Here is a 72,089-nt window from a genome sequence, read left to right on the forward strand (position 1 = left end):
TTCTTTATCCATTCAGCAAATAAGTATAACCTTGGCCAACATCCAATCCCTGGACGTTGTTCATGGCCTGTAGAGTAAGCAGAAGGAGTATATGGTGATTGCGCTACTGGGGGAAGCACGAGATGCCAACTGCACAGCATGCGTCATCCAGCCGTGTGATCACTATATATTCCTTCTGCTTGCTCTCCAGGCCATGAACAAGGTCCAAAAATTGGACCAAATTTTGGTCACAAAAATGTTGTCTGAGGTTGTACTTATTTACTGGATGTATAAATAAAGAATAAATTACTACATTTGTGCCTTGGTTTCTGTAATTACAATATTAAGATAAGTGTCACAGCTAATCTATAATTAAGTCAAGGTTAGGGCTACATAATAGCTGTTGTTCACACAGAACTAGCAGTAAAATTACAACAACAAAAGTCATTGTTTCTGGAAAATTATGCAAAATTCGCAAGGTCATTAACATGCTTTCAATGGGGAAACTTTCAGGATGTCACTGCTATATAGGTTTATTGTGACTGGCTATTGTGTAGTTCTGTGGCCATAAACAGGGCTGCATCTACCAAGAGGCAGCTTAAGGCCCCTTGCAGACGAGCGTGTTAGGATTAGGTCCGGATGTGTTGCGGATGTGTTCAGTGATAACTGCGCGATTTTGAAGTCAAAGTCATTCAGTTTTGCCTGTGATCACGTTCAGTTGTTCATTTTTTATCTCGCGGGTGCAATGCGATTTAATGAGTTTTGCACGCGTGTGATAAAAAACTGAATGTAAACCAGAAACATCTCTTAGCAACCATGCGTGAAAAACGCATCGAATCCGCACTTGCTTGCGGATGCGATGCGATTTTCACGCAGCTCTATTCACTTCCATGGGGCTTGCATTGCGTGGAAAACGCACAATGAGGAGCATGCTGCGATTTTCACGCAACGCACAAGTGATGTGTGAAAATCACCGCTCATGTGCACAGCCCGATAGAAATGAATGGGTACGGATTTAGTGCGGGTGCAATGCGTTCACCTCCCGCATTGCACCTGCGTGGAAATCTCGCCCGTGTGAAAGGGGCCTTATTCTACCTAATTCATAACTAAAATCCCAAAAGCTTTGGATTTTTTTGGCAGACAAATGTTTGTGAAATTTGTGACAAATCTGTGTGTATATATATATATATATATATATATATATACACATACACACATAGTTCTCTGATAGTGACTGAAAGCAGAGAACAACAGTGAGTGAGTGCTGTATTATTTATATATATTCTGTACTTCTCTATTAATAATAATATTAGGAATAAACTGTCAGCTCTTTTGAAGAGAGTGCCTGAGGATCTTTACTTGAGGACCCAAGGCACACTTGGGATTGTTCTGGAGGCAGTCACTCCTCCAAATGACCCCACCGATGTATTTCAGGCCCTAGAAAACTGGCGCTTATATCGGAACATCAATGGGCCACCACCTAGGGCTCCTCCACAGATACCCATCAGGCCTCCCCACTACCCTCCTCCTTGCCAAACATTTGCCCCTCCACCCCAACAATATGGGCTGCAATAAATTGGTGTCAAATCATATATGCACCAAGTTTTCTCCGCATCTCAGGCTGCTCCACCCCAGCACTTAAGACCCTCTTCTCAGGACACTTACCAGCTCTCTCAATGTGAAGTTCCCCGGCCACACCAGGACATTATTATAATTTGCAATTATGTTTGTAAGGCCTCCTGCACACGAGCGTGTGCGCCCCATGGCCATACAGCACGAACACCGACAGTGGGGCAGCCGCAGCGGATCGCAGACCTATTCACTTGAATGGGTCTACGATCCGGCCTTTCCAATGTAAGTACTTATGGCATGGAGACATTGTAAGGCCTCTTGCACACAAACGTATTTTCATTTCTTTTCCGTCCCTTGTTTTTTGATTTCAATGGGTCCGCAAAAAAAATGGAAGGTACTCCATGTGCATTCCGTTTCCGTATTTCCGTTCCGCAAAAAAATATAACATGTATTATTGTCCGCATCACGGACAAGGATAGTACTGTTCTATTAGGGGCCAGCTGTTCCGTTCCGCAAAATACAGAATGCACCCTGATGTCATCCGCATTTTTTGCGGATCTGTTTTTTTGCATACCGCAAAATACATATGGTCGTGTGCAAGAGGCCTAACTGTGGCTGGAAATAAGAAAAACTTCCCAGACACCTGATTTGCCTATGTGCCAAATTTGGGATCATATGTGTTGTTTGCGACTTTTTCATGCCATAATACTGTGTAGTTTAATGATAAATGAGGCCCATTATATTTATTGTGTAATTCACACAGTAAGGCTACATGCACACGACCGTATGTACTTTGCGGTCCGCAAATTGCGGATCCGCAAAACAAAATGGATGACCTTCCGTATGGCATCTGTTTTTTTTGCGGATCAGTTTTTTTTTGCGGATCCATTGTAATAATACCTATCCTTGTCCGCAAACTAGAAAAAAGTAGGACATGCACTATTTTTTTTGCGGAGCAACGGAACGGACATACTTATGCGGATAGCACACGGTGTGCTGTCCGCGTTTTTTGCGGACCCATTGAAATGAATGGCTCTACATCCTATCCGCAAAAAAACAGATCGGACACGGAAACAAAATACGGTCGTGTGCATGAGGCCTCAGTGTTAGGTCAGTGATTTCCATCAGTGATTTTGAGCAAAAACCAGGTGCAGCTCTAAACACAAAACAGGAGCAGATCTTTCCCTTATACCTTATGTCTGTGGAGGCTCCAATCCTGGTTTTGAGAGACAATAATTTTCTTTATTTTAACCACTTAAGGACCACAGGTTTATACCCCCCTAGTGACCAGGCCCTTTTTTACAAATCGGCACTACACAACTTTAGCGGTTTATTGCTCGGTCATGCAACTTACCACCCAAATTAATTTTACCTCCTTTTCTTCTCACTAATAGAGCTTTCATTTGGTGGTATTTCATTGCTGCTGACATTTTTACTTTTTTTGTTATTAATCGAAATTTAACGATTTTTTTGCAAAAAAATGACATTTTTCACTTTCAGTTGTAAAATTTTGCAAAAAAAAACGACATCCATATATAAATTTTTCGCTAAATTTATTGTTCTACATGTGTTTGATAAAAAAAAATGTTTGGGTAAAAAAAAAATGGTTTGGGTAAAAGTTATAGCGTTTACAAACTATGGTACAACACCTGTCATGTTTCCTGAGGTTCTACAATGCCCAGACAGTACAAACACCCCACAAATGACCCCATTTCGGAAAGTAGACACCCTAAGGTATTCGCTGATGGGCATAGTGAGTTCATAGAACTTTTAATTTTTTGTCACAAGTTAGCGGAAAAAGATGATTTATTATTATTATTATTTTTTTCTTACAAAGTCTCATATTCCACTAACTTGTGACAAAAAATAAAAACTTCCATGAACTCACTATGCCCATCACGAAATACCTTGGGGTGTCTTCTTTCCAAAATGGGGTCACTTGTGGGGTAGTTATACTGCCCTGGCATTCTAGGGGCCCTAATGTGTGGTTAGTAGTTTGAAATCAAAATGTGTAAAAAATGGCCTGTGAAATCCGAAAGGTGCTCTTTGGAATGTGGGCCCCTTTGCCCACCTAGGCGGCAAAAAAGTGACACACATCTGGTATCGCCGTACTTAGGAGAAGTTGGGGAATGTGTTTTGGGGTGTCATTTTACATATACCCATGCTGGGTGAGAGAAATATCTTGGCAAAAGACAACTTTTCCCATTTTTTTATACACAGTTGGCATTTGACCAAGATATTTATATCACCCAGCATGGGTATATGTAAAATGACACCCCAAAACACATTGCCCAACCTCTCCTGAGTACGGCGATACCACATGTGTGACACTTTTTTGCAGCCTAGATGCGCAAAGCGGCCCAAATTCCTTTTAGGAGGGCATTTTTAGACATTTGGATCCCAGACTTCTTCTCACGCTTTCGGGCCCCTAACATGCCAGGGCAGTATAAATACCCCACATGTGACCCCATTTTGGAAAGAAGACACCCTAAGGTATTCCGTGAGGGGCATGGCGAGTTCCTAGAATTTTTTTTTTTTTGGCACAAGTTAGCGGAAATTGATTTTTTTTGTATTTTGTCACAAAGTCTCCCTTTCCGCTAACTTTGGACAAAAATTTCAATCTTTCATGGACTCAATATGCCCCTCATGGAATACCTTGGGGTGTCTTCGTTCCGGAATGGGGTCACATGTGGGGTACTTATACTGCCCTGGCATTTTAGGGGCCCTACAGCGTCAGAAGAAGTCTGGAATATAAATGTCTAAAAATATTTACGCATATGGATTCCGTGAGGGGTATGGTGAGTTCATGTGAGATTTTATTTTTTGACACAAGTTAGTGGAAATATGAGACTTTGTAAGAAAAAAACAAAACAAACAAAAAATTTCCGCTAACTTGTACCCAAAAAAATGTCTAAATGGAGCCTTACAAGGGGTGATCAATGACAGGGGGGTGATCAGGGAATCTACATGGGGTGATCACCCCCCTGTCATTGATCACCCCCCTGTCATTGATCACCCCCCTGTAAGGCTCCATTCAGACGTCCGTATGATTTTTTACGGATCCACGGATACATGGATCGGATCCGCAAAACACATGCGGACGTCTGAATGGAGCCTTCCAGGGGGGTGATCAATGACAGAGGGGTGATCACCCATATAGACTTCCTGATCACCCCCTGTCATTGATCACCCCCCTGTCATTGATCACCCCCCTGTGAGGCTCCATTCAGACGTCCGCATGTGTTTTGCGGATCCGATCCGTGGATCCGTAAAAAATCATACGGACGTCTGAATGGAGCCTTACAGGGGGGTGATCAATGACAGGGGGGTGATCAATGACAGGGGGTGATCAGGGAGTGTATATGGGGTGATCACCCCCCCCTGTCACTGATCACCCCCTTGTAAGGCTCCATTCAGACGTCCGTATGTGTTTTGCGGATCCGATCCATGTATCCGTGGATCCGTAAAAATCATACGGACGTCTGAATGGAGCCTTACAGGGGGGTGATCAATGACAGGGGGGTGATCAATGACAGGGGGTGATCAGGAAGTCTATATGGGTGATCACCCCTCTGTCATTGATCACCCCCCTGTAAGGCTCCATTCAGACGTCCGCATGTGTTTTGCGGATCCGATCCATGTATCCGTGGATCCGTAAAAATCATACGGACGTCTGAATGGAGCCTTACAGGGGGGTGATCAATGACAGGGGGGTGATCAATGACAGGGGGTGATCAGGGAGTCTATATGGGTGATCACCCCTCTGTCATTCATCACCCCCCTGTAAGGCTCCATTCAGACGTCCGCATGTGTTTTGCGGATCCGATCCATGTATCAGTGGATCCGTAAAAATCATACGGACGTCTGAATGGAGCATTACAGGGGGGTGATCAATGACAGGGGGGTGATCAATGACAGGGAAGTGATCAGGAAGTCTATATGCGTGATCACCCCCTTGTCATTGATCACCCCCCTGTAAGGCTCCATTCAGACGTCCGTATGCGTTTTGCGGATCCGATCCATGTATCCGTGAATCCGTAAAAATCATACGGACGTCTGAATGGAGCCTTACAGGGGGGTGATCAATGACGGAGGTGATCAGGGAGTCTATATGGGTGATCACTCCTCTGTCATTCATCACCCCCCTGTAAGGCTCCATTCAGACGTCCGCATGTGTTTTGCGGATCCGATCCATGTATCAGTGGATCCGTAAAAATCATACGGACGTCTGAATGGAGCCTTACAGGGGAGTGATCAATGACAGGGGGGTGATCAATGACAGGGAAGTGATCAGGAAGTCTATATGCGTGATCACCCCCTTGTCATTGATCACCCCCCTGTAAGGCTCCATTCAGACGTCCGTATGCGTTTTGCGGATCCGATCCATGTATCCGTGGATCCGTAAAAATCATACGGACCTCTGAATGGAGCCTTACAGGGGGGTGATCAATGACAGGGGGGTGATCAATGACAGGGGGGGTGATCAGGGAGTCTATATGGGCTGATCAGTGGTTTATAAAGGGTTAATAAGTGACAGGGGGGTGTAGTGTAGTGTAGTGGTGTTTGGTGCTACTTTAGTGAGCTACCTGAGTCCTCTGGTGGTCGATCCGAACAAAAGGGACCACCAGAGGACCAGGTAGCAGGTATATTAGACGCTGTTATCAAAACAGCGTCTAATATACCTGTTAGGGGTTAAAAAAATCACATCTCCAGCCTGCCAGCGAGCGATCGCCGCTGGCAGGCTGGAGATCCACTCGCTTACCTTCCGTTCCTGTGAACGCGCGCGCCTGCGTGCGCGCGTTCACAGGAAATCTCGGCTCACGCGAGATGACGCCTATTGGCGTTAGTGTGACCTGGGAGAGCCGCCGCGATGACGCCTTTCGGCGTTAGCGTGGCGGCAAGCGGTTAAAGTATAGAAAAATAAAACCAGGTACAACGTTACATAAAAGCGAGAATAGTACATAGGTATTACATAAATGAATATGCAGATCAATAATATATCTAGCAAAATAGCTAAAATTGTTTGTATGTGACAGCACAAGTGGGGGGGGGGGGGGGGTGAAGATAAGTAGAGAGGTGAGTCACTGATGGAAACACTGACCAAAACACTGTGTGAATAAAGGCTTAACGCTTTGGCAACGAGACAACCAGTGTAGGTTTCTTTTCAAAGCACATGCTTGAAGGTGTTTTCCACATACAAAATTCCATATCAATCAGAAGACAATGACACACCCAGCAAAGAAAGTCCTACACAGAAAATTTCCTCTTCATTTCCACTACTAGTGCTTTAAAAGCATACAACCTGGAGACTGTTTCCACTTCTCATTTGCTCTGCATGCAAAGACACATCTTATAACCATGTATCTCAACATACATGCACTCATTTTCTTCTCATTCTTTGGAGTCTTAATGCCATGTGATGAGCAAGAACATCCAGTAGCTCGATTACCTGGGGACATAATGATTGGAGGGATTTTCCCAATTCACGAAGGAGTGACTAACTTATTAGAGCGTCCTTATGCTGATGGGTTTAACTGTACAGGGTAAGTACTTGTAAAATCATAATACAACTACTATGTATTAATATTAATATGGAGCTTCTTTTTTATATAGTCACTGTGACACAGTGAGAGGTTTTGTCTGGAAAAACAGGTATTTTCCTCCCAGCATGTGCTGCTGGGCTGATTTACAGCCAGGTGAGGTCAAATACCGGACCAGATTTTAAGTGCCATCCAGGTTTTGGCAGCACCTGGCTGTCCTTAAATAGGCAGCTAGTCTCAGAAGTGAGGTCTCTGTGTTGGGATCTGGGAGCCTTGTGTCTGGATAAAGGCTTGCTACCTGTTTGGCGTGAACACAGGCTAGTGCTGCTATGGTCAAGGACTCTTTGAGGCAGAATTGCTGCATGGTGTGAATTACCACCAACACCGCAAGGTGATTTTTTGTTTGATTATGACTGCTTGTTTTGTCACTTGCCTAAAGTGTGAATAAAACACTGAACTGTTTGATCCAAAGAACTTGTTGTTGCCTCTATACTGAGTCCACTAATCCTGTCTACCAGAGCGAAACCCCACACACATCACCTACAGTATTGTATTTGTAGTATTGATGGATAGATAGATAAAGCAATAGTACAGATGAATATAAGAAACGTTGTAATCTTAGAAGAAAAACATCTTGTTCTCCTCTTATAAGCTGTTTTCTCCCCCTCTCTTTCCTAAACTAATGGATGTATTATAATGCCTCCCCCTTTCAGTTGTATTGATTATCAGAAACATTTCCCTGATCATACAGGGAGATGGCTGCTGATAATTGGGTGATTCATTCTGACAAAAGATGTAATCAGCCAGCAAACAAGTGTTTTCTCTCAGTTATAGGCTGTTGGTGGCATAGTTATATGGCCAGTTATCAGGAACAAGCCTTCCCATGAATGCTTGTTCTTGATAAGTGGACCGAAAACCTGTCAGTGTAAAAGGGTCTTAACTTTCTCTCACTGGCTGCCTGCTCACTGAAGGATCAAATGACATCATCCCATAGGAGTCTATGGGAAGAGGAGGAGGAGTGAGGTGCAGTGAGAGAGACAAGCAAAGCCATGACTCAGCAGCTAACAGTAAGTGTTATATCTTATGTACTGTATGCTGCTGACTACTTCTTTATAATGTTCTATATGCTGCATCTGAGTGATTTTGAGTGAGAGAGTTAGGAAGCAGAATTTCTTGTCTTTAGAGGGAAGAATTATTAAAATTGTCCTCTGGGCTTTTTAAGAAATCTGGCCTTTTTTTCCATCCAGTTAACAAAATATGGTTTAGTTAGTAGATACTGCTCTGTTGCATCTCCGTTGCCACTGTCTCCACTGCACTCCACACAGGATGGGAGCTCTTCTGCTTGGGTCCAGTTTTGTTGGGTCCAGTTTTTTGCCCTTCTTCTTTTTAGGTTACATAATGCGTCTTGCCAAATGCCTCTTAATAATTGTGACGTATGTCGGCCTGTCTGTCAACTAAAATTTACTCCAGCCAGGTGTATTTGTATTAGTTTAATATCAGAGTTTTCTTGAACACACATTGTTAAATGGGTCATGCTGCTGAGGTACCACCTGCATCGTGCCTCCTCCTACCCACACCATGCCCACTGTTTTGGAAAATTGGAGAGTGTATTGAAAAAAGCTAAAAAGTCGCATATCTTTGCAAATTGTTGCAAACTGGCACTTGCAGGAAAATGTTTCACCTTTCTACTTTTTTGCGGATCTGTTTTTGCGGACCGCAAAATACATACGGTCGTGTGCATGAGCCCTAAGGCTACATTCATACAATGACGTCCGTGTGACATCCGTGTTGCATCCGTTTTTTGTTTTGCAGATCCACTGTAACAATGCCTGTCCTTGTCTGCAAAACTGACAATAATAGGAAATGCTCTATATTTTTTGCGGGGCCCATTGACATGAATGGGTCCTCATCCAATCCACCCAAAAAATATGGAACGGACACTGAAACAAAATACGTTTGTGTGAATGTAGCCTAAAGAAGACTTCATCCTATACAAACATAGTAACATAGTAACATAGTTTGTAAGATTTAAAAAATACATCCATTATAAAAATACATCCTATCCATCCAGTTCAGCCTGTTTATCAAGTTGATCCAGAGGAAGGCAAAAAAAAAAACTGAGGTAGAAGCCAATTTTACTCATTTTAGGGGGGAAAAATTACTTTCCGACTCCAATCAGGCAGTTACAATACTCCCTGGATCAACAACCTCTCCAGAAATCTAATAACTATAACCTGTAATATTATTACACTCCAGAAATACATCCAGGCCCCTCTTGAACTCCTTTAGGAAATTCACAATCACCACCTCCTCAGGCAGAGAGTTCCATAGTCTCACTGCTCTTACAGTAAGGAATACTCTTCTATGTTTGTGTAGAAACCTTCTTTCCTCTAGATGGAGAGGATGTCCCCTCGTCACAGTCACAGTCCTGGGTATAAATATATCCTGGGAGAGAGCTTTGTACTGACCCCTGATATATTTAACATGGTTATTAGTAGTGATGAGTGGCAGGGGCAATATTAGAATTTTGCGAATATTTGGTAGTATATTCGCAAATTTGAGATTATTTTCTTGATCGCGAAAAATCGACAATGTAATATTTGTGTAATGTGAGCAAAATACAGGCATGGGTCACTATAGCTAAATTTTTCAAGCTGCTAGAAGTTTCCTGAGACCAGAGAAAATGGTTGGCACGGCAGAACATTACAATAGCTTTATATGCAGATAGAGTACTCCAATATATCCGCGATTGCGAAATCGGCACTAATGATGCAAATATTTTAGCGCAATACGAGCAACTTCACATTTTAACAGGTCTGAATACATATTACTGATTGGTGCACTAAGTATTGTTGTGAACTTGTGACATCACAGCACTATGTATGTATGTATGGACAGCAGCTACAGCTACACTATATCACTATCTAACCTACACTGACTATCTCCCACTATCTGTATTATATATATTAACTAACTATCTAATGTAATGACACAGGAAAGCAGAGAGCACAGCAATGACACTGCTGTCTCTCTCAGATCTGCAAAATACTGCATACATGGGCTGCTGGGGAGGTTCTTATATAGTAAGAGGTAGGCAACTTTCCTATTGGTTGCTAGGGATGTTGCTAAGCTCAGATACAGACATTGCAGACTTCTCATTGGCCCACAAGCAAGAAGGGAGGTTACTGATGAAAAAAAAATCCAGAATATTCGAAATTACGAATATATATCACTATATTCTAAATATTCCCAAATTCTCGAAGTGCCGATATTCGCAATTAATATTTGCGATTCGAATATTCAGCCCAAAACTAGTTATTAGACCTCCCCTCAGTTGTCTTTTTTTCTTAGCTGAATAACCCTAATTTTGATAATGTTTCTGAGTACTGTAGTCAACCCATTCTAGTTATTACTTCAGTTTCCTCCTCTGAACAATCTCCAACCCTGCTATGTTTGTCTTGTACACAATAGCCCAGAACTGTACACAGTACTCCATGTGTGGTCTAACTAGTGATTTAAAAAGTGGCAGGACTATGTTCTCATCATGTTTATCTATGCCCCTTCTGATACAACCCATTATCTTATTGGCCTTGGCAGCAGCTGCCTGACACTGGTTTCTACAGCTTAGTTTGCTTGTTCACAAAAATTCCTAAGTCCTTTTCCATGTCAGTGTTACCCGGTCTTTTACCATTTAGTATGTATGGGTGACTTGCATTATTCCTTCCCATCTGCATAACCTTCATCTGCCACTTCTCTGCCCAAACCTCCAATCTATCCAGATCCTCAGATTTTCTGTGGACTCTGGTATATTCAGTGGCTTATAACAAACTCCTTTCAGTATTTTATTTATATTTTTTCCCTTCATGTATTTCTACCCACAGGGAATCCACATGTTTATTTACTTCACTTATATCTTCCTGTAGTGTGTGCTTTAGACAGGACCTTACATAAAGGCAAACCCCTCCCCTTTCTTGATGATCCTTTCTAAACAGACTGTAACCCTGTATGTTAACCAACCAGTCAAAGCTAGATCCAGCCATGTCTCAGTTATTCACACTATGTCATAGTCCTCCTCAGTCATAACTAATTCCAGTTCACTAGTTTCTGGCATTAGTATACATACAATTAAGAGGTTTTTGTATATTTTCTACCCTGCCCTTTTTCTTATGAACTGTTCGAGCTTCTGCTTCTATTCCTCTACCCGTTTCATTACCTCACCACAGGTCTCTATCTACACTACCTTCCCCTCCTATAATGCAATTATAAACACTCATCCAACTTTCTAGCTATCTTCTCCCCCAAAACAGCTGCATCTTCTCCATTGAGGTGCAGCTCATCCCTACGATAGAGCATGACATAGAAGTCGGCCCAGTTCTCCAGGAACCCAAACCTTTCCTTACTACATCAGTTCTTGAGCCACTTGTTAATCTCCCTAATCTCCCTCTCTCTGCCTTTCTTGTGTGGCTCACGGTACATGTAGTATTTTGGAAAATAGTACATTTGAGGTCCTTGCCCTGGGCTTGTGACCGAAATTCTTAAAATCAATTTTAAGGATGCTCCACCTACCTCTAACGTCGTCACTAGTTGCAAGCTGTTTGTCAGTTCAAGTCTGCATTCACCTCTTCTAAACAGGACTACTTCACTATTCTCATATCATCTTTCCCACATCCCCAAACAACAGTTTAATACCTTTAATTCTCTACTACATCCCCTGTACCCCCTCCCGCACTTCCTTATCTCAGCCTTCGATTTTGCTTCATACTTCAAAAATAAAATCTATATAATCCAGTTTACCACTGTCACTGAAAAAAAGATCTCTACCTTAATCTCAAAGTCACTTTTCACCACCTGTGCCCTTGACCCAATCCCATCCCACCTGTCACACTTTGGTTTGGGAGGGATACACCACACCGGGCATAAGAGGGAAGGAGGAAACAGGGAAGAACTAGGGAAGGAAGAAGGACACCTCCTAGTAAAACCCTAGCCAAGATCCCGACTGACTACCAGTATGAACAGACCCCAGAGGTAGGTGTGTTCATACACAGGAATACCTAGAGTTCTATCTAGCCCTATAGGACCATGGTACTAATGGCAGGGATGAGATCTGTTCCTCCAAATTGAAGCATATTCAGGAGTTTCATTCAGGCCTAACACAAACAATAGGGAAAAGCAAAACACAGAACCCAAACAAAATACAAGAAGGGAAAGGAAAGACTTAACTTCAAAGGAGTTATGGAAGCACTAGGAACTTGGCCGAGATCTACACACCAGCAATCCACAATTGAAAACTCAAGCTATAAACTGCACAGCATAGTGGGAGAAGCAACTATAAATAGGGAAGATTAAATGACAACATTAGCAACACCTGAGGCAACGGGTTTGGCCATACCAGAAAAAACACAGATGCCTATTGATCCACAGGGAACACCTGTCAGATCAAACCATCTGTTGCCAGTCTCACCGATCTCTTGCCACCTGTCATGGGAACGTCCGTGACACCAGGGGCGGACATACCGCATGTGCAGTCCTTGCACAGGGACCCAGAGCAGGAGGGGGCCCCTTCTTACCGGTGGCAGGGGGAGACAAGTGCTTCCATTGTGGAAGCGCTCATCTCCATCCGTATCGCTGTCCTTAGGATGGCGATACAGATGGATGCTGCGGCGGGGCAGGGAAGAGGTGTCTCTCTTCCCCAGTCCTCTCATAGGTTGCAGGCCTAGTGCTGGCACACATGGGGGCCACTATGGAGAATGGGGGAAAAGGAGCCTATTGCTAACCACTGGCACCTTCCTTTCCTCTTTTAAACATGCAACCATCATGTTCATACTCAAGACTCCTTTCTTGGACTAATCCTCTTTCTCCAGCTATCAATCTTTCTCACTTATCCCATTCACATAAAAACTCCTAGAACAACATGCCCATCTCAAATTGTTCTACCTCTTCTCATCCCACTCACTCTTTGACCAGTTGCAATGTGGCTTCAGACCCAATCACTCTACTAAAACTGCCCTAACCAAAGCCACCAATGATATGCTAGCTTCCAAAGCCAAATGTCATTACTCTGTGCTCCTCTTCCTTGACCTGTCCTCTGCCTTTGATACTGTCGACCACTCTCTCCTGTTACAAACTCTCTCATCCCTTGGCAACAAAGACCAGGGCCTTTCCTGAATCTCCTCATACCACACCAAAAGAACTGTTAGCATTTCCCATTTATACACCACCTCCTCATCACACCCCCTTCTCTGTTGGTGTCCCTCAATGCTCTGTCCTGGTGGGTCCCCTACTTTGCTCCATTTATATATTCGGCCTAGCTCATAGAGTCCCATAGCTTCCAATACCACCTCTATGCTGATGACACTCAAATATACCTCTCTGGCCCTGATGTCACTTTCCTGCTATCCAGAATCCCAGTGTGTCGGTCGACTATATCTTCATTCTTCTCCTCTCACTTCCTAAAACTGAACATGGAGAAAACTAAATTCATCGTCTTTTCCCTATGTCATTCAGTCCTCCTACCTGACCTATCCATTACAGTTAATAGCATGCCGCTTTCTCTGATCTCGCAGGCCACTACCTGTGGAAAACATTTGATTCTGCTCTGTCCTCTAAGCCACACTTCCACACACTCACTGCCACTTGCTATTTTCAACTCAAGATCACTCGTATTCGCTCCTTCCTCACTCCTAAATCAACTAAAATGCTAGTGCATATCCTCATCATCTCCTGCCTAGACTACTGCAACACTCTCCTCTGTGGCCTCCCATCTAGCACTCTCGCTCCCATCCAGGGGAGCATCCAGGAATTTTGTCTAGGGGGGTCCGAAAGGCAAAAAATGTGGCACGTGTAGTGCGCTGTGCCAATTCTTTTACCTGTGTCCCTGCTGTGTGCTGCCCGGCTCAGGCGGCGTGATGATAATGACATCATCGTGCCACCTGAGCCGGCCTCTGATTGGCTGCAGGCATTAGTGCCTGCGGCCTATCAGAAGAACAGGGAAAGCAGACGCCTCTCGCTCCCCTGCTCTGCCGCAGCACAGTCATCTGTATCGCTGTCCTGAGGATGGCGATACAGATGAATTTGGAGATAAGCGTTTCCACAATGGAATCTCCTACTGCCCCCCCCACTGCCGCTGGCAACTAGAAGCGGGGGTGGGGGGGTTGCCACTGCTCCCATCCAATACATTCTCAACTCTGCTGCCCAGTTAGTTAATCAACCTCTCCCCTCGTTTCTCTCTGCCTTTCACCTCTGCCAATCCCTTCACTCCCCGTTGCCCAGCGAATTCATTTTAAAATATTAACAACTACATATAAGGCCATCCACAACCAGTCCCTCCTTACATTTACATTTCTGACCTGCTTTCCCAATACATCCCTACACATAATCTCCAATCCTTACAGGACCTCCTTCTTTGTTTTCCTCACAATTGACTACAAGATTTCTCACAAGCCTCTCCCCTACTCCAGAACTGACTACCACAGTAAATCAGACTCTCCCCCAACATCGAAACCTTCGAAAGTAACCTGAAAACCCACCTCTTCAGAAAGCCTACCACCTGAAATAAGTGTTACGACAAAGCCAGATGAGCAGTCTTTACCCTCACCTACTGTGTTCTTCTCCCTTCCTTTGTGGATTGTAAACTGCTTCAGGCAGGTTCTTCTCCCCTCTGTACCAGTCTGTTAATAGTTTCTTGTTTATTGTATTTTTATATTATGTGTGTGTAACCCCTCTTGATGTACAGTGCCATGGAGTTAATGATACTTTCAAATAATGTATCTAAATTTACTAGTTGTATATGCAATGCCCATACGTGCGACTAGGGTCTTTTTAGTATGTAGTAAATGTAATTTTTTGTGATGCCAGTTGCATTTCAGCAACGAGGGACAAGATCCCCCTATGTAGAAGGTGATGGTGGGACCCAGGTGTAGGAATGTCAGAGTGGTGTAAGGGTTGCCTATAGTGTCCCTTTAGGTGCGGCTTGTCATGGTGCTCCTACCTGGATATCCGTAACCCCAGGCGTTGCTGGACGAAGCAGAGCAAATAGGGTGAATAGATGGTAGAGAGGGTGACAGAGATTGAGTCCAGGCTTTGTATATAGTTCAACTGCAGCTTTACTTTGCAGAAACGTTTATTCAAACAGTTTACAGACTTGGTCTTGGTTTCCAGCAAGTTTTAGCATAAAAATGGCAGGCAAACACATTCGGCTCTGCTACATCTGTCAGGATTAAATAGGAACTTTTCCTTTTGCTTTCTGCTGCAACTTCTTTCTTTCTGTGTGACTCTATGGCAAGGCACAGGGAAACTTCTTTCTGGCTAATGAGACTTCTAGAAGTGGTCTCTCTGCTCCAGCAGAACTGGCTGGCAGCACACGTCCAGGAGGGATGCAGCACGGCAGACCTGCTCCCTTAGCAGTGGTCAGCTAGCACTCAACTAACTGGAACTCACTGGTCCCACCCTTCCAGCAGGACATGAGGCTCGCCCACTCCTCCACAGGGGGAAGGGAGGAGGGTTATAATGGAATGGAATGTTCCACTCTATTCTATCTACTGCTCTGCCATATTCGCTGCCACCTGCTGGTGAACCAGGCACATTGCACTTGCATAACAGGAAATGAACAATATATGGGACCTGGAAAAAATGTATAAAATGACATTGAGATTGCATACCCAGACACATATTGAGATAAATCCTGTGAAAGTTAATAGATATTTTTATGGTTTTTCAATCTTTTACAATATTTCTAATTTTGTTTCAGGCTGGATCTGCGTAGTATTTCCGATGCCCTTGGCATGATCTATGCTATAGAAACAATTAATAATTCGACTGCTTTGCAGGGGATAAAGCTGGGATATGAAATTTATGATTCATGTGCAGATGGCATGAAAGCAATTCAAGCAACAATGAAGTTAATTCCAGAATTTTCTGCCAAGAAAAACTCAACGGAGTGCAATTACACAGACGTTATACCTACTGTCAAAGCTGTTATCGGAGAGGAGTTTTCAGAAATCTCTATTGTAATTTCAAGAATTTTGAGCACTTATTTTATTCCTCAAGTAAGATTTTTTTCTATCATAACAATGTTGTAATGTTTAACTGTGTAGCATTTTATAAGCTCTAGTCACTTTAAATACTTCTGTTTTAGTGTTCATTCCATCTGGACAATGAGTTGAAGCTGCAGGAGAAATATGGTACACACATAACGTCTATTTAATGAATTGATGGCCTGAGTACTCCAAAGAAGGCCTAGGGATTTTTAGCTAATAGAGCAGGGTACCGATATGGATATTCACCTCTATGATGTGTGCAGTGAGCCCCTGAGAAGCCGGTGCAGAGGATGAGAGTGGTTGTGGCCCTGATGAGATATTCTATTTCAGTGTACTCCCTTAGGCAATTGGTCCCTGGGGATCAGTGAAGAGGAAAATATTTAAAGGCTATGTACACCTTTGGGGGTCATTTTTTAATTATTGCATTGTACTCATTTTGAGCTAAATTATTTTTTCAATTGGTCTTTAGTAAAAATATAATAAAAAAGGGGTCCCTTTCTCTGTAATGGGTATTTTTCTCTGTAAATTGAGATTCTCTAGAAGCAGGCTCTGTATTTCTACTGTGTTCTGTCAGGCAGCTCAGCTGATGGCTCCTTATCTCTGAATAGCTCAATTCTTAAGCTACTGGTAAGAACGTGACTTAAATAAATTTCCTGCGACTTTTTAGTAATTTAGAGATATGGTTAGTTAGATGACTGGCACAAACTGAAAGTACTATTCATTAAAGTAGACAGTTAACCCTTTGCGATAGCACAGCTGAATATTTTTAACCACCTCCGGACCGCCTAACGCACAGATGCGTCCGGAAGGTGGTTGATTCATTCCTCCTGGACGCATCCGTGCGTCATCTCGCGATAGCCGAGATTTCCTGTGTACGCGCGCACACAGGCGCGCGCGCTCACAGGAACGGAAGGTAAGCGAGTGGATCTCCAGCCTGCCAGCGGCGATCGCTCGCTGGCAGGCTGGAGATGTGATTTTTATAACCCCTAACAGGTATATTAGACGCTGTTTTGATAACAGCGTCTAATATACCTGCTACCTGGTCCTCTGGTGGTCCCTTTTGTTTGGATCGACCACCAGAGGACACAGGCAGCTCTGTAAAGTACCACAAAACACTACACTACACTACACCCCCCCCGTCACTTATTAACCCTTTATGAACCACTGATCACCCCTGATCACCCCATATAGACTCCCTGATCACCCCCCTGTCATTGATGACCCCCCTGTAAGGCTCCATTCAGACGTCCGTATGATTTTTACGGATCCACTGATACATGGATCGGATCCGCAAAACACATGCGGACCTCTGAATGGAGCCTTACAGGGGGGTGATCAATGACAAGGGGGTGATCACGCATATAGACTTCCTGATCACTTCCCTGTCATTGATCACTCCCCTGTCATTGATCACCCCCCTGTAAGGCTCCATTCAGACGTCCGCATGTGTTTTGCGGATCCGATCCATGTATCAGTGGATCCGTAAAAATCATACGGACGTCTGAATGGAGCCTTACAGGTGGGTGATCACCCATATAGACTCCCTGATCACCCCCCTGTCATTGATCACCCCCCTGTAAGGCTCCATTCAGACGTCCGTATGCGTTTTGCGGATCCGATCCATGTATCCGTGGATCCGTAAAAAATCATACGGATGTCTGAATTGAGTCTTACAGGGGGGTGATCAATGACAGGGGGGTGATCACCCCATATAGACTCCCTGATCACCCCCCTGTCATTGATTACCCCCTGTAAGGCTCCATTCAGACGTCCGTATGCGTTTTGCGGATCCGATCCATGTATCCGTGGATCCGTAAAAAATCATACGGACGTCTGAATGGAGCCTTACAGGGGGGTGATCAATGACAGGGGGGTGATCAATGACAGGGGGGTGATCACCCCATATAGACTCCCTGATCACCCCCCTGTCATTGATCACCCCCTGTAAGGCTCCATTCAGACATTTTTTGGGGCCCAAGTTAGCGGAATTTTTTTGTTTGTTTTTGTTTTTTCTTACTAAGTCTCATATTCCACTAACTTGTGTCAAAAAATAAAATCTCACATGAACTCACCATACCCCTCACGGAATCCAAATGCGTAAAATTTCTTATACATTTATATTCCAGACTTCTTCTCACGCTTTAGGGCCCCTAAAATGCCAGGGCAGTATAAATACCCCACATGTGACCCCATTTCGGAAAGAAGACACCCCAAGGTATTCCGTGAGGGGCATATTGAGTCCATGAAAGATTGAAATTTTTGTCCCAAGTTAGCGGAAAGGGAGACTTTGTGAGAAAATACAAAAAAAAAATCAATTTCCGCTAACTTGTGCCAAAAAAAAAAAATTCTAGGAACTCGCCATGCCCCTCACGGAATACCTTAGGGTGTCTTCTTTCCAAAATGGGGTCACATGTGGGGTAGTTATACTGCCCTGGCAATTTAGGGGCCCAAATATGTGAGAAGTACTTTGCAATCAAAATGTGTAAAAAATGGCCTGCGAAATCCGAAAGGTGCACTTTGGAATATGTGCCCCTTTGCCCACCTAGGCTGCAAAAAAGTGTGACACATCTCGTATCGCTGTACTCAGGAGAAGTTGGGGAATGTGTTTTGGGGTGTCATTTTACATATACCCATGCTGGGTGAGATAAATATCTTGGTCAAATGCCAACTTTGTATAAAGAAATTTGGAAAAGTTGTTTTTTGCCAAGATATTTCTCTCACCCAGCATGGGTATATGTAAAATGACACCCCAAAACACATTCCCCAACTTCTCCTGAGTACGGCGATACCACATGTGTGACACTTTATTGCAGCCAAGGTGGGCAAAGGGGCACACACTCCAAAGAGCACCTTTCGGATTTCGCAGGCCATTTTTTACACATTTTGATTGCAAAGTACTTCTCACACATATAGGCCCCTAAATTGCCAGGGCAGTATAACTACCCCACAAGTGACCCCATTTTGGAAAGAAGACACCCCAAGGTATTCCGTGAGGGGCATGGCGAGTTCCTAGAATTTTTTATTTTTTGTCGCAAGTTAGTGGAATATGAGACTTTGTAAGAAAAAAAATATAAAAAAATCATCATTTTCCGCTAACTTGTGACAAAAAATAAAAAGTTCTATGAACTCACTATGCCCATCAGCGAATACCTTAGGGTGTCTACTTTCCGAAATGGGGTCATTTGTGGGGTTTTTCTACTGTCTGGGCATTGTAAAACCTCAGGAAACATGACAGGTGCTCAGAAAGTCAGAGCTGCTTCAAAAAGCGGAAATTCACATTTTTGTACCATAGTTTGTAAACGCTATAACTTTTACCCAAACCATTTTTTTTTGCCCAAACATTTTTTTTTTTATCAAAGACATGTAGAACATTAAATTTAGCGAAAAATTTATATATGGATGTCGTTTTTTTTGGCAAAATTTTACAGCTGAAAGTGAAAAATGTCATTTTTTTGCAAAAAAATCGTAAAATTTTCATTAATAACAAAAAAAGTAAAAATGTCAGCAGCAATAAAATACCACCAAATGAAATCTCTATTAGTGAGAAGAAAAGGAGGTAAAATTAATTTGGGTGGTAAGTTGCATGACCGAGCAATAAACGGTGAAAGTAGTGTAGTGCAGAAGTGTAAAAAGTGGCCTGGTCATTAAGGGGGTTTTAGCTAGCGGGATTAAAGTGGTTAAGAAAGACTAATAGAAAAAAAGATTTTTTTAGCCCCATATGAGTAAAATGCAATCATAAAAAATGCACATAGCCTTTAAATACTCAGACCAGAAGTAAAAGAAAAAATGTCTGTCTGTACTCAATGCAATATAACTTCTATTACATCCTGCAGACTTTAGAATAAAGTACAATTTCTACCCCAGATGATGATGTATGGTGGCTGGATAAATTTCAATTAATGGCACCTCGGGTGTGCTATATTGCTGAAGACGCTCCCTTGAACTTCTGGCTAACAGCTGTATGCTGGCACTTGTGGGCTTTGGGTGTCCACTGTGTAATGCAGACTTGGGGTTGGTAAAGCTTGGATGAGATTTAAGTGATCTGTGTCTGAACTATAGTCCCTCACCTTTCAGGAAAGCTGTATCTTTCGAGTTTTTGCAGCCAACTCCTACCAAAAGGGGAGGAACAGGGTGGTTAACCCAGTCCCTGATAACCATACCTTGTCATGCTGATGTACATACATAACAATGCATAACATAACAATTGCAGATATCTCCAGGTCTGGGGTACTGCATGTGCATATTCCTTTATATGCCATTCTTCACATATACTGTACATGCTGCAGATTTTTGCTCAGTTAGTGAATAAAGCATTGGTAAATTTGTGATTATATCAAAGTCTATAGGCTTGGAAAGTATAGTTGGTAATTGGATTGAAAACTAGTTGAAGGACCGTGTCCAAAGAGTTGTGGTCAATGATTCCTATTCAGAATGGTCCCGGGTTATTAGTGGTGTACCCCAAGGTTCAGTGCTGGGTCCTCTATTATTGAATTTATTTATTAATGATATTGATGACGGGATTAATAGCACCATATCTATTTTTGCATATGACACTAAGCTCTGTAGCACTGTGCAGTCTATGGAAGATGTCCATTAAACTACAAGCTGACTTGAACTATCTGAGTGGATCATATGTCTTAGGGGATGTAACACTGGGAGAGTCACTTATAGAGAAGGATTTGGGTGTCCTTGTAGATGGTAGATTAAATTACAGCATACACTGTCAATCAGCTGCTTCTAACGCTACCAGGATATTTCATGCATTAAACGAGGCATGGATTCACAGGGCAGGGATGTAATATTACCACTTTACAAAGCGCTGGTGCGGCCTCATCTGGAATATGCAGTCCAGTTCTGGGCACCAGTACATAGAAAGGATGCACTGCTGCTGGCAAAAGTACAGAGGAGAGCGACTAAACTGATAAGGGGCATGGAGGGTCTTAGTTATGAAGAAAGATTAAAATAATTACATTTATTTAGTCTTGAGAAGAGACGTCTATCGGGGGACATGATTAACCTCTACAAATATATAAATGGGCCATACAAAAATATGGCGAAAAACTGTTCCATGTAAAATGTGCTCAAAAGACAAGGGGGCACTGCCTCCGACTGGAGAAGAAAAAGTTCAGTCTCCAGAAGTATCAAAGCTTCTTTACTGTAAGAACTGTGAATCTGTGGATTAGACTTCCTCAGGACGTGGTCACAGCAGGAACACAAATGGGGTTTAGATGAATTCTTAAAAGTAAATGACATTAATGCTTATGAAAACATGTAGATATCCGAGTCTCACTTCCTTCTGGGATTCGCATCCCCACCTATTCCTTGGTTAAACTTGATGGACTTAGTTTTTTTTCAACCGTATTAACTATATAACTATAATATTTCTTTTGGTCTAATACTTTGCTTTATGTTAAAGTTTTGATGCATGCAACATATAAAATGAACTGGCACAGCTTGGAACTTTATTTTAATTTTATTTTTATTGGGTATCAGCCTGGGTTTACATGTGCCTGTGGTGGTGTTTTTGCTGTGGTTTTAGCAAGTGTGGCAAAACTGCAGTGTCTTGCAAAGATCATGGAAAAAAACTAAAACGCCACACCGCGGTTGCACATTGGGTAAACTAGGAGAGATGGCTCATTCAATAAAAAATAAATGAAAAAACTGAGACCCTGAATTCATTAATAGGGACCCTTGAATGTATGGCATGTTCATTGATTTGTGGTCATGCCTCCCACAATGAGCATGTACACAAGGTTGATGTTAGATACATTTGTGCAAATAACAGACAAAGAGGGCTTGGGGCCCACACAGTGATCCAGATAAACATGTTCTACACTTGAAAACCAAGGATGGAGTAGAAACGAGGCACCCTATGTGAGTCTCTAACCAAAAACCTTCATCCAACTGGAATCAGTCCTCTATGTACAGTTATGCCATCATATTAGCACTGCTACAGAACAAGGCCTCTAATGTAGCTTCGTATGCATCTGATTTCAAATGGATGTCATACTGACATAGTACAACAGAGCCTGTGGGGTAATGCAGGGAGGTTGTGTGAAGGTCTGAGAAAGATTGTCTGCCATGTTAGGTTGTTGATGCATGTAGTTGTTTGCTCAAACCTGGTTATCCACATTCCAGTAGCAGTTAATACAGCCCAAATGGTCCAAGGGGAAGGAGTCGCTTCTCCGTTTTACCAGAGAAGTACACTGTCTATTGTAAAGTACATAGTAAAATAGTAACATAGTTTGTAAGGCTTAAAAAAAGACATCTGTCCATCCAGTTCAGGCTGTTATCCTGCAAGTTAATCCAGAGGAAGGCAAAAAAAAAAAAAACTCTGAGGTATAAGACAATTTTCCTCATTTTAGGGGAAAAAATTCCTTCCCAACTCCAATCAGGGAATCAGAACAAGTCCATGGATCAACAACACCTCTAGTAGCTATAGCCTGTAATATTATTACACTCCAGAAATACATCCAGGCCCCTCTTAAACCCTTTTAGTGAATTCACCATCACCCCCTCCTCAGACAGAGGAGAAAACGGATTCCGCCCCCATTGACTTACAATGGTTTTAGAGACTGATCCATCATGGCTATTTTAGAGATAATACAACCGGATCCGTTCAGAACGGATGCAGATGGTTGTATTATTATGACGGAAGCGTTTTTGCTGATCCATGATAGATTTCACTGGTGTGAAAGTAGCCTTAACCACATACAAACATTTTCTCCCAGTCCAAGCATTCTCATTTTATATGCTAACTTTTTATCAGCATGCTTTGGAGAAGATAAGAAATATGACATTCATTGACTCACTCTGGTCAAGTCTAGAACTTACCTCCTGATAGAAACTGATTTAAATTAGTTTGACATGACAGATCCTTCATGAAGCTATGCTGATACTGCATTTTTCGCTTATTTTAATTTCCAAGATAGCATCTCTTAGAAAACCTTCATACAGTTTACCCACAACAGAGGTTAACCACTTCAGGACCCTGACATTTTTCACCTTAAGGACGTGACAATACCAAATTTGACAACTTTTTTCGGGTTGTTTGTTTCAATTTTACATAATAAAGCATTTAAAAAAATATATTTTTAGTGTCTCCATATTCTGAAAGCCATAGTTTTTTTTTATTTTTTGGGCAACTGTCTGATGTAGGGTCTCATTTTGCAGGATAAGATGATGGCTTAATGGGTACTATTTCAGGATGCATATGACTTTTTGACCGCTTTGTATTACACTTTTTGTGATGCAAGGTGACAAAAAAATGGTTGTTTTAGCACAGTTTTTATTTTATTTTTCTACGGCGTTCAGGTGAGGTGGTGGATCATGTGAAATGTTTATAGAGCCGGTCGTTACTGATGCAGCAATACTCAATATGTCTTTTTTTTTTTTGCAATTTAGTTTTTCATTTTGGGAAAGGGGCTTTTTTTTACTTGAAACTTAATTATTTTTTAATTATCAAAAACACTTTTTTTCCCACTATGGGACTTCAACTTCTGGGGGTCTGATCCCCTCTGCAATCCATTACAATACGACCTGTATTGTAATGCATTGGCTGTCAGCTTTTATGCTGACAGCCTGCCTGTGAGACCCAGCCTGGGGCTGGGTATCACAGGCTTCCATAGAAGGCAAGCCCTGATGCCTATGAAAGGCATCGGACTGACTTCTCTGCCATCGGATCCCCGTCACTGCAGAGCCGGCACCCGATGTTGATGCGAAGGGCACTCGTACCCTCCGCAAACTCTCTGCATGCCATGGTCAGCATTGACTGCGGCATACAAAGGGTTAATACTCCGGCATCAGTGTTTTCACCCATGCCAGCGTATGCAGCAGGGACCTGGCTGTCAGTGACTGCCGGGTCCGTACTGCTGATTGGGTGGGCGCAGCATTACAACAGAATCTAATGCACTGAAGAGCTGAAGGACTTGTGGTGACATCACAGGTCATGGGACCAGCAAAACAGGCAGTGGTTGAGAAGGACCTGCGATGATGTCACTATCATGTGACCAGTGCAGGAGATGACAGCAATGAAGAGGAGACGTAGCTGTGGTGATGTCTGTACATGAGGAGAGGTAAGTGAAGGGAGAGGCAGAGCAATGCTGGGAGTTGTGGTTATTAACTGGGACTGTATGTTAGGGCTGAAGGGAGGGATGTTATTTACATGGGACTGTATGTTGATGGTGACTGAAGGAGGGAGTGATATAACTTACATGGGACTGTATTTTGGAGGGGGCTGGGGCAGAGTGATGTTATTTACATGGGACTGTATGTTGAAGGCGGCTGTGGGAGGGGATTATGTTATTTACATGGGACTATATGTTGGAGGCGGCTGTGGGAGGGGATTATGTTATTTACATGGGACTGTATGTTGGAGTCGGCTGTGGGAGGGGATTATGTTATTTACATGGGACTGTATGTTGATGGCTACTGTGGGAGGGAGTGATGTTTTTATATAGGACTGAATGTTACAGGGGTCTGAAGGAGGGAGTTATGTTATTTAAATAGGACTGAATATTGAGAGAGCAATGTTATTTACATGGGACTGTATGTTAAAGGTGGCTGGTGGGGGTAATTATGTTATTTACATGGGACTGAATTTTGAGGGGGTGATGTTTACATGGGATTGCATGTTGGAGTCAGCTGGGGAGGAGGTGCTGTTATTTACATGGGACTGTATTTTGGAGGGGGCTGTAAGTAGAGAGGTATTTTGGTCTGTTAAGCTCCTCTCTCTGGTGAGTAATGATTCCAGCTAGGGGAATTCCCCACAGACTGGCTGTGATTGATGAAAACTCTTGCTGTGTGAGAAGCTGGCTGTGATTGGTCTAGATTTCTGCCCAGCAACAACAGATTAACACTATGCTTTCTGGTGTTTCTGTTCTGAACTTACCTTACATTAATATAATGAATCTTAAAGCGCTTCTGTCATCCCCAAAACACAATTTATTTATTTTGGGGGGGGGGGGGGCCTTGTTAAAATCCTTATTTAACGACTATTCCCTATACACTCACCTAAAGAATTATTAGGAACACCATACTAATATGGTGTTGGACCCCATTTTGCCTTCAAAACTGCCTTAATTCTACGTGGCATTGATTCAACAAGGTGCTGATAGCATTCTTTAGAAATGTTGGCCCATAGTGATAGGATAGCATCTTGCAGTTGATGGAGATTTGAGGGATGCACATCCAGGGCACGAAGCTCCCGTTCCACCACATCCCAAAGATGCTCTATTGGGTTGATATCTGGTGACTGTGGGGGCCATTTTAGTACAGTGAACTCATTGTCATGTTCAAGAAACCAATTTGAAATGATTCGAGCTTTGTGACATGGTGCATTATCCTCCTCAAAGTACATGTTGGTCATGAAGGGATGGACATGGTCAGAAACAATGCTCAGGTAGCCTATGGCATTTAAACGATGGCCAATTGGCACTAAGGGGCCTAAAGTGTGCCCAGAAAACATCGCCCACACCATTACACCACCTCCACCAGCCTGCACAGTGGTAACAAGGCATGATGGATACATGTTCTCATTCTGTTTACGCCAAATTTGGACTCTATCATTTGAATGTCTCAACTGAAATTGAGACTCATCAGACCAGGCAACATTTTTCCAGTCTTCAACAGTCAAATTTTGCTGAGCTTGTGCAAATTGTAGCCTCTTTTTCCTATTTGTAGTGGAGATGAGTGGTACCCGGTGGGGTCTTCTGCTGTTGTAGCCCACCTTTCTTTCCCATTCTGACATTCAGTTTGGAGTTCAGGAGATTGTCTTGACCAGGACCACAACCCTACATGCATTGAAGCAACTGCCATGTGATTGGTTGACTAGATAATCGCATTAATGAGAAATAGAACAGGTGTTCCTAATAATTCTTTAGGTGAGTGTATAGGGCTCTTACCTTTGTCTGTGGCTTCGTTTCCTTAAAAATCGATCTTTTGAAATATGCAAATCACTTCACTACCAGCAAGTAGGGCGTCAAAGGTTAGGGCCCTATATAGGGAATAGTCGTTAAATAAGGATTTTAACAAGCCCAAAAAATAATAATTTGACAGAAGCCCTTTAAAGGCATATTCCCTGTTTCTGCTTCTGTGAACACAAAATATGACAGTTATATGACATCCAAAACATGATGTCACAGTAAATAACTCTGCTTTTGTCTTTAACACATAAACATAGGAACTGTATTAAGGCTATTGGCAGGTCCAGCTGTATATACATATAAGCTATACTAGCAACCTAGGACAGGTCTAAGCTAGCCAGCTACAAGAAGGGAATTACAATTGGAGTGACTATGAGGAGAACTATTACTATGGGGGCACTATTAATTCTTCAGGATAGTATTTGGGGGTATTGGAGAGAACAGAGAGCAGCAGGATAACACTGTGGGGACTCCAGGTTGGGGGATGATGATAGAAATGTGAGGAACCTAAGATGTACGGACCAAATGGAGAAGATGATGACCGAGAAGCTCTACATCAGAGGAGACGTCACCTGAGAGGCCCTGGATGTGACAAGTATGTGCTGCTGTATGGCAAGTACAGCAAAATGCGATGTGTGGGGGGAGGGGGAGACTTAGAGTCCTTAAATATCAGAAATAAGGGTTATGACATTACTTAATTCTCTTAGGATACGGGGGTGTATGCCATCTAGTCCTGGCGATTTGTCTATTTTAATCTTTTTAGGATGCCGCTGCACTTCTTCCTGGGTCAGACAGGACACTTGTAATGGGGAATTCCGTTCTGAACGGATCCGATCATATTAATGCAGACGGAGGCTCCGTTCAGAACGGATCCGTCTGCATTAAAATAGCAAAAAAAAGCTAAGTGTGAAAATAGCCTCGGACGGATCCGTCCAGACTTTCAATGTAAAGTCAATGGGGGACGGATCCGCTTGAAGATTGAGCCATATTGTGGCATCTTCAAACGGATCCGTCCCCATTGACTTACATTCTAAGTCTGGACGGATCCGCACGCCTCCGCACGGCCAGGCGGACACCCGAACGCTGCAAGCAGCGTTCAGCTGTCCGCCTGTCCGTGCGGAGGCGAGCGGAGCGGAGGCTGAACGCCGCCAGACTGATGCAGTCTGAGCGGATCCGCATCCATTCAGACTGCATCAGGGCTGGACGGCTGCGTTCGGGTCCGCTCGTGAGCCCCTTCAAACGAAGCTCACGAGCGGACACCCGAACGCTAGTGTGAAAGCAGCCTAAGGGAGAGCATTTTGGCTGACACTTGTGGGCAGTGAGCACTTTGTCTGAAACTGAGAGCTGCACTGAGGTTGATGTTGTTTTTGATAACATATGTGGCCTGGGGAGGTTTGTGTGCCAGGGGTGCTTTTTAGTCCCAGTCCAGCCCTGCAGCATGATAAATAGCAGAAGAAACTGAACAGAATAATACATAGTTTTGTGGCAAAGATTAGGTATAATTTGTACCTTTTTCATAAATGTTTTGGGAAAAGTTTTTGTGAAATTTGTAAAAAAAATAATAATTTACAAACTTTTTTTACATGCTATGAACAACATGGATAGCTTTATTGTAGGTTCATTTTGATGAATGAGGTCCGATAGGTATTATCTAGAGATGAGCGAATTTCTTAAAAGTTTCATTCGGCTGATTCACCGAATTTCACCCAAAAATTTGCTTTGTGACTAATTACTTTGCCACGAAGCGCATTTTTTTGTACGTAGCGGGTGCAATGACAGGTAGCTGCGATAGCGTCGCCTCCGTCATTGTACCCCTCAGATGCCGTGTAAAAATTACATCAAACTTACCGCCTCCTTTCGCTCATGACGGGCCGGCCGCCGCCATCTTGCTTGAAGATCTCTGCCGAAATCCTGTGCGGCGTGAGATTACGTCATCATGCCGACTGGCATGGTGACCTATGACATCATCACGCCGGCTGGTGTGATGATGTAATCTCGCACCTCACGGGATTTCGGCCGAGATCTTCAAGCAAGATGGAGGCTGATGGCCCATCGTGATCAAATGGAGGAGGTAAGTTAGAATTTTTTGTTTTTTATACTATTTAAGCTGACACGAAGCACGAGGAAATTCGGCATCTAGGCAAATCGAATTTATCCTGAAATTTGGATCGAATTCCACTTCATTGGATTCAATTCACTCATCTCTAGCATTATCCATAATAATGGCTCGAGACTGTAATAAATCTGACACCTTTTTATCACATAATTCTAGCATAATTAGCTAAGTAAGTCTCCCTGAATGCACTTTGGTTGTCATTTTTGGAATTTTTCACCACTGTGTTATGCTCTTGCTGTGGCATTTTTTGAGAGTCTTTTCCCCGCATAAACCAAATTTGGTTACAGATAAAGAATTAGCTCCAGACCACTTGCTTTATTGGGCTACTTTCACACTAGCGTTAATATTTTCCGGTATTGAGATCCGTCATAGGGTTTCAATACTGGAAAAAAATGCTTCCGTTTTGTATCCATTCATTGTCAATGGGGACAAAACGTAACTGACCAGAACGGAATGCTCCAAAATGCATTCCGTTACGTTCTCATACCGGAGAGCAAAACGCAGCATGCTAGTCAATGGGGACTGATCTGTTTTCTCTGACACAATCTGGCACAATAGAAAACGGTATTAGGTATGTTAAAGATAATACCACCGGATCCGTTCATAACAGATGCAGATAGTTGTATTATCAGTGACGGAAGCATTGCCGGATCCAGTAAAAACGCTAGTGTGAAAGTAGCCTTAGCATGTGAAATAAGTGAGAAGAAACATTCACTTATGAATTAATTTATGAACTGTACATTATTCAGTATAACTGAATCTTTCAAGAATACTGCATTTTACTAATGATTCTATGAAATGTTGCTTTCAGATAAGTGCTGCCTCAACCGTTGATACTCTTAGTGATCCAATGAGATACCTTTCATTTCTACGGACTGTTCCAAGTGACCAACACCAGACACGTGCGGTGGTGGAGCTGATCAGGACATTTAAGTGGAATTGGGTTGGAATTATTACTAGTAATGATGATTATGGACGATCTGCTCTAGATTTTCTTAGCCGAAATTTCCTGGACTATGGAATATGCACTGCATTTAGCGATACTATTCCAACGTACACAGGGGACCCGGGTTTTCAGAATAGCTTAAGGAATATAATTAGTGACCTTACCAGTAAAACAACTAACGTTGTTGTTGTGTTTGCCAAACCTCAAATCGTTAGTAGCATTCTTGCAGAAGCTCTCAGAAATAACATATCTCGTACATGGATTGCAAGTGATGCCTGGATTGTATCAGGACTAGTTTCGACTGTTGAGAACATAGAAAATGTGGGGGCAATAATGGGATTTACTTTCAAAGGAGGTTCAGTTCCCGGATTTGTGGAATATGTAAATAACATTTTTCCCATTAACCCTGAAGCAACCAATGAATTCCTTGAAGAATATAAAGAGTTAAGATTTGGTTGTACAGATGAATACAGACAATATCTGCAATGCAAGAATTCATCTTCTACGAACTGCAATGTTCCTGTTTCAGTGCAATATAAGTCACCTATGGCATGCAGCAAAGAGAATAATTCTGTAGTCAATGATGACTACCTGGCGAAGAACATAGAAAATGGTACATTATACTCAACATCCCTAGCTGTTGCCGCCATAGTTGGGGCACTGAAAAATATGATATGCAAAAATGGAATATGTGACAAGAATCTGCAAATCTCACCACGTCAGGTAAAGTACCATGCCCGTATGGAATATCACTGGCAGCATATTATAAAGGGGCCTCTCTCTGTCTCTCTCCATTTAGTTCTCCTGATTCGAATAACACAAAATTTGGGATTGTTAGAATAAATCTTTCTGAAAAATTCAGACCAAATTTACAAATTTTAGAATCGATTCACTCCTATTTCATAGTGACTGTATTATACATTATGTAATATTTATCTTATTTTACAGCTCCTCAGTGAACTAAAGAAAACCAACTTTTTCTACAATGATGACAGGTTCCACTTTGAAAGCTCTGGTGAGGTCTTGCTTGGATATAACTTAATCAATTGGCATGCATCAGCCAATTCTACAGACTTTAAGATAATTGGGGATTATGATACTTTGAATCAAAGACTACAGCTGAACAGAAGTCTTCTTTCATGGAACACTGTCGAGAATTTGGTATGTACTACTATGAAAAATCAGCCAAAATAGTGCATACCAGACACTGAACAAGAGTCTCAATAATAGAAAAAAGGCTAAAAAAAAAAGGCGGTACTCCGAGACAGAAATGATGGAAAAAGTAATGTATTTTATTCACCCATGCATGTGTGAGATGAGTCATTTTACTGTAGAAAAAGCACAGGAAAAAAAAAATACTGGCATGCAACTCTTGATAGTATGGGCATGTGCTATCAAGAGACAGCACACTAAAACAATACATTAAGAAATAAATAATAAAAGCCCTAACTATTCATCTTATTATTTCAAAATCTAATTGCTGAAAGATAAAAACAATGTAAATTATGATTTGTGTTAAATTGTAAACTCTTATACATTCTTCCTGATGGCAAAAGATTAAATAGACTGTGGCAAGGGTGTGATCCATGCCCAGTAATGCTTCTTGCTTTCTGAGCCACCCGTCTTTCACCCACATTCTCAATGCTAGGTAAAGTTTTGGCTTATTCAATTAAACTTCTCTCAAGATGGGATGTCTCCACCAGAATCTTGCTTCAGGACTGGGTAGTGGGGGGTTCTTCCCACAGGGGGTTCTAGGGGAACCCCTACCATGTCCTTACTAAATAAAAGAATAATACAATAATGTTACAGTATACACTCAGAGTCCAATATGAGTCAATTAATTAGGGCTCATGCACACGACCGTTGTTGGCCGGTGCCCATATTGCGGGTCTGCAATATACGGACAGCGGCCGTTTGTGCACCACATAACAGATGCAGACTCATTCATTTGAACTTTCTTTGCGGTGCAGATGGATCACTGACCCATTCAAGTTGAATAGGTCTGCATTCCACTGCAACAGCTACATGGACGGTGTCCGTGCATTGGGAACCACAACTTGCTATCCCAAATGCACGGAATGGGCAGCACATGTTCTTGTGCATGAGCCCTTATCTGTAGCCCACAGTTTCCTATAACCTATGTGCTGTAAAGCATATTTCTGTATGCTTTTAGTGGCTTTGTCAAGATAGCACAAAGAAACAGAATGAAAAAAAATCTATAATTCGAAAATAAAAAACGGAAAAAAAGAATATCAGTATCTTTTTTTTTGTAAAAATGAACAATTCAATAAAAAAAAATGCGTTTTTTTTCATTTTGTGCTCCCTGCCTTCCCAGAGCCATAACTTTTTTATTTGTCTGTTCACATTAGCCATATGAGGGCTTGATTTCTGCGGGACAAGTTGTACTTTCCAACGCCACCATTTAATATTGCATTTGATGTAGTGGGAAATTCCAAATGGGGTGAAATTTCAAAATAAAAAAGGAATTCCACCACAGTTTTAAGGGTTTTTTATTTATGACGTTGGTTTTACGATAAAACTGGCCAGTTACTTTTATTCTACAGGTCAGTACGAATCCGGATATACCTTTTATGTTTAGTTTGTCTTGCGTTTTGATATTGATAAAAAAATAAAAAAGTGGGAAAAAAATCTGTTTGATTTTTTTGTCGCCATATTTTGACCCCTATAAGTTTTTTGTAATTATGTGTACGAAGCTGTATGGGGGCTCATTTTTTGAGGGGTGATCTTAATTTTCATTGATACCATTCCGGGATGTGTATGACTTTTTGATCACTTTTTAATACATTTTTTGTAGAAAATGAAGCGACGAAAAACGGCAAATCGGCAATTTGTACGCTTTTTTCTGTTTTCCTGTTTGCCGTATGGGAAATATATTTTTATATTTTTGTACTATGGGCATTTTTGCACATCGCAACACCCATGATGTGTATTTTTTTTATTTTTTTAGTTCTTTTATTTTTATTTAGGTAAGAGGTGATTAGAATTTTTATAAAAAAAATAGTTTTTTTATTTTTTATATTTTTTTTACACTATTTTATAGTTCCCATAGGGAACTATAACATGCAATCATTAGATTGCTATTCTCATAGACTCCAATGCACCAGCATTGGAGTCTATGAGAAAATTGCTTGTTTCCTATGGAGCCCTATTACAGACAAGGGCTCCATAGGAAATACTATGCAGCAGCTTCCTGTCATTCATAAAGACAGGGGATGCTGCACACAAGCTCCGGCTCCTCCTATCGCCACATGGGGGAGCCGGAGCACCACCGGAAGCGCAATCTTTCGGTTTTCAGCGCACTCAGATGCCGTGGTTAGGATTCACCATGGCATCTGAGAGGTTAAATGTCTGCAATCGGTATTACTGCCGGTTGCGGACATGATCCGTGGGTGTCTGCTATAAGAAGCAGGTGGCCACCCATGCTCAGGATCAGGTGCCATCTTTAAAGACCCGGCCAGCGTCCGTACTATTATGGCTCTGGTCAGGAAGGGGTTAATATTTAGAAAGCCTAAATTATAATCATGTTAATTGAATACACTTTTTATTTTTTTATTTTTTAATCCTTAGGTTCCATTTTCTAATTGCACACCGATATGCAGTCCCGGATATTATAAAGAACATTCATTAATTTCTTGTTGTTATAAATGTCTTCCATGTGCAGAAGATTACTACTCCTCCATGGCTGGTATGTATATGTATCTGATGACAAGAATAACGCAGCAAGCGATGCAATTCTCCCCATGTATATGACGGAAAATGTATATAGATCCCATACAGCAGCAAATGTAATTTTTCTAATTACTGTTATGACTCAAAAACAACAAAGGAGAGACTACTGGGTGAATGCTATTGTGCTCAATATATTTAACATTGATTTCTGTAGAACTAACATCTAATAGCTACTACTATATGGTACACAATAGCATAAAATGCATTACAGCATTTCTAATACAATATACTAACTCTATGTACTAAACATGTACCAGGTACAGTAAAAACTTGTCATATTTAGATTATTTTGTTAAAGATGTGAATTTATGGGGGGGGGGGGGGGTTATCAAAATGAGTGCAAAAGAAAACTCAGTTGCCCATAGCAACCAATCATATCCCACCTTTCATTTTTCTGTGATCCTTTAATATATGAAAGGTAGAATCTAATTGGTTGCCATAAGAGATGAGCGAATTTATCAAATATTCGATTGAGTTGGTTCGCCAAATTTTCCAAAAAGATTCGATTCAAACCAAATTCATTCATGGCCAATCGTGTTAAAAAACAGCTATTTCCTGGCTGCAGAGAGCCTGTATAGTGGTGTAGAACACTGTGCCTTGCAGTAACACGCATAGGGAGTCGGCTGTGGTAGTGAAACAATACTGTGAGTCAGTATGACATGCAGATGACAGGCGTCACTCTTAGAATCACTGCACACTTCACTTATTTGGGCAGTCACGGGGCCAAAACTGACCAAATAACTCAAGTGTGAAATCAGCCTTACAGGTCGATGTTAGCGCCAAGAAGAAGCGCACTCCTTTTACACCCTCATCAGCTGATTCCACATAGATGTCTACAGAACCTGTTCTATTAAACACAAGTAGAGCCCCCCAACAGAGTGGAGAGGGTGTCAGCAGTAAGTTGGTGTTGATGTCACTGATTATTTTGCCCTTCCTCTGATCCGTCAGAACAATAACCCCCCAAAAAACGGATCCTGTCTGTGGAGCATCCGCCTTCACTCGGCCAGCATTTGGTGAGTATTCCATCAGTATTGCTAAAGCCCCAAAAAAAAACATTGCTAAAGCCAAAAGAAAACAGGAGTGGATCAAAAACAGGAATGACATGTGAATGGAATCTTTGAATGTCTTCTGTGGATGTCTCCTCCACTTCTTTGTTGGGCAGTAGCTGCTGACTGTCTCTAGTAGCTCGTCCTCGCTGAAAAGTGGAGCTGAGCCTACAGCATATAATACTTCTAGCGCTGAGGGAACTAAAAATGACAGAGGAAAGTTCAGGACAGGTGGGGGCACAGGGCCTGCTCTCGGGCCATGCCAACTAAGCGTTGTGTCAGAGGAACCCACTAACTCTTGGCTGGGGGTGTCTGATGTCACTTGGGACGAAGTCGAAGACCGAGTCAACCATTCAAGCACCGCTAGATTGCTGGTCAAGACACCCGGAGCTCAGGCCTCTCGCTCTGATTCCTGCTGCCCCTCCCCTTCTTCTGCTGCCTGTGACAGAAACATTTGAAGGGCCTGTCACTTGTCTGTCTGACATACTGTTAGAAAAAATAATTAAATTAAAAGTAAATTAATAAACCCCAAAAAAGCTATAGAACAATGTAACTTGACTGCAGAGCGGCAAATAAACCGTACTTGTTTTTTCCTCTAATACATCCCAAAAAAGGTTGCAGCACAATGTAACTGCACCGCAGAATGGCAAATAAGAAGTACTTTTTATACCATTACAACACCCCAAAAAAGTGTGTAGTACAATGTAACTGTATAGCAGAATGGCAAATAAGACATACTTTCTTTTTACACTTATACAGCCCAAAAAAGCTGTAGTACAAAGTAACTGCAGCGCAGGACGGAAAATAAGAAGTTCTTTTTTAAAACTTATACACCCCAAAAAAGGTTTTAGTACAAAGAAACTGCAGCGCAGAATGGCAAATAAGACGCACTTTTTTTAACACTAATACACCCCGAAAAGGCTGTAGTACCAAGTAACTGCACCGCCGAACGCCAAAATAATTATTACAGAAAATAATGCACTATAATATAAGCATCCTTTTTTTTTTTTTGCACTAATAAAGGACAATTTAAATGCACCGCAGAACGGTTAATATGACGTATGTATATTTCCTATAAATACACCCTGCAACACAGCACTTGCACCCCGTTAACAAACAAGGTTTGCTGGAATTACAGAGGTATCATCTAGTGCAAACCTAAAAGCAGCAGTATAATAGCAATTTGGATCCCCAGTCAATGCAGCAAGGTGTAATAGAATCACTCCTATTACCTAGGCCAGGGGTAGGCAACCTCCGGCTCCCAGCTGTTGTAAAACTACAATTCCCAGCATGCTCCATTCATTTCTATGAGAGTTCTTAGAAGAGCAGAGCAAGTATGTACACTCTCCTATTGCACCCTGTTCTCCTTTTATAGTGTAGATGATGCCTCCCTATGCTTTCCCTACATTTTGAATAATCTTTCCCTGAACTTTCAGCAGAATAAAGTCTTTCCTAGCACTTTCCCTAGCGCCTGCTGACGTCTCTCCATGCACTAAGTACACTGGAAAATGGCTGACTCCAAGATGGCTAAGGCTATTTATAGGGCTGTGACATCACAGGTCTGGCTGGCTGCTGATTGGCTGCCTGCATAGCATTGTGGGTGATCCCACGTTCCCAGAGTTCCTTGCTCCATGTCCTAACACAGTGCAGCAGCCATTTTAGGAAAAAATTTGATTTGTTACCATGAAGCATGAGGAAATTCAGATTTGGTGTGAATTCAATTTTTTGTGAAATTCAGATCAAATTCCACCTCGTCAACTTTGATTCGCTCATCTCTAGTTGCCATGAGCAACTAAGCCAGTTTTCCATTGCACCAGTTGTAAAAAATCCCCCACTTAATTTTAAAATTAAAATTAACTACTTCTAGACCAGTAATTTGTTTCTCTATGTAAATCTATCTAACTGTCTTATACACTATCTCTTTATCTATTCCTCTCTATACTTCTATCTAGCTCTCTCTCTATGAAGACAGCAGTCTGCTATCCACCATACTTGCCATTACCTATGCTATCTGTGTTCTGTCAGTTATTTCTGAATTATATAATTTTATAATATACTATATATGTAAAAAGTATCCTTCCTGGCAGCGGTGAAGAAACTGATAGTTTATCTATCTGGCTGATTGTAAACTGTGCGCTGCATTATTTATTTCTGATTTATGCAATTTCTTACAGATGCAACAGAATGTAAAAAGTGTCCTTCCTGGCAATGGTCAAGAAATGGAAGTGATCAATGTACAAACAGGACAATTGAATACTTTGACTGGAAAGATCCTTTTGCGATTTCTCTGATGACTCTTGCAGCCATTGCGTTTCTACTTGTGCTAATCACAGGGGTTTTGTTTATTCATCACTTAGATACCCCAGCAGTTAAAGCAGCGGGGGGCCACTACACGTTCCTAATGATGATATCATTACTGGTCAGCCTGGTGAGCATTGGGTTTTTCATAGGAGAACCTACTGAAACTCTCTGTAAAGTCAGACAACCTCTTTTTGGTATCAGCTTCACCATTTCGGTTTCTTGTATCTTGTTCAAGTCTATACGAATCCTTCGGGCATTTGAGTCAGCCTCAAAAGCACAAAAAGTTGTAACATTAACCTACCAGCCGGTGGTTATTATCAGTGTATTAACTGGCATCCAGATTTGTATTTGTACAATGTGGCTTATTTTTAAAGCCCCCTTTTTTAATGAAATTTCTACAATACCTCAGGTTTTACTGTACCAATGTAATGAAGGTTCATATGCAGCATTCAGTATCATGCTTGGCTACATTGGGTTCCTTGCATTGATCTGTTTCATTCTAGCTTACAGAGGCAGAAAGCTTCCTGAGAAGTACAATGAGGCTCGATGCATCACCTTCAGCATGCTGGTCTATATGTTTGTGTGGATCCTCTTTATCCCAATCTATATAAATTCCACTCGAATCTATACCTCTGCTGTGCAAACTCTTGCCATATTGGCTTCTATATATGGAATTATATCCTGTCACCTTCTACCGGCTGGATATATTATATTGTTCAAGAAGAAAAATAATAATAGACAAAGATACGTAGAAAGCATCTGTGCATTTTACAGAGCAAAGAGAAGGATACTATCGAATCACAAAAAGAAGTCCAATCATACAATCAAAGTAATTCCAGCTAATCACATCATTGCATGCACTCCGTCACCCTCTTCAGAGGCAAGAAAAAGGAGCAACAGCTTCTAGTGCTATACTAAAGAGGATCTGTCAGTATTAGTAAATTGTTTTATGCCCCATGAAATAATTCTGGAAAATCTTTTTGGAGAATCCTACATTGTGTCATGCTTATGTTAATCATCCCTTAAAGGGAACCTGTCACCGGGATTTGTGCATGGAGCTGAGGACATTGGTTGCTAGATGGCCGCTAGCACATCCGCAATACCCAGTCCCCATAGCTCTGTGTGCTTTTATTGTGTAAAAAAAACGATTTTATACATATGCAAATTAACCTGAGATGAGTCCTGTCCCTGACTCATCTCACCTACAGGACTCATCTCAGGTTAATTTGCATATGTATCAAATCTTTTTTTTTACACAATAAAAGCACACAGAGCTATGGGGGCTGGGTATTGCGGATGTGCTAGCGGCCATCTAGCAACCCATGTCCTCAGCATTATACACAAAATTCCGGTGACAGGTTCCCTTTAAATGTATAACTGCAAACTGGATTTTACTATTCCCTTGTCAATGGGGCATGTGTCTACACAGTCCTTTTACAAGGGATGATGCAGGACCAAATGAGATAGACAATATAACAAGTCGATTGGCATTCGATCTGCGCTCATTTAAAGGGATTTTTAAACTCCTTGATGCAAACTGTGTAGGGACAAATAAGATGTCAGATGTAAAGTTGGCCTTTGATCATAGCTATGGATGCAGAAATCTTAGCTGTGATCACCATAGTTTCAAAGGGTAACAAGATGGGACATATTCAAAAGATCGCAAAGTTATTTTCATTGTTACATAGGTAATACGGTTAAAACAAAAAGACGTAAGTCCATCAAGTTCAAGTTCAATTTAAATTCTTTAAGTGATTTTATAGTGATGCTGCCAGGATAAAACCACTGTGAATGCCACCACTGCCACTTTGTAGACACGACATCATGGAACTTTTCAATAAATATATGACTTGATGCATTCCACTTTTCTACATCCTGTTGAAAGGCATTTTTGGAAGATCAAAAACAAGTTAGCTTTATAACTCTGTGTAACCGGCTGCCTATCCTGATTGACTTCTATTGTACAAGCCTAAAAAGAAGAGGCCTGCATCATTTTTGTATCCTGTTCCAATATGTTTTGACAGTAAATATGTCTAAGGGTACGTTCACATGTGCACTATTAAACTCCGGTAGTTTGTCCCAGCAGATGTGAACCTACGCATAACGAAACACAGTTCTTTTTAACAGAATGCCAACCGTACATACAGTATTTAGCAAAAATTAAAGGTTTTCTCCGGGACAGTGACTGAACCCTAGCTTGCAGGCAACCTGTGGAAGGAAGATCATTTCATCACTACCTACTTCTCTATTGTTACTGCTGGTCCCATGATCTGGGTTGTGGTCACATGACCGCTTCATTCTGGCTGTGGGCTCTTCAATTGATGTGTTGACCGAATCTGCTCCTGTGTCTTCTAATGTAGAAACATTATCACTGATGCTTGTACATTGCAACTTAACAGGCAGAAGCAGATTCAGTCCATATTCTGCCGAATCGGTGGCATGATGGAAGGGTAAGTAGTAGTAGTAAAATGATCTTTCTTCCACCGGTATTGTATACTTTCATATAATGTGATATAAATGCATTACGTCAGTTACTTTTTCTTTGTATCCACTCTAACTTCTTATTGAAATACTTGGAGATGTATTGATGCTAGAACAAGCTATAAAAAATAATGTTTTAGACAAAAATAATTCTAGAATGCACAATAAAAATATTTTTTTTAGCTAAAATAACTTAATACACAATAAGAAATGAATGTTTTAGAATAATCTTGGAGATTGTTTTATGTATTATATAAATATTGGTGTGTATGTAATAACTGTATTTAGTACTATACTTGATCACAAATAAGGCTACTTTCACACTCGCGTTTGGTGCGGATCCGTCTTGTATCTGCACAGACGGATCTGCACCAATAATGCAGAAGCTTGTATCCGTTAATAACGGATCCGTTTTCATTATTCATTAAAAAAAAAGTCTAAGTAAAAAAGGATCCGTCTTGACTTACATTGAAAGTCAATGGGGGACGGATCCGTTTTCAATTGCACCATATTGTGTCAGTGAAAAACAGATCTATCCCCATTTACTTACATTGTAAGTCAGGACGGATCAGTTTGGCTCCGCATAGTCAGACGGTCACCAAAACGCTGCAAACTGCGTTTTAGTGACCGTCTTAAAAACGCAACAGAGACCAAACACAGCCAAATTTATGCATTCTAAATAGATCCTTATCCATTCAGAATGCATTGGGGCTGAACTGATGGGACGATTGTGAAAGCCCTGAAACGGATCTCACAAGCGGACCCAGAAACGCCAGTGTGAAAGTAGCCCCAACTAAATATCATTAAACAGGGTTAACTACCGAAACTATACAACACACAATAGTGAAGTTATGTGTGAACCAAAATAAGTTGGAGTAATGTCATATATTAAACTAGCTTGAGGATGGCTTCCTAATTTGTTTTTGTCCCCATTTCTCAATTCATGATAATGCCTATGAACATGCATAAGTATGTTTTTTCTTTGCATTACAAAAATCATAATTTGTAAGTATGTCATAATTTGTAAGTTTCATTTATGAAATATACTGTATAAAATAATTTGCCTACAGTTTACATAATTTATTCTTTCTGGGGGTCTGCTGGAATATAATAGGCTATAGCGTAGAGATGAGCGAATTGTTTGAGATTCAGTTTGTTTCAGGTTCACCATATTTTTCAAAAAGTTCGATTTGACCCATATCAATTTTACCAAAGCCAAAGTTGCTCCAACTGCCCTTAAAATTGGTATATAGCTCCCTCTAGTCTCTTAGGACTCCCAATTTTTAGGAAAATGTTATCTCTTTTCAATATTTTTTTTTACAAATTTTTGCATATTCTCTTTCCCCTCCTCCTTTCCTAAGCTCTTGAATGCAATTAGGGGCGAGTGAATTTCATATTTTGAGATTCGTGTGCGGGTTTATGTTGTAGTATTTACTGAATTGCGTTATGGATTCCGTTACCACGGACCACAACGCAATTCCATGATGGAATGCATAATTCATATGCATATTCATTCCATCATAATAGAAGTCTATTGCCTGCATAACGGACCCGTCCGGTTTACATTATGCAGGAGTGGATTTTAGCATAATGTAAACCCGACGGATCCTTTATGCAGGCAGCTGCAGGGATCCAGCAGCCACTAATAGCCGTACCCCTGCTGTATGCATCGGCATAGGTGAAAACACAGATACCAGTGCATTAACCTTTGCACTGCCGCGGTCAGTGCTGACGTGCGGTATCCTGCTGGGTGCGGGTAGCCATCGGGTCCCCGCGCTCCTGTGATGGGGACCTGATGGCAGGGAAGGCACCCCAATGCCTTCCTTAGACATCGTGGCTGCCTTCAATGTGAGTCTAGACATATTAGGTATCGCCGCATCTGTATCGACTGGATCTATAAAAAAAAAATCACATGATCCACCCCGTCAGATGAATGCCATAAAAAATAAATAAAAACTGTTTAAAAAAAGCCATTTTCTGGTCACCTTTCCTCACAAAAAGTCTAATATCAAGCAATCAAAAAGGCATATTTAGACAAAATTAGTACCAATCAAATTGTCATCTCATCCCGCAAGAAATGAGCCCTCACCTAAGACAATTGCCCAAAAAACAAAATAAATAGGGCTCTCAGAAAATGCCAACACAAAAACAAGATTTTATTCTGTTCAAAAATGCTTTCCTTGTGTAAAACTTAACAAAAATAAAAATGATAGACATATTTGGTATCGCCGTGTCTGTAACAACCTGCTCTATAACCATATCATATTATATGCCTCTTCAGGTAAATGCTGTAAAAAAATTAAATAAAAAATATCCCAAAACAGCAATTTTTTTTAACCTTGCCTCACAAAAAGTGTAATACCAAGTGATCAAAAAGTCTTAAGTACCCCAAAATGGTACTAATTAAACCGTCATCTCATCCTGCAAAAAAATGAGACCCTACCTAAGACAATCACATAAAAAATAAAAACGAATGGCAGACGCAAACCAATCCATCAAAATCTGCGCTGCAAAAGCCATATGGCTCTTCTTCCATTCTGAATCCTGCCATGTGCTCCTACAGCAGTTTACCACCACATATGGGGTGTTTCCGTATTCAGGAGAAAATGGGTAACAGATTATCAAGTGCTTTTTCTCCTGTTACCCCTTTGTGAAAATGAAAAAATTTGGAGCTAAAGCAACACTTTATTGGAAGAAATGAAACTTTTCATTTTCACAGCGTGTTTCCAACTTCCGTAAAACGTTTAGGGGGTCAAAGTGGTCAGTACCCCCTTAATATATTCTTTGACGGATGCAGTTTCCAAAATGGGGTCACTGTTTAAGGGTTTCCACTGTAGGGGTAAGTCTGGGTCTCTTCAAATACAGAATGGTGCCTAAATACAATTTTAGCAAAATCTGCCTCCAAAATCCATATGTAGATCCTTTACTTCTCACCACTGCCACGTGCCCATAGAGCAGTTTACCGCCACATATGGGGTATTTCTGTAAACTGCAGAATCAGAGTAATATATATTGAGGTTTATTTTGCTGTTAACCCTCGCTGTGTTGCAAGAAAAATTGATTAACATAAAAAATCTACCAAAAAAGTGAAATTTTGAAATTTCACCTCCATTTTCCTTTAATTCTTGTAGAACACCTCAAGGGTTAACAAAGTTTGTAACATCAGTTTTGAAAAATTTGAGGGGTGTAGTTTCTAAAATTGGATCATTTATGGGTGTTTTCCATTACATAAGCCCCTCAAAATCACTTTAGATTAAATTGGTGCTTAAAAAATGGTTTTGGAAATTTTGTTGAAAATGTAAAAAAATAGCTTCTAAACTTCTAAGCTTTCTAACGTCCTAAAAAATAAAATGACATTTACAAAATTATGCCAACATAAAGCCGACATAAGGGCAATGTTGATTGATAACCGTTTTATGAAGTATTACTAGCTGTCTTAAAAGTAAAGAAATTCAAATTTAGAAAATTGAGAATTTTTCCAAATGTTCTATAAATAAAGGTGAAATATATCGACTCAAATTTATCACTATCATGAAGTACAATGTGTCATGAGAAAACATTCTCAGAATGGCTTGGATAAGTAAAAGAATTCCAAAGTTATTACCACATAACAAGTGACACATATAAGGAGAAAAGTGGCCGGTAGCGAAGGGGTTAAAACATAGTGCACCGGGATGGGAAGGAAAAACATCCTGAAAGTGTGTTATGCCAAAAGTCCTATATACCATGCAATTGGTACCAATCTGGCTTCCTAAGTCTTTCTTACAGAGTATCAGGAGTATGTTTTCTAGGTTCTTGTGGAACGGTAGAAGGCCTAGGATATCACACGAAATCCTAACTAGACATAAAGAAAAGGGAGGACTTGGTCTGCCAGACATATCTAGATACTACAAAGCGATACAGCTTAATAAATGGCTTGAAATGGTAGATCCCAAAAGACAACCAGATGTCCAAGCCATTTGTAGTCATAGTGTAGGAAAGTGTTTCCAGAAACATTTATGGCTCCCAGATAGAAACATACATAATGACAAAACAATAGATCCATTGATGCGTAGTCTCAGTAAGACTTGGAAAGAATTGAAAGAGAAACTGGCCCCTGACCCATCTCCTCTGCTCCCGGTGAGCCTATTACCAGACCTCCTAAATCATGACAATTTAGACAAGCTACAAGTGTGAAATTCCCTAACATCGGTAAAATTAGGTGAAGTCACCCCAAACATCGAAGTCTCCATTTTAACAGCTCTCCCGCGCTCGATTACTGAATCCCCAGGTTTTTTCCTAGCAAAATCTCATATCAAAGCTGTGTGTGGGGAGTTGACAGTGAAGTACCCTCTCCAAAGGTCCTTAACTGACTTTGAGAAACTAATATTGTCGCCTCTTCCTGCTACAAAGAAAGTGTCAAAACTTTACCCGGTGGTTGGAGGCGAGGGTGAACTGTCGAGACCTCAATACATCAAAGATTGGGAAAAGGAGCTGTATAAGGTGCTAACCGATACAGAGGTAAAGCAGATATTAAGAAGCTCTCATGGTTTCTCCCACTGCTCCCGACTACAGGAGAACCATTTTAAGCTTCTATCAAGGTGGTATAAAACACCTGACTTTCTATACAAAAGGGGCCTGGCATCTACCAGAGAATGCTGGAGGTGTGGTGATGGAGTAGGCTCCCTTTCGCACATTTGGTGGAATTGCCCGAAAATCAAGACTTATTGGAATGAAACAGAATCACTAATTAGGAAACTTACATCCCCCAGTTTTAATCTCACCTTGGAAATGGTGGCACTTGCACTACCAACACCTCAATACTCCCCTTCTAAAAAGAATCTGGTCTCACATATCATAGCGGCAGCAAGAGCATTGATCCCCCTACATTGGCTCGATGTTAATCCCCCCTCCCCACAAGAAATGATAGCCAAGGTGACTTAAATCTGTATATTTGAGGAAATGTCCAGCTGGATTGAAAGGACACACGATAAATACGCAAAACTATGGAGTCCTTGGAGATCTCTGGCGAAGGTGAGCTCTGACTGACGTCTATTTTAACTCTAAGACCTGAGTTGCGATATTCCTAAGGCCCCCCCCCGACCCCTCCCCCCCTACCCCACACCGCTTCCCTCAGCTCCTCACTTTTATCTTTAACTCTTACTTCTCTCTTTTCTATCTTTCCTAACTATCTTTATCCAGCGCCCCCACCCTCTCCTCTCTTCTCAGCTGAGGACTTTGCCAAATATTTCAAACAAAAGATAGTCCACATCAGAGAAAGCTTTACTACGCAGTCCCCACAGACCCTCTACACAACTGCTCGGTCCTCTCCCCCTAAAACCCGCTTCTCCACCATTACAGAAGAAAAACTCTCCACTCTCCTCTCTAGATCACATCTCACCACCTGTGCACTTGACCCGATCCCATCCCACCTCATCCCTAACCTCACCCCAGTGTTTATCCCAGCCCTAACTCATCTCTTCAATCTATCACTAAACTCTGGTGTCTTCCCCTCTGCTTTTAAACATGCTACCATTACACCCATCCTCAAAAAGCCTTCACTTGACCCATCTTCCTTGTCCAGTTATCGCCCCATATCACTTCTTCCGTATGCCTCAAAGCTACTTGAACAACATGTCCATTCTGAACTGTCCTCCCACCTCTCCTCTTGCTCCCTCTTTGACCGCCTTCAATCCGGCTTCCGAACCCACCACTCGACCGAGACTGCCCTTACCAAAGTCACCAATGACCTACTGACAGCCAAAACCAAGAAACAATACTCTGTCCTCCTTCTCCTTGACCTGTCCTCTGCCTTCGACACTGTTGACCACACCCTTCTGTTACAAACTCTCTCATCTCTTGGCATCACTGACCTGGCTCTCTCCTGGATCACATCATACCTCACAGACCGGATGTTTAGCGTCTCCCACTCCCGCACCACCTCCTCGTCTCATGCCCTCTCTGTTGGTGTCCCGCAAGGCTCTGTCCTAGGACCCCTGCTCTTCTCAATCTACACTTTTGGCCTGGGACAGCTCATAGAGTCCCATGGCTTTCAGTATCACTCCTATGCTGATGACACACAAATCTACCTTTCTGGTCCAGACATCACCACCTTACTATCAAGAATCCCACAATGTCTATCTTCTATATCATCCTTCTTCGCCTCTCGCTTTCTTAAACTTAACATGGATAAGACAGAATTCATAATCTTTCCCCCATCTTGTTCAACCCCCCCAACAGTCCTATCTATCACGATCAATGGCTGCACATTATCCCCAGTCAAAAAAGCCCGCTGCCTTGGAGTGACCTTAGATTCTGCCCTTTCCTTCCGACTGCACATCCAAGCCCTTTCCACCACCTGCCGCCTCCAACTCAAAAACATCTCCCGCATCCGTGCTTTCCTTAACTTTGAATCTGCGAAAATGCTCGTACATGCCCTCATTATCTCCCGCCTAGACTACTGCAACATTCTCCTCTGTGGCCTTCCATCTAGCACCCTCGCACCCCTCCAATCTATCCTCAACTCCGCTGCCCGACTAATCCACCTCTCACCTTATTACTCCTCTGCCTCTCCCCTCTGCCAATCCCTTCACTGGCTCCCCATTGCCCAACGAATCCACTTCAAAGTACTGACAAACGCATACAAGGCCGTCCATAACCTGTCCCCTCCCTACATCTCTGAGCTACTTTCCCGATACATCCCCACACACACTCTCCGATCCTCACAAGACCTCCTTCTCTCCTCTCCTCTTATCGCCTCTTCCCACAATCGACTCCAAGATTTCTCCCGTGCATCCCCCATACTCTGGAACTCGCTACCCCAACATATCAGACTCTCACCTACAGTGGAATCCTTCAAAAGAAACCTGAAAACCCACCTCTTCAGACAAGCCTACAACCAATGACCCTGCTGCCTCTATACCGCCAACTCAACCCGCACCTACGGTGTCCTTCTCCCATACCACGTAGATTGTAAGCCCTCACGGGCAGGGCCCTCTCTCCTTCTGTACCAGTTTGTAACTCATCTTGTTTATGATTAGTACAATTGTCTGTTATGTATGTGCACCGCTTATCATATGTACAGCGCTATGGAATGAATGGCGCTTAAATAATAAATAATAATAATAATAATTACTTTATTTCTCATACAGGGTCTTAATAGGGGGCACCCTAGATACTCTGAAGAGAAGAATATTTACGCTTTTATTCATGTACTAGAGTGTTGAAGGAGGCCAAATTTTCTTTTTGACAATTAATCAGACCCAAGTATGTACTTGAATAACATGTATTGATTGCTAAGAAATGACTAAGAATCTTGTATCATAAATGCATCTTTCTTCTATGTCACATCAATGCATATATGTTGCTTAATTCTATAAAAATGAAAAATAAAGAATTTATAAAAAAAAACATAGTGCACCGTTGCATATGTTATGCCTCCAAAAATTGTCTGTTATCAGGGGCAGATGGTGTTTAAACACACACTGTGTTATGGGGAAACGAACAGTGGCTTATTGGGGGACCAAACTTTCAAAGATGATGCGTTAATGGGGGCAGAATGCTTGCCCGCATTCATACACCCACAAGTGATAATAGTGGCTCATTCTTAACGAGCCTGCAAAAATTCTCCCTTTTGATTGGGATCAGAAGGAGTACAGTGTGGAAAGGGTAAGCTAACAGTGTCATGTGGCTGCAACCGTAGCTACAGCAGTAGCAATATAGAATGGAACACACAAGGCAGTAGATCTTCTGTTTAGTGTTAGAAGTAGTATTAGTAGAGGTGGCTGTGTAGCTTTAATAGTGGTAGCAGTAGTGGATTTGCAGTGAGGAGCAGCAGCTGCGTTAGTGGCAGCAGTAGCAGCAGCCACATGGTACATGTTGGCAGGCAGACTGGATGGCATTAGCAGCTGTATGGAACATGATAGTAGGCAAGCAACATGATAGTAGACAGGCAGACAGCAGCCGTGACATGATGGGGCATTGTCAGCAAAGACAGATCTGTGCATTGGCCTCAACCAGAGGAGTGTGAAAATCCTCCCAAATCTATGCCTAGTTCCTTTTGACAAAGGTGATGTTTTGGACACTGGCAGGGGACAATTTGGTCTGATTAGGTGTCACTATGCCCCCTGAGGCACTGAATACCCTCTCCAGTATGACACTGGCGGCTGGGAATGAAAGAACAGTGAGCATACTGGGCCACTTTGGGCCACTTTTCTAGTCTGCCTGCCCAGACGTCCATAGGGTCAGGGAATAGGGTATACGCTGGAGAAAGGCCAGAGTCCAGGTAGGACTGAACCTCGGTGTTCAGGTGGCATGTCTCTGTTTGCTGTTTTGCATCAACCTGGAGGCACTTGAAAAAACTGCTCCATCCTGTTCATGAGACTGAACTGGCTGTTGGCTTCTGCTGCTTGTTGCAGCAGTAAGTAGGCGGCTCCGTGGGGGCGATGAGTGACCTTCATTTCAGACAAACTGGCGACAGGCATCTGCTCGACGAAAGCTGCTTCAAGTTGCATACACAGTGTTTCCTGGTAATAAAGTAATTTGGCTTCATTTTTGGCAGTAGGAAAACATTCCCCCATTTTGCTGTGATTGCGAGTGTCTAAAAGCATGACTCTTCAGTAATCACCCTACTGCTTCATGTGAATGATACTCCTGTCATTATGCCATTGCCATTATGGCCAGCGTGCCAGAGGAGCCAGTTTTTTCTGTCTCTGTTCCCCATTGAGATGATTGGGTGTTGTGGCCAGTGTCATTGTCATCATCCTCCTGCTCCATCACCTCTGACTCCTCCTCCAGGGACAGCTCCTCATCCTCATCATGTGATTCTCTCCTTTTGAGACCCCAACAGCTACAGGGCAAGATGCATTAGCTGTTATATTTTCGCCTTCGTCTCCTGTTGCATGAGTATGAGGGTCTCATATACCCCGCATCCCCTGACGAAGCCGCAACAGCGGCAAAACATGTCGGGAGGGGTGTAGTTATGTGATGTTGGTTTTAGGCAGTCTGTGAGGGAATAAGAGGAGTTATTGGCGCTGAGATACAGAGATTATAGATAAGCATATAGTGGCAGAGTGTGACAGTGTTGATGCGGTGTGCGGAGCCTACCCCTAGTGTTAGATAGCCTGAATAGCAGGTTCAGGAAAGAAAAGTCTAGCAGCTGTACGGACACAGAGATATGGTTACATTGACCTCTATGGCATAAATAGAGGCAACATTGTAAGCCAATCTGAACCATTTGTTGTGCAGATATTAAAGTATCAAAAGCAGGGGACTGGTAACAATCTGTGAGCCCCAGTATGACAGTAACTGAATACAGGAGGCCTCAAATAAAGGTTCTCTAAGTGCACTCCTAATAAAATAAGGCATAGAGTCCCAGTGCTAAACCCATAATTAGAATTCCAAGTGATTCTCATTTAAAGGTGAGGCTGCCACACACCAACAGTCACCATGCCATGCGATAATAGTTAATAACTGTATCCAGCCATATATAAAGATATTGCCAACAAAGGTTGCAAAAACTAGGCAACCAGGTTCAGTTATTATTTATTTTTTCTCCCAACTCCTCACAACTGAGAGTTTTAATTTTTCTTTATATTTTCTCTAATCTATGTTTATGTTTTGTGAGTAAATATTATAAATAATAAAGTAAAGCTTTTTAACTGCTAAAGAGAGATCCCTAAAGGGATTATTTGGTCCCACAGACCAACATAGTAGTATGAGGGTCTGTTCTAAGATGAACGGCTTCAGCACGCTACACGTGTTATTGATGAGCTTCCTCTGTGGGTGTTCCTGCCACATAAGAATGGCTGAAATGTGAGGACGGTTTCCTGGATATTGTCATCACCTTACACAAGCCAATGTACTTTTTAAAAATGGGATCATATGTTATTTCCCCCAGGTTCAGTATGGCAACGGTCTCTAGTAAATCCCTAGCAGGGGTGCTGTGTTGGCCCTGTAAAAACTGAGCCATCCCAATGTATAACAGAGTAATCTAGGGCATTGCTTCCCTCTTAATGCTACCACCCAGTACTAATGTCCACATTGTGCCCCCTCACAAAAATTATGCCCACATTGTTCCCCTTCACAGTAGTAATACCCACAGTGTGCCTCCTTCACAATAGTTATGCCCACAATGTATCCTCTCACAGTACTAATGCCCACACTGTGCCTCCTTTGCAGCAAAAATGCCCACATTATGCCCCCTCACTGCAGTTTTTCCCACATTGCACCCCCTCACAGTAGTTATGACCTCCTTGCAGCCCCTTCACAAAAGTTATGTCCTCCGTGTGGCCCCTTCACAGTAGTTTTGCCCCCCCCTTGCTACACCCCTGATCAGCTCTAATACTGCATGGCCACTCTTGACTTTACACATGTAATAGGAGGGAGAGGGAGTGGGAGCAATGCTCTGCCTTGTTGCTGTTGGGACTGGAGAATGTCCATGGAGGAGGAGGTAGAGGAGGGACATAAGTGCCTGGTTAGGGAGCCAGGCTGACACAAACGTGAGGTGTCTATAGGACTTGCCCTTGTTGCTGGTGTGTTGCCTCGCAACTGCCCTTGGATGTTGCCAGGCTGCCGCAAAAGAAACTGGGAGAAGGAGGAAGCTTTTGTTGTGTTAGCTGGAGGACACCTCTCCTCGCTGGATAGGTATCGCATTGTAAGCTCCTTGGCCCCCTTCTGTTCCCTTGCTCAGTATTAGCCCAGAGTTCTACTGTCACTACCTCTGCCCCTACCGCCAACACTGTGGCTGCAGGTGCCATCACTACTACCACCAACTCAGCTATGCACAGGGTCCCTCCCCTATCCCCTGGACCTCCCCTATATGGCAGACCAAACGCTTACTGCTCTCACACAAGTCATCAACATCAACACTCCCTTGGTCTGCTAGAGTGTGTGGTGGGGTTTTGTTGCCTCTTAGGAAAAAAGAAGGCGTCACACTAGGAGAGGGCAGTGAAGACAAAGAGGATGCAACTGAAAGGCTTCTTTAGGGTTACAAGGAGGACGACCAGGAGGAATGCTGTGACCCCTGGCTCTAAAGCATTATATCAGTCTCATAGGTGATCTCCGCATCATCCTGCTGTGACTGAGACCATCCAGTCCACAGTCTCCTCATCTGTGTCCTGAATAATCTTGCACCTTTCAGAAGCCAGGGACAACTGTGGCTTACCACTACTACTACTGCCTGAATGGCTCATGCTGCAACCACCCTGGCTCTGGGAGGACAAGGCCTGGGTCTTTCGTTTTGAACCCTTCCATTTCAGACATTTTATTATGAAGCCTAATGAAAACTCACAATTTTCCTAAATGAAAAGTCACAGGTTAGGTACACAGTCACACAAATTATGAAATAGGTATAGCAAAATTGCAAGTGTGTTTTCTGTAATTTAAAGACAGGGCTGCAATTAAATTTTCTTCCTCATCCCCACACTGAACACTGCTATGGACAATTTACTTGGAAATATTTCAGTATTGGCGCCAGTAAGATTTCTGCCTACTAGTGTTATTTACATTTAAAAACACAGGTAAAAAAAAAAAATATATTTACTGTTAAGACACACATTGAAAACTTGTAATGCGACTATTCCCCCTTCCACATCACCAATATAATGATTCAGTGAAGGTGGCAATATTTACTGTTTGTGCTTAATTTCACAGGTATAGAAATGGCATTATTGCCTTAAAATGGTTTTGCTGCAATGCAATGTGTTTAAAAGAAAATGTGTTTAAAAATTATTTTTTTTTGCAACTGCTCAGTAGCAGAATTCTGTTGGGGTACTGTGCTGGCAATAAGCGAAACTTGAGGTTTAAAAAAATAGATAAAAGACAAAGCTGTCTCTCTGTTTAATAAAAAAAATAGGTGGTCATTTACTATCCAGAAATATGCCTATATTAAGTGTATTTCTGGCACAGATTGTGGCACAAAGATTCTTGGCACCGCAATCTGTGACTTTTCCCCTCTCACACCAGGTCTAAAAAAGTGGGAGTGGAAGGGGACGGGCCAGCAGACGGGCTCATTCATCTTTTTCCTGTTTTAGGCATACAAAATGGTCTAAATGTAAGCCAGCAAGGAAGCTGGCTTACATTTAGACTGGCGCTGGATATGCTGAAGTTATGTAGAGACCAACGTCTCTTCATAACTTCAGCAGATCCACCACCAGCTATAGGGTTATTAAGACCGGCGTTTAAAACGGCTGTCTTAATAAATGACCCCCATAGTTTTTTTCATGCAGGTGGTTTTGTAATGCAAAACTGCTAGAATGAGGCACTGCAGCAGCAGTTGTATTAAGCAATGTTTCCAGCCCCTCACTCCCTCAAAGCTTTCCCTGATCAAAGTCCCTCAATTATTTCTTTCTATTCTTTCCCTAAACTGCCCCCGTAAAGTTGTTTTATGTCAGACACTGCATAGACCCATCCATCCTCATCAACAGCTCAACACAGAATGACATTCTGCTTGTTCTGGATAGGCATTTCCCGCCTGCTGCCACCCGTGATTGGCTGATGCGGCTGTTTCTCCCAGGGTCATGTAACCATCCTTTTTCCTCCCTTGTGGTTCTGCCTACAAACATAGGCAGTAAAATGGCACTGCACGCCTTTTTACTGGATCTGTCCAAAGCGAGCCTAAAAAGATTCAGGTTTGTTTGGTGGATGAGTTTTTGTGAAATTCAGAAGGAACTAATTATTAATTGATTCTCTCATCCTTGCTATGGCATATTTACCTTATGTTTAAGGTAAATGCACCATAAACCCCATTTCATTTCAATCTGTTACATTTGTATGAATACTCTTTATACAAAAACAGTTTTTTTATTTTAATATTTAGCTCCGTTATCTGATAATTCTAAGTCTTCAACTGTTTTTACCTTCTGAATATCAGTGTTCTGTGTATTATATGTTTGTGTAAGACAATATTACAGAAATGAAAATATGCAGTGACCCCAGTGGTTCACAGCTAATGAGTTCATGTTCTAATGCACCAAGTTTCATTTCTAAAGGGTTAATGTACAATTTGCATGAACTACCAATTAAGAGGCTGTCCGGTTTCCTATATTGATGACTCCATCAAGTGAATGGAATGGAGGAGCTGTAATTACACAGTGAAAAGAATGCAGTGCTTGCTGAAGTTTGGCCTTGGTGCCGGGACCTAATATTGATGACCTATCCTGGGGATATGTTAACAATATAAGAACATTGGATAACCCCTTTAATAACAATAGCTAGTGTCACTTTACTATACACTCTGAGGCTGCTGGCACTGTGACTGGTGGAACTAACTAATGGCTGAGACGGCTGGCACTGACTGGCGGCTGAGACTGCTGGCACTGTGACTGGTGACACTGACTGATGGCTGAGACGGCTGGCACTGACTGCTCTCTGAGACTGGTGGCACTGTGAATGGTGACTGTGGCTGGTGGCACTGACTAGTGGTGCTGAGATGGCTGGCATTGACTGGTGGTGCTGAGACTGCTGGCAGCGACTGGTGGCTGACACTGCTGGCAGCGGCTGCTGTCTGTGGCTGAGGGTGCTGGGACTGTGTGGCTGTGTGATGCACAAACTTTAATGGTGGTGCTCCGACGTTCCAATAAAGCCAAATTCCTCACCCAACCCTTAGAAACCCATTGCTCAGGCCAGCGTTTGGCACACCACTGACCCCTGACAATACACCCCAAACCCCACTCCCCCAGCCGCATCCGAATATAGCTCAAAGTCAAAAGAATCCACAACTCCTTCCATAATCCAAAATAAAGCCCAAACTGTAGCTGGCCAGCTAAGACCTGTCCTAGGTTGCTAGTATAGCCTTATATGTGTATACAGCTAAACCTGCTAATAACCTTAATACAGTTCCTATGTTTATGTGTTAAAGACAAAAGCAGAGTTATTTACTGTGACATCATGTTTTGGATGTCATATAATTGTTATATTTTGTGTTCACAGAAGCAGAAAAAGATAATATGCCTTTAAGATTCATTTTGTAATGTAAGGTAAGCTCAGTGACACAGCATAAACAACAGAAAGCATAGTGTTAATCTGTTGTTGCTGGGCAGAAGTCTAGACCAATCACAGCCAGCTTCTCACATAGCAAGAGTTTTCATTAATCACAGCCAGCCTCACACACAGCCTGTATGGTAATTCCCCTAGCAGGAGGAGCTAGAATCATTATTCAGCAGAGACAGGAGCTGAAGAGACATTCACTCCACTGAGAGCTGTGTTTTTATGGGAACAAGAGGCCAAAATAGGTATTAAGAACAGTTATATAATGTTCATATTGTTAGTATTGTAATTAGAACTGTATACTGAACCAGTTATATGTGTGTTTACTTATAGTTCCACCAAATCCAATTGCAAATACAAATTGTTAGCTGCAAATTGCAAATACAAATTGCAAGCTACAATTGCAAACTACAAAGTTCACAATCCAAATTCAAATTCCATATTGCAATCCAAATTGCATACAACCATACCAGATCATACTCAACCAATCTTCAAATAGTAACTGCTAACTGCATGTAAGATCCTCACCTGTCTCGCACTCCGGTGTGACCAAAAAGAGTCCTTGTGGAGCTGCGTGACAGGTTACGCGTGTCTCCATTGAAACAGCAGCTCTGACCCCTTTGCTAACCGACGCGGGGATGCATTTGCATGTGCGCCGGAGGGGAAGACCACATGGCTTTCAGGGACAGCTTGGCCAGGCTAGTGGTAGTACGTTGGGGCCGAGCTATGGATCCATCCAAACTTTCTGCTGTCTTGGATTGGCCTCGGCCTAAGGATCTGAAGGGACTACAGCGTTTCTTAGGCTTTGCCAACTTCTACCGCAAGTTTATTTAGAATTTCTCTGCGATAATGGTACCTCTCACTAACCTCACTAAGAAGGGAGCTAATCCTTCAAAGTGGATGAGAGAGGCAGACAGAGCCTTTGAAATGCTAAAGCAGGTCTTTTGCACTCAGCCAATCCTTACTCATCCAGACACTTCCCGACCTTTTGTCCTTGACGCCTCCGAGGTTGGTGTTAGGGCAGTTCTTTCACAGTATTCTGGGGTCCCTGAGAGGTTACATCTCTGTGCCTTCTTCTCTCAGAAGCTCTCTCCAGCCGAGTGTAATTATGACATCGGCAATATAGAGCTTCTGGGAGTAAAATTGGCTTTTCAAGAGTGGAGACAATGGCTAGAGGGTGCGGAACATCCCATTACGGTTTACACTGACCACAAAAATTTAGAGTACCTAGAGACTGCCAAGAGACTCAGCTCCTGACAAGCTCGGTGGGCATTGTTTTTCAACCGCTCCAATTTTCGCCTCACGTATAAGCCAGGTCCTAAAAATGTGAAGGCAGATGCTCTGTCCCACTGCTTCCCTGAGGCTGCTTCCATCCTGAGCTCTGAGCCAGAGACTATTCTTCCCACTAAATGTTTTCTGGCCGCCCTAGGGACCGCAGAGTTAATGGAGGACTTGTCCTCTCTTCTTGAGCCTTCATAGGCAGAGAGTCTGCCCAACAAGCCCAAGGGGCGATGGTTTATACCAGTTAACCTTCGGTTAAAGGTTATCCAACAGCTTCACAACTCCAAGTCTGCAGGGCATCGGGGTGTTAAGAAAACACTTGCCTTTGTTAAACGTCACATTTGGTGGCCCAGTATGTCAGTGGATGTTAAGGCCTACATCCAGGCATGTAGTGTGTGTGCTCGATGTAAACCGTCTCGGTCCCCCCCCCTTCTGGTTCTTTGCTCCCACTGCCCATTCCTCAGGTTCCATGGACTCACATCTCCATGGACTTCATCACAGATTTGCCGAGGCCTTCTGGAAGTTCAGTAATCTGGGTAGTGGTGGACCGTTTTAGTAAAATAGCCTATTTTATCCCACTTCCCGGTTTGCCCTCGGCCAGAGAATTGGCAGATGTTTTTGAATCATGTCTTTTGATTACACAGAGCGCCGGATGATATTGTTTCAGATAGAGGTGTTCAATTCATCTCTCTGTTCTGGCGTTCTTTCTGCTCCCGGTTGGGTATAAATTTGTCTTTCTTTTCCGGTTTTCACCCAGGGACCAACAGTCAGACGGAAAGGACTAACCAGACCCTGGAGCAATATCTCCGGTGCTTCATGTCAGACTGCCAGGAGGAATGGGCCGCGCATCTACCCTTCGCGGAGGTGGCTTATAACAACTCTGAGCATGCTTCCACTAAGATGTCTCCATTCAGGTGTGTGGGGGGCAGAAATTCAAGGCTCTCTTCTCTGGCCGGGCCCTCCACTGATTCACCGGTGGTGGATCAATGGTTCGACGATAGGCGTCCCATTTGGTCGTCGGTTCAGCGGAATCTCTGCAGTGCGGTGGCGCAACAGAAGAAATTGGCTGATCGTTATCACACTGTAGAGCAAAAGTTTAAGGTGGGAGATCAGGTGTGGGTCTCCAGCTGGAACATTCCGCTGTGTCAGCCATTTTCTAAGTTGGGTCCTCGATTCATTGGTCCATACCCGGTGACGCAGAAGATCAAGCGAGTTACATACAAGGTTGCTCTTCCACCGTCGATTCGAGGAGTGAACACCTTTCATGTATTACTTCTCAAATTAGCAGCCAACTCCGCCCCCTTCATTTAGACTCCACCCCCGTTGGAGGTCCAAGGGGTGCCAGAGTTCGACATGAACAGGATTTTGGACTCTTGTTTTGTCCAGAGGTCTCTCCAATACTTGGTAGACTGGAAGGGTTTTGGTCCAGAGGAGAGATGTTGGGTACCTGCTCGTCAGGTGCATGCGGATGAGTTGGTGGCAGCCTTCCACTAGGATAATCTGGGGAAAGCGTGCTTGGAGTCTTCTGAGCCGCCTCCTTGAGGGGGGGTAATGTAAGATCCTCACCTGTCTCGCACTCCAGTGTGACCAAAAAGGGTCCTCATGGAGCTGCGGGACAGGTTACACATGTCTCCATTGATACACCAACTCCGACCCCTTTGCAAACTGATGCGTGGATGCGTTCGCATGTGCGCCGGAGCGGAAGACCGCATGGCTTTCGAGGACAGCTTGGCCGGATTCCATTCAGATGTCCATGTCGACGCGCTTGCACACTCTCACAGATCCTGTCATGCATCCGCATTTATGCTCGAAAATGGGTTCGCAAGGGGATACGCGGTCGCGCATACGTGCTTCTTATGCGCTTCGCCAACCAGCGAAGGGAATAGCACCTGGCCGCTAGTTCAAAGCAGATTAGGGGGCCGGCATTGGTCTAATTGACTAATGACCGACCAAAGCCTTGTACATAGGTGTAGGGCAGGATCATGACCTATTGTGAGTGGACACTTGGCGCCCTGGGATTTGTTAGCAGGCACATAAAAGGTGGCCTCCCAGGTCAGTCAGTGCCCACTGTTATCCTTCCTTATCCAGGTATAGGTCAGTACTGCTAGCTACTGACTGAAGTTTGCTGGGACTCCATCCGTTCCAGTGGGACCCCGGGCCCGGGACTTTCCGTGATGCATCCGTTTACCTGGCAAGTTGCACAGAGACTTGTGCACGGATCGTGTCTACTCCTGGCTTTCCTTTGTTTTTTGTTTTCCTGATATTTGCCCAGTGAAGTTTACCTGGACTTTGTTTATTTTGTTAATAAACCCCTCATTGGTGCCTTGCATTACACTGCATACTGCAAATTGCGACCAAACTATTAGTTAGACCTCAGATATACCTCTCAGAGAGATCATAAAGTGCTCAAATAACTTAAAGTGAGAGTACAGATACAGAAGAGAGCAATATATCCATAATGTTATGTTGAATGACAAGATTGAACAGTTGAACCACCATCTCATGCATACTGCCATTTTATGAATCTTTATGCAGCACGTGTTTTGTACATGGACTATCTGCTGCGGAGACGGGAGTGTTATATGAAGAAAAGTTGAAGTTAATAAAGAAGTTATTTCAAGCATTTGGTGTGCTCTATAAACCTACTGTTTCCATAGAACGGCGCTAGAGGAATTACAGATTAATAGATCTAATGATCTAATATGATCTAATGTCATAATGCTGCACCTGCCACACAAACCTTCAAGACCCCCCGCAACTCCCGACTCAACTAAACAAAGTGACAGGGGGAAGCCACACCTGCAGTAGCTGCTGCCAGTCTTCTGCAAAAAATTTTACCCATCGGCATAATACGTGGAGACTGCATAATCCAAAAGAGACTGCAACTCCCGCAGCCGAATCATCCTCTTCTGACCCACCCTGGCTACTTCCTGCTGCAACCCCAACAGCTTGTCCTCTACCAAACGACACTCCATCTTAACTGTATCTATGACAATACCTAAAAAACTAAGTTCCACGATGGGCCCACCGTTTTTTCTGCCGCCAAACCTGCAAATACTGACTCCAGAGTGTGCAACAATAACGAACAGACCCCTGGACCTGGAGGGCCCAAACACAAAAAATCCAAATAATGGATGATGGACCCGCAACCTGAAATGTCAATCACCACCCACTCCAGAAACATACTAAAAGTTTCAAAGATTGTGGGGTTTCGCTCTGGTAGATAGGGTAAGCGGGCAAAGTTTAGTGGCAAAATACAAGTTCTTAACTCAAAACGTCAGTGTTTATTCACACTTAAAGGGGTTGTCCGGGTTCAGAGCTGAACCCGGACATACCTTTATTTTCACCCAGACAGCCTTCCTGAGGCTAGCATTGGAGCATCTAATGCTCCAATGCGCTCCCCTGCTCTGTGCTAAATCGCGCAGGACACAGGCTTTTTTGTTTCAATAACACATTGCCGGGCGGTAACTTTCACCCGGCAGTGTGTTCGGTGATGCCACCGGCTCTGAGAGGCAGGCTTTAGCTCTGCCCTAGCCGTTTTACTGGCTAGGGCAGAGCTAAATCCCGCCCATCAGTGCCGGTGACATCACCTTGGTTCCTGTCAGCCCTATGGAGAGCCCCAGTACATCACCGAAACTCCTAAAAATGCCTTTGCCCTGTGCAATTTAGCGCAGGGCAAAGGAGAGCATTGGAGCATGAACGGCTCCGATGCTCCTGTCAGGGGGGCCGCCGGGGTGAAAATGGAGGGATGTCCGGGTTCAGTTCTGAACCTGGACAACCCCTTTAAAGCAATTGCACAAAACAACACGTAACTTTGCAGTCTTTGTGTTAATTCACACACAATGGAAAGTTCAAATAACACAAGTCACCTTGCTGGTAGTTCTGCCTCCGGTAGTCCACAACAGGCTTTGGGGGCCTGTTTTGCTTTAATTTGCACTTAGATCCAAACTTGCATTCCCCTTTATTAAACAAGAAGCAAAATCCTTTTGCTGACGCTGCAGCAAAGCTGCACTGGCTCAACCCCCCGGCCTGGCCTGACCCCCCAATTTCCCCCTGAAAGTACTGCCCATACCTAACAGGTTCCGTCACCTTGAGCCATAAAGTGATATCCTTATGGTCCCACCTGATACTCGGGCGCACTGCCTTCCGTTGCCTAAATTGCTTGTCATAACGTGACCAGGCTTGCCCCCATAAACCCAACCTCCACGGCTGTCGCGCCCCACGCTGCGGTGTCGCATCCACCTCAGCAGCCCCCAGTAAACTCTGCACCTGCCCTTGGAACAACTCATGCCCCTGGGACTCCGCTGCTGCCCTCAACTGCTGGAGAATAGTTTCCACTTCAGCCATGGAGAAGGTAGGTGGCTAGATGTAGCAGAGCTAAGTAGGTTCGCTGCCTTCTCCTATAAAATGGCACCATTTCTTCCCCACAGCCCCCTTTTAAAGCCATGACCCCCCCAATTTATTGACCCCCACCCCCGCAACTTAAACTGCCCAATCCCCATACCTGCTTCCCTGAACCCCCCCTGTCATGTCGGCCTCACTGGATTCAAGCATGACCACCTTTTCTCTAGGCAACCTAAGACTACCAGTTAACCTATAGAAAACCCTATAGGATTTACAGGGCATAAGAAAAATAATATTTTAACTGTTTAAGTACTTTGGCAAAAAAATCACAATATGGATTCTTTAGCATAGAATTAAGTCTTTAGCAGTGATCCTCTGGGTCACTGTACATACTACACCACTCATTAACTGGGTGGTTGACATAGGTGCAAAAATATATCAGACTATGAATCTGATTGTATAAGGATTGCTTTATTCGAGGAAACAGGCATATGATGTATAGTTGTTAATGTGCACAGCTTCAGTGACTGGAGTTTGAAAGTCCAACCAGTGTCAAATTCTCCTAGCCTTCCCAATTACACCCATAGGAGTAATTACACTGGAATGGTGGAGGATTGAGCAAATGAGTAAGGGTGAGTTACTAAAACACCATTGGTACTTATTTCCATTGTTCTGATCTATTAACTCGTACAGTACCAGCTCTGTAATTGTACGGCACTGTGGACTGTGTTTAAAATATTAGCACCATACAGCTACGGCACCCTGATTGGGTGGGCGGAGGAGCTGCGCCAGACCGATCAGCTGCAGGGGTCCGACATTCACTGATAGCCGGACCCCTGCTGTATGTGCTAGCATTGGTGAAAACACTGATGCCGGCACATTAACCCTTACAATGACCCGATGGCTGGGAAGGCAGCCCATTGCCTTCCTTAGGCATTGTGGCTGCCTTCCCTGTAAGCCTGTGAGATCCAGTCCCCTGGATCTTAAAGGCAAGCAGGCTAAAGTGTATTACAGTGTGTAATACACTTACAGTCAATGCATTACAATACAGATGTATTGTAATGCATTGTACAGGGGATCAGACCCCAAAAGTTGAAGTCCCAGAGTGGGACAAAAAAAAAGTTTTTACGCAATAAAAAATTAAAAGTTTCAAGTAAAAATATCGTCCTTTCCCAAAATTAATTTAAAAATAAATTGTAAAGAATAGGGGAAAAAAGAAAAGTAGACATATTAGGTATCGCTGCATCCATATCAACCACCTCTATAAACATATCACATGATCCACCCGGTCAGGTGAAAAAAATGATATAAATAAAAACTGTGCCAAAACAGCCATTCTCTGGTCACCTTGCCTCACAAAAAGTGTAATACCAAGCGATCAAAAAGGCTTATGTACCCCAAAATGGTACCAATGAAACCATCACCTCATCCAGCAAAAAATAAAACCCCACATAAGACAATCACTCAAAAAATTAAAACCAATGGCGCCATAAACCAATCCATCAAAATCTGTGCTGCAAAAGCCATATGGCGCTCCTTCTGTTCTGAGTCCTGACATGTGCCCCCACAGCAGTTTACCACTACATATGAGGTGTTGCCGTATTCAGGAAAAAAAAAGGGTAACAAATCATGGGGTGCTTTTTCTCCTGTTACCCCTTGTGAAAATGAAAAATTTACGGCAAAAGCAACATGTTATTGGAAGAAACAATTCATTTTCACAGCCAAGTGTTTCCAAATTGCGTAAAACACTTAGGGGGTCAAAGTGGTCAGTACCCCCCTTAATACATTCTTTAAGGAGTGTAGTTTCCAAAATGGGGCCACTTTTTGAAGGTTTCAGCTGTAGGGTTACGTCAGGGTCTCTTCAAATACAAAATGGTGCCTAAAAACCATTCTAGCAAAATCTGCCTCCAAAATCCATATGGCGCTGACCACTGCCACGTGCCCATAGAACTGTTTACCACCATATATGGGGTATTTCTGTGAACTTCAGAATCAGGGTAATGTATATTGGGGTTTATTTTGCTGTTAACCCTTGCTGTGTTGCAAGAAAAGATTGATTAACATAAAAAATCTACAGAAAAAAAATGAAATGATGAAATTTCACCTCCATTTTCTTTTAATTCTTGTGGAACACCTCAAGGGTTAACAAAGTTTGTAACATGAGTTTTAAATAATTTGAGGGGTATAGTTTCTAAAATGTGGTCACTTGGTTCTGCCAAAAAAACAGAATGTACTCCGTATGCATTCCATTTCCATATTTCCGTTGCGTTGAAAGATAGAACATAACAGACAACAGACCCCGTATTTACTATTAAGGCTAAATTACAGGAAATTACAAATGAATATATAAAAAACAACACCATTGATATTAAATTAGGAGAGTATATTATACACCAACACCCCACAAACACCTGTATTTTATACATTGCCTAAGGTACATAAATCCCATACCAGTCCTCCTGGACGCCCCATTGTTGCACTCACCGATTCCATATTGTCAGCTCCAGCCATCATGGAGTAAGAGCTCCAGCTCTTACTCCATTAACTTAAAAGGCACCATCATATCTCCTTGATACTAACGATTTCTTGACACAAATACGTGATCTAGAGCTAAGAGATAGTGACATATTGGCTACATTTGATGTATGTAGTTTATATACATTTATAGATATAGAACATCACAAGGGCATTCGAGCTGTAGAATGGCTACTGGCATCATCTACATATAATGAGAATGAGAGGATTTTTTTCCTGAGTCTGCTCACAACTATCTTGTATGAGAATTATTTCTTATTTCAGGATACCTTTTACCGTCAGCAGCGGGGTACCGCGATGGGTTCGAATGCCGCACCCCCTTACGCTAATTGTTATATGTCATGGTTTGAGAAAGAACATATCTATGAAAATAATTTACACAAAACTCATTGTATTTTTGGCGTCGCTTTATCGATGACATATTCTGCGTGTGGCGGGACGACATTCGAACCCTCGAACAATTCATGCAATACATGAACTCTATCTGGACAGAACTGCAATTTACTGTACATTCAGACGTGTCGAAGATAAATTTTTGGGACACATGGGTCATTAAGGATGAGAAGGGTCAGATACACACGGATCTATACACTAAGAGCACAGACCGTAAACAGCTTGTTACACTTTTCAAGCAATCATCCACCTGCGGTCAAAAAATCATTACCCTATTCACAACTACATAGGGTGAGTTGGATAGTTTCTGACACTGACACCAGGACAATACGTGAGGAAGAAATGTTAGGAAAGTTTCGCAGCAGAGGCTATCCCAATGACTTACTGAATCTTCAACGGGCAAAACAATCCAATGACACTGCTATTATTAGTAACAAACAATCACGAGTTCCTTTTGTGGTGAAATATCACCCATGGGTAAATAAATGTAGAACCATCATTAACCCCTTAAGGACACATGACGTACCGGTACGGCATGTTTCCCGAGTCCTTAAGGACACATGACGTACCGGTACGTCATGGCTTTAAATAGCGATGCCGGCGCCGCGGGGGTTAATCGGAACGGGATGCCGGCTGAAATCATTCAGCCGGCATCCTGTAACAATGCAGGGGGGGTCATTTGACCCCCCCGCATCGACGATCGCAGAAAACCGCAGGTCAATTCAGACCTGCGGTTTTCTGCGTTTCCGGTCCATTCGGGTGTCCTGTGACCCGATGAACCGGAAAAAGACTGCGATCGGTGGCGTAATTTTACACCACCAATCGCAGTCCGAGGATTTGCAGAGGCGGAGCTGGCCCTGGTGCTGAACGCCGCTGTCCAGGGTGCTGATTGGTGCAGGGGAGAGAGGCGCGAGATTCAAACTTCCTGCGCTCCTCTCTCCCCTCCTCTTCCTGTTCTGCACGAGCACCCGGCAGCATCGTCCAGCACCAGCTCCTGTGTCCCCCTAATCGCCATCCATCACCCTCCTGCACCCATCGCCACCCAGGTAGGTTAGGGTCAGTGAGGGAGAGGCACCTTTAGGCAGGGATAGAAGGGAAAAGTTACCAGACCCCCCCACCACCACTTTTTTTTTTCTGCGTGCGCTGACTGGCCGGCACTTTTTAGCGTCCGTCCACTGTTAGCGCATCGCCCGCCCCACCGCCCCACCACCCCACCGACCGCTGATCAGCGTTGAACCGCTGATCAGCAAGTTTGAACTTTTTTTTTTTTTTTTTTCTAACACTTGCCCATTTTTTTTGCCTGGACTTTTAGTACGTGAACACCCGTGCCCCCACACACACGCACATAGAATAAAGGTTTACACGCACGCACATACACACGCACACACACACACCCATGGCCCGCCGGGTGTTCTCGGCCGAGGAGGCATATGCCCAGATTGCCTCCGACTCTGAGAGCCCCAGTGAGGATGAGGATGACCCCACGTTCCTTTTGTCATCCGCATCCTCCTCATCATCATCGGATGACGATGAGCCACCAAGGCAGCGGAGACGCCGCCAGGCGGAGCCAGGGGCCACACATGCTAGGGATCCTGTGGCCCACCCTAGTACGAGCCGCCCTGGGGTTCGTACTGGTTTCCCGGCCCACCAAATAAGTTCACCGGAGCCCCCTGCCGATGAACTTAGCTGGTGTCCCCCAGTGGACTTTGAGCCTGAGATTCCGGATTTCGCTGGCAATCCTGGAATCCAGATTCCCACAGTGGGGTTTACTGAAATATACTTTTTTAGTTTTTTTTTCAGTAACCCACTGGTGAATCTGATGGTGGAGCAGACGAATCTGTACGCCCAACAGTTCGTCGCTCAAAACCCGGGCTCATTTTTGGCTAGACCCGGTGGCTGGACGCCGGTCAGTGCAGCCGAGATGAGGACATTTTGGGGCCTCGTGCTGCATATGGGTCTAGTGCAAAAACCCAGTGTCAGGCTGTACTGGAGTGGGGACGTCCTATACCAGACCCCACTGTACAGTACGGCCATGACACGCTCCCGGTTTGAGGCCATCCGGAAATGTCTGCATTATTCCGATAATGCAGCATGTCCCCCCCGAAGTGATCCTGCCTATGACCGGCTGTACAAGATACGGCCGGTCATCGATCACTTTGGGGCCACATTTCAGCAGGCCTACGTACCTGGAAGGGAGGTCGCGGTTGATGAGTCTCTCGTTGCGTTCAAGGGGAGACTCAGTTTCCGCCAATACATTCCCACAAAGCGGGCGAGGTATGGCGTGAAGCTATACAAAATTTGTGAGAGTACCTCAGGGTACACTTACAAATTTTGTGTGTACGAGGGGCGAGATTCCCGGATTCAACCACCAGAATGTCCCCCCACTCTGGGTGTTACCGGGAAACTCGTGTGGGACCTTATGTACCCACTGCTGGATAAGGGTTACCACTTGTACGTGGACAACTTTTATACCAGCATTCCCTTGTTCAGGTCCCTTGCCGCCAGATCCACGTTCGCTTGTGGGACCGTGCGGAAAAATCAACGCGGCCTCCCTGCCCACCCCCTCCAGGTACCTATCCCCAGGGGTGAGACCCGTGCACTTACCAGTGGAAACCTGTTGCTGGTCAGGTATAAGGACAAGAGGGATGTCCTTATGCTGTCCACAATCCACGGTAACAGCACCACCCCAGTCTCTGTGCGAGGTACCACGGCAACGGTCCTCAAGCCCGATTGTATCGTCGCCTACAATCGGTATATGGGAGGAGTTGATCTCTCTGATCAAGTCCTCAAGCCATATAATGCCATGCGCAAAACCCGGGCATGGTACAAAAAAGTTGCGGTCTACATGGTGCAGGTTGCCATGTACAACTCTTTTGTACTATCCCGAAGCGCTGGCAGCACAGGGACATTCCTCCAATTCTATGAGGCAGTCCTCAAAGACCTGATCTTTTCGGACCGGGAAAGAGCAGGCCGGAGTACCTCGGGAACAGGAGGCGCCCGGATTGTCCCTGGCCAACACTTTCCAGGTGTGGTCCCCCATACTGGAAAGAAGGGACGAACCCAAAAAAGATGCAGAGTGTGTCACAAGAGGGGGATACGGAAGGACACCACTACTCAGTGTGACACTTGCCCCGATCATCCGGGCCTCTGCATTATCGATTGCTTCAGGGAGTATCACACTTCCATGGAGTACTAAATTTTTATAATCTCCAACAGTCCCCTAGAGAACATAAAACACTATGGCTCTCAGACTTTGGAGACACAGAAACAATTTTTTTTCCCCAAAAAAATATTAGTTTTAGTGCAGGCATCCTCAAACTGCGGCCCTCCAGATGTTGTAAAACTATAACTCCCAGCATGCCCAGACAACCTACAGCCATCAGCAGGGCATGGTGGGAATTGTAGTTTTACAACATCTGGAGGGCCGCAGTTTTAGGATGCCTGCTTAGTGTCTCCAAAGTCTGAGAGCCATACATATTGGGCATCGTCGCGTGCGTAAAAGTCGTCGCTATAAAAATAACATTTGACCAAACCCCTCGGATGAACGGTGTTAAAAATATAAAATAAAAACGGTGCCAAAACACCCATTTTTGGGCAAAATTTCCATTTGAATCCTTTTTTTCCAGTAATAAAGCAAGGGTTAACAGCCAAAAAAAACTCAATATTTATGGCCCTGATTCTGTAGTTTGCAGAAACACCCCATATGTGGTCGTAAATGGCTATATAGCCGCACGGCAGGGCATAGAACGAAGGGAACTCCATATGGTTTCTGGAAGGCAGATTTTGATGGACAGTTTTTTTTTTTGACACCATGTCCCATTAGAAGCCCCCCCTGATGTAGCCTAGACTAGAAACTCCAAAAAAGTGACCCCATCTAAGAAACTACACCCCTCAAGGTATTCAAAAGTTACTTTATAAACTTTGTTAACCCTTTAGGTGTTCCACAAAACTAAATAGCAAATGTAGAAAAATTTTAGAATTTAATTTTTTTGTTACCTTGCCTCAAAAAAGTGTAATATAGAGCAACCAAAAATCATATTTACCCCTAAAATAGTACCAAATCAACAACCACCTTATCCCGTAGTTTCCTAGATGGGGTCACTTTTATGGAGTTTCTACTCTAGGGGTGCATCAGGGGGCTTGAAAGGGTACATGGTGTAAATAAACCAGTCCAGCAAAATCTGCCTTCCAAAAACCGTATGGCGTTCCCCTTCTTCTATGTCCTGCCGTTTAGCCAAATAGTAGTTTACGACCACATTTGGGGTGTTTCTGCAAACTACAGAATCAGGGCAACCCATTTTGAGTTTTGTTTGGCTGTTAACCCATTTTTTTCAGTAATAAAGTAAGGGTTAAAATGGAAAATTTTCCAAAAAATAGAAATTTCTAAATTGTTTCTCCATCTGCCATTAACTCTTGTGGAACACCTAAAGGGTTAATAAAGTTTGTAAACCCAGTTTTGAATACCTTGAGGGGTGTACTTTCTTAGATGGAGTCACTTTTTTGAAATTTCTATTCTAGGGGTGCAACAGGGGGCTTCAAATGGGACATGGTATAAACAAAACCAGTCCTGCCAAATCTGCCTTCCAAAACCCATATGGTGTTCCCCTCCTTCTATGTCCTCCCGTTCGGCCAAACAGTAGTTTACGACCACATATGGGGTGTTTTTGCAAACTACAGAATCAGGGCAACCCATTTTGAGTTTTGTTTGGCAGTTAACCCTTGTTTTACTCCTGGAAAAAATTGATTATATTGGAAAATTTTCCAAAAAATAGAAATTTCTAAATTGTTTCTCCATCTGCCAATAACTCTTGTGGAACACCTAAAGGGTTAACAAAGTTTGTAAACCCAGTTTTGAATACCTTGAGGGGTGTACTTTCTTAGATGGAGTCACTTTTTTGAAATTTCTATTCTAGGGGTGCAACAGGGGGCTTCAAATGGGACATGGTATAAACAAAACCAGTCCTGCCAAATCTGCCTTCCAAAACCCATATGGTGTTCCCCTCCTTCTATGTCCTCCCGTTCGGCCAAACAGTAGTTTACGACCACATATGGGGTGTTTCTGCAAACTACAGAATCAGGGCAACCCATTTTGAGTTTTGTTTGGCAGTTAACCCTTGTTTTTTTCCAGGAAAAAATTGATTATATTGGAAAATTTTCCAAAAAATCTAAATTCTAAAAATGTATGTCCATTTGCCATGAAGTGTTGTGGAAGACCTAAAGGGTTAACAAAGTTTGTAAAAACAGTTTTGAATACCTTGAGGGGTGTAGTTTCTAGAATGGGGTCATTTTTGGGTGGTTTCTATTATGTAAGCCTCACAAAGTGACTTCAAACCTGAACTGGTCCATAAAAAGTGGGATTTTGAAGATTTCCGAAAATTTCAAAATTTGCTTCTAAACTTCTAAGCCTTGTAACATCCCCAAAAAATAAAATATCATTCCCAAAATGCTACAAACATGAAGTAGACATATGGGGAATGTAAAGTCATCACAATTTTGGGGGTATTACTATGTATTACAGAAGTAGAGAAACTGAAACTTTGAAATTTGCAAATTTTTCAAAATTTTTGGTAAATATGGTATTTTTTTATGCAAAAAAATTAACTTTTTTGACCCAATTTTAGCAGTGTCATGAAGTACAATATGCGACGAAAAAACAATCTCAGAACGGCCTGGGTAAGTCAAAGCGTTTTAAAGTTATCAGCACTTAAAGTGACAGTGGTCAGATTTGCAAAAAATGGCCTGGTCCTTAAGGTGAAATAGGGCTGTGTCCTTAAGGGGTTAATATGTATTGGAACATCATTAGCAGAGTCTACCCTAACATTACAGAATTTCAGTCTCCCCCTATGTTGTGTTACAAAAGGTCAAAGAATATTCTTGACATTCTAGTTAGAGCTGACGTAGGTAGTGACAGATTTAACATTTCACTCACCCGTATACAGGAGAGAAATTCAAAATAAATGGTTTCTTCACATGCAATAGCAACTTCATGGTCTATATCTTGAAGTGTCCCTGTGGACTTGTGTAGGTCGGTGAGACTTCTACCAGGATGAAAGACCGCTTTTGCAAGCACAAATCTACAATTAGAAAGAAAAATGTGTTACTTCCCATCCCATATCATTTTGAGAAACACCGACATGCCATCTCCCAGCTGCGCTTCCAGATAATAGAGCACGTACCTTTGCCTAGGAGAGGTGGTGACAGGGATAAAATGCTCAAAAGAAGAGAAGCCTACTGGATGCATCGCTTACAAGTCCTAGAACCTAAAGGGTTAAATCGCGATTATGACTTAAATAGCTTTCTTTTAATGTCTTTTTAGTTTTGTAGTCACCCTTTCAACATGCTTCTCTTTGTTTTTTCCACAGAGAATTTGATACACATCAAATACCCCCGTCATCTAGTATTTTTGCCTTGTCAGGGCGTAAGTTTACTATTAAGCATATAGTATTAAGTATTATGTATCAAGTATAATAGTATTAAGTATAATGCACTATTCAGTAGTATTATCTTGTCAATAGGTAAAAATGTTGTGCAAGCTTGCAATTCCTGCATTATTGTGCCCTTTGTTTATGGTGTTGTCATGGTAACCTACGTCACTTCCAGCCCCATCGTGGGCTATTTAAATGTGTTTATTCTTTGCCGTCATTATGTTTGAGAAAGGCTAATAGTAGCCGAAACGCGTCACTTGCCTCCTGTATGTGACCATTAAAATATTCTATAATTACTACTAGAGCGAGTGCCGGTCCTCTTTGTGCAAGTTTTTGTGAAAGATAGAACATGTCCTATTATTTCCCGCAAATCACGTTCCGTGGCTCCATTCAAGTCAATGGGTCCGCAAAAAAAAAGGAACACATACGGAAATCCATCCGTATGTCTTTCGTATCCTTTCCGTTTAAGCGGAACCATCTATTGAAAATTTTATGCCCAGACCAATTTTTTACATGTAATTACTGTATACTGTATATGCCATACGGAAAAACGGAACAGAAATGGAGACACAGCAGAAACAAAAAACGGAACAACGGATCCGTGAAAAACGGACCGCAAAAAACTGAAAAAGCCATGTCGTGTAAAAGAGGCCTTAGAGTTCTGGAATGTATTGGGTAACACTAACATAATGCTGTCAGACTCATCCAATACATTCCAGAACTGTAAAGGTTACATAGCATCATGAATCAATATACTGCTATGCCACCCCAGCAGTGCTGGAAGTTCAGGACTGGTGCTCCTGCATAATCACGCTGCGTGTCTGGAACGTGACAGTCACTCATGTGAAACCAGCCTAAGCTTTCTTTTTTAATTTATGCCAATCCTAGGAATGGTTCTTAGACAACTAGTCATGTGATGCAAGGGAAGCAGGTTTCCACTGCGGCCTGCGATTGGCTTCAGAGGTCACATTTCTCCATGTCGACAGATGTTAATCTCAGTGCGACAAGGAGAGGAACTGCTGAGTATTAGACACTGACAGGGCAGTTTTTAGAGAAAATGGAGCCCTGGGCAAAATTTTAAGTGGGGCCCCAAAATCGGAAGTATTGTAGCAACAGTCTTATTTAGTCAATTTAGTATATTAAAACAAATATAATCACATGAAATAGTTTTAATTACACTAAACAAATAGTATGTATCAGCGATGTCAAACCTTTTACCGACCAAGTGCCCAAACTGCAACCCATTTATTTATCGCAAAGTGCCAACACAGCAATTTAACCTGACTACTACAGTCCAGTATAGTATATCTTCCATGTAGTTTATCATTTAGCTATAATAGCCTGCCTACATTCAATGCGCTGCTTGTGCCCTTCATGGTGTGCCCTGCACTGGTGAATGGCAGGAAATATCTAAGGCATATTGGTACACCATAGACATTTTCCATGGTGCGGTTGCCCATAGAGAGGGCGATGAGTGCTGCCTCTGGCACCCATGCCATAGGTTCGCCACCGCTGGTATATAGTATAATGCCCCAGCCCCAACCTGTATATAGTATAGCACCCCCAGCCCCATACAGTATATAGTATAGCACCCCCCAGCCCCTGACAGTATATAGTATAACACCCCCAGCCCCATGCAGTATACGGTATAACACAGCACCCCCAGCCTGGGCTGTATTTAGAGTTCATTCTGTCCTAGGCACTTTAATGCTGCTTCCCAATCCCTATTGATGTCCATACAAGTTAGCTTAATGATTGACAAACGCTTCCTAGGCCTTCAAACTATCCCTCGAAACTCCCCCATTTGCACGCAGAGTTAACTGAAAGCCATGCTGCGACAAAAAAAAAGTTTCCTATGCCAGTGTAACTAAGAAGCCCACTGGAGTTAGATGCCCCTAATTTATTAAAATGTGTTCACCTCTTAATAAATTAGGTGCCTCTTGCAGCAGTCTATAGAACTCTCTTCTCATTGATGGCATCTTAGTGACAGTGTGCCATATCCTACAGCGGCTCCTGCTTCCTGTTTCCTTTGGCGGCTCTGGTGTCTGTCACTGAGTGCAACTGAGGTGATTGGTGGAGCAGCAATTCCCCCTCACTGCTGCACCACTGATCAGCTTAACACAGCAGTGCAGAGGAGAGGGAGGAGAATCACTCTTTTCTCTCCTCGTCTTCCACCTTGTTGATACTGCTGCCAGGGCCAATTCTAGCTTTTCTGCTGCCTGAGGTAAAAATTGAATGGCTCCCCTCCTTCCCGTGTCACATTCTCAATCCAACAAGTCACCCCCAGCCAGGAAAATTCTGCATTAATTACCTCTTACATCCAGTGATGTCTGCTCCTCTGATGTAGACATTCCTTTCTTTCCTATTTTCTCCATTCGGCCCAGACCAGCATGATGACTTTTTTCAGCCACATCTCATCTCTGCAGAGTTTACCACACAGACATCTTAGTTCCTCAATTTTCTACCATTCTCCCCCTCCTGCCCCAACAGTGTGCTCCCCAATGCCTACAAATACTATCTTGAAGAAATAATAGTGCCATGCAGATAGTTCCCTCCATATTAATAGTGTTCCTCAAAATCCCACCAATAATAATTCACTCCTAGAGTACCCTTATAAGTAATAGTTCCCCCATACAGTGGCCCCAGTAGAGATAATGATCCCCAATAATTTTTTTATTAGTAGAAGAGCCCTCCAGTATTAATAATGCCCCACAGAGCCCCCACTGCAAATGATGCACTACCATTGTGCTCCTGTGGTAATAAGGCTCCCTATAGCCCCCTCAGTAGTAATAAGGCACCCAATAGAAATAAGACAGATCTATAAGGCACTCCTATGAAACCCCCAGTAGTAATAAGTATTGTTGGGTGAGCATGCTTGGCCGAGCATCGCTATGCTCAGCAGCACATCGCCGAATATCATATGTGCTTGAGTCAGTGTATTTAAATCTATTTTAGCCTCTACTTCTGAAAAGTTTCTGGCAGGATTTGAACTCACAACCTTCTACATTACAGCCAAGAATGTTAACCACTACACTATAGAGCTGCATGGACAGTTACTTAAAAAACCACTAGTAGTGAGTATTCCTATACAGCAGAAGTCTCATATTTTAATTTTCTTTAGTGACTTGTCATGCAACTCTATAGTGTAGTGGTTAAGGTTCTTGGCTGCAATGTTGATGGTTGTGAGTTCAAATCCTTTCAGAAATAGAGATTAAATTTATATATTTGATTTTTTTTAAGTAATTGTAAAAAATGTGTACCTGTAATTACTAAGAATAAATATATATATATATATATATATATATACACTGTATGTATATATATATATATATATATATATATATATATATATATAAAATCATACTTCTGATATATATATATAAATGCATAATATGTGGGAAACTACTACTGATGTTTTAGCCATAATATATTTACATGTATTATAATATATATTCTAAATATATAATAATATATGTAAATATATTATGGCTAAAAACGTATATATATGTTTAAATTAAATTTAGCCTCTATTTGTGAAAATTTTCTGCTCTGTAGACCATCCGAGCATTGGGAAGTGTTCTACACGAGCACTTTGGTGCACGACCAACACTAGTAAAAAGGTCCCTAGTATTTATAATGTTCTCTGCAGTAGCCCAGTAATTATGTCCCCCTAGTATTTATATTGTCCCCTACTGTTATTCTGCTCGTCCTGTAACACCCAAATTGTTTATAATCCTGCTCTGCGATGCCCTGTTTCCCCCTTCCCTCCTATGCTCGGTGTGGCGCTTCCCTCTCACACAGAAGCGTGACATGTACAAAACATTGCTCCCTCCCTTCAGCCTCATTCAATACACAGTCCCATGTAAATATTATAACTTCACTTCCACCCTGAGTCGCCTCAATCAGACAGTTCCGTATAAGGCTACATGCAAATGAATGTAAAAAAATAGGCTGTTAAAAACAGACACACCATCAGTTTTTTATGGCCATATATTTTTTTTAACCATTTGTGCATCTATTTTCTGGCCATCTGGCTGTTCTTAATCTTAACATCCCGCTTGTTAACAGTGTAATTTGCCTTTGTTGCATTCCACTTTTTTCTGATTCATTGATTTCAATACGGATCTGCCCCTTATCTCATACAATCTATAACTACTACTTGTGCACCACATGTAAAATTGCAAGGACGTTTCTGAATGTCCTTGCCGAGTCTGCATCCTAATACTGCAGCTGGTTGCCAGGCACCGTCAGACTCCAGTTTTTTTTTTACCAGCCCTGCCTTCCTACAGTAATTGCTGTTTACATTTATACAATGTATACAAGTCTGTCAAGGTATTTTTACAGTTTCTTGATATAGGGAATGTTTCAACAATGACCCTTTAGACTCGCTGATTATCATTCACAAAATCGTAATTTCGATCGCATATTCCATTGTTTGTAAAGCAGGCTGTTGCATT

The 72,089-nt window shown here is 42.7% G+C and overlaps 1 protein-coding gene across 1 annotated transcript; it reads left to right on the plus strand.

Annotated features, from left to right (window-relative positions):
- Positions 1 to 6,996: 6,996 nt before the first annotated feature.
- On the plus strand, positions 6,997 to 37,115 carry LOC122935387 (G-protein coupled receptor family C group 6 member A-like). The gene is made up of 6 exons (XM_044291158.1): positions 6,997 to 7,094; positions 15,838 to 16,135; positions 28,977 to 29,834; positions 30,060 to 30,272; positions 32,700 to 32,817; positions 36,082 to 37,115. Exons 1-6 carry the CDS (start codon positions 7,012 to 7,014, stop codon positions 37,113 to 37,115), a joined length of 2,604 nt encoding a protein of 867 aa, XP_044147093.1. The 5' UTR covers positions 6,997 to 7,011.
- The last annotated feature ends 34,974 nt before the right edge of the window (positions 37,116 to 72,089 follow it).

Source organism: Bufo gargarizans, chromosome 4 (genome assembly GCF_014858855.1).
Source record: "Bufo gargarizans isolate SCDJY-AF-19 chromosome 4, ASM1485885v1, whole genome shotgun sequence".
Lineage (NCBI taxonomy): Eukaryota > Metazoa > Chordata > Amphibia > Anura > Bufonidae > Bufo > Bufo gargarizans.

Excerpts from the sequence above, each read along its gene's own strand:
- LOC122935387 (XM_044291158.1), top strand. The coding sequence starts at position 7,012 with ATGATTGGAGGGATTTTCCCAATTCACGAAGGAGTGACTAACTTATTA. Across the intron at positions 7,095-15,837 it reads GATGGGTTTAACTGTACAGG|GCTGGATCTGCGTAGTATTT; the intron begins GTAAGTACTTGT and ends ATTTTGTTTCAG. Across the intron at positions 29,835-30,059 it reads TGCAAATCTCACCACGTCAG|CTCCTCAGTGAACTAAAGAA; the intron begins GTAAAGTACCAT and ends CTTATTTTACAG.